The following is a 72,089-nucleotide window of genomic DNA, read 5'->3' as shown; positions in this document are numbered from 1 at the left end:
AATACATGATAATATAGCGCCTAACATAAAGGAATTGATAGCTTTTTCTATAATTTCATAAATACGGCCTCGCGTCAAACATTTCATAAATATGGTCTTGCACTGATCATTTCATAAATACGGCCTCACGCCGAACATTTCATAAAAACCAGTATGAATAAATAAATCAATTATCATGTATTTTCAAAATCATAATGTACTGTAACATTTCATAATTCCTGAAAACATGTTTTACTAGTAAAATTGCTATAGCATAATACTTGTCACGTAAAATAATGTTTATGTCACACAATGCTGAGTAAAATCAAACATTTCATTCTAAAATTTCATTTCCTGTATAACAGCAGTATTTTCCCAAATATGCATTTTCTCAATAATATTCAAAAATGTCATATGCTTTCCTGAAAATTAATTTGCTAATAAATAATACTAATTTACATGAAAAATTAACTGCTTTAGTTTATTCCCTTACCTAACACTGAGAAGAAATCCCCTAAAAACCTACTAGTCCTGCACCCGCAAGGTTCCCCGAGCAACACCCTAAAACCAACAACTACCAAAAACTAAACTTTAGTATTTTCCTATAAATAATATTTCCTACAACTACAAGAAGACCAAATTCTGAATATTTAACATTACCTTGAATCAGGGATGAATTCCAACTTCGTCCCACCGACGATCCACTTTGGCAGACTTAGGGAGAACTTCCCCAAGAGCATCGTGGTGGCCTCAGATCATCGATTCGGCAGCTAGTGGGGCCGAAATCGAAGAGAGAGGAGGGAGAGACCGTAGAGAGAGTGGAGAGTGGAGAGAGAGAGAGAGAGAGTTTCTATGAATTTCCTACATTTAAACTAAGTTTTAGGCTATTTATACTAGGGACTTCATCGACGAGCCACGTCACCTTGTCGACGAGGTCAAGAGAAAATTCATCAACAAACTCCCCCCTTCATCAATGAAATTCAGAATTGCCCAAAACAACCTCTTAGTATCTTCTCATCGACAAGGCACACCTTTATCGACGAGCCTATACCTCGCGTTCGTCGAAGAAGGTTGCTGCCTCCTTCTGTTCAATTTCCATTTCCCTTACTCTCTATTTAAATACCATTATTATTCAGGTCATTACATTCTCCCCTCCTTATAAAATTTCGTCCTCAAAATTTACTTTTCATATAATTCATCATCCCTTAATAGGAAAAATGATCTACTTATTTTATTACTTACCCTCACTTATGTTAGAGGAATACCGTGGTTACATTCCAAGTCCTAGGAGATATTTACATTTCTAACTACATCTGAACTTTTTGGAACAATTGCGGGTACTTCTGCCTAATCTATTCCTCGAGCTCCCAAGAAGCCTCTTCTACTACATAATTCCTCCATAGAAATTTTACCAAAGGAATCTTTTTATTACGTAGTTCCTATTACTTTATGTCCAGAATCTGCACTAGTACCTCCTCATAGACTAGCGAATCACTGAGCTCTAACTCACCATAACAGATTATATGAGAAGGATCTAGGACGTATTTCCTCAACATAGATACATGGAATACGTCGTACATCCTGGATAGTATAGGTGGTAAAGCTAGCCTATAGGCCACCGACACCACTTTCTCTAAAATCTCAAATGGACCGATGAACCTAGGGTAAAGTTTACCCTTCCCACCAAACCTCATAACCCCTTTCAACGGAGCTATCTTCAAGAATACATGATCACCAACATCGAACTTCAAATTCCTACAGAGATTATTGGCACAACTCTTTTGTCGGCTCTAGGCTGCATTGATTCTATCCCAAATGAGCCAAACTTTATCATACGCCTGTTGTATAAGATCTAGTCCCATAACTCGCCGCTCACCCATCTCATCCCAATATAGTGGAGAATGAAATTTTTTGCCGTACGGTGCCTCAAACGGTGTTATGCCAATGCTGGACTGATAACTATTATTATACGCGAACTCCACCAGTGGCATGAACTGAGTCCAGCTACCCCCAAAATCTAATACACATGTTCGGAGCATATCTTCTGATATCTGTATTGTCCTCTCAATCTGCCCGTCAGACACTGGACTACATACTCGGTGATATCTCTCTTCATACCACTCCACCGATAAAACTCTCGCAGATCTCTATACATTTTCATACTGCTAGGATGAATTGTTTACAAAGATCTGTGAGCCTCTTCCAAAATAGTATTTCTAATGTCAGCATCAACAAGAACATATAATCTGGAACGGAACTGTAAAACTCCGTCATCTGAGATGCAGAATTCCTCACCCTAATCAGTCTGCACTCTATCTATCACCTCTACTAATTCTAGGTCTTCCTTCTGAGCAGTTTTAATTCTTTCTTGCATAGTAGGCTATACTACTAGGCTGGCGATACATATTGAAGGATTACCCTCGATCAATTCAATGTCAAGTCTCTCTAGATCCATCATGATCGGACTTTGGATCTCCATAGCCGCCAACGTTGATTCCCCAGACTTCCTGCTCGGTGCATCAGCTACCACGTTTGCTTTCCCTAGGTGGTAACTGATAGTACAATCAAAATCCTTAATCATATCTAAATACCTTCTCTGTATCATATTCAATTTCTTCTCAGTTAAGAAATACTTTAAACTCTTGTGGTTGGATAAAATCTCACACTGCTCGTCGTACAGGTAATGCCTCCAAATTTTCAATGCGTGTACCACTGCAGCCAATTCAAGGTCGTGGGTAGGGTGGTTCTTTTCGTATTATTTTAACTATCTCGACGCATACACCACCACCCTACCATGGTGCATCAATACATAACCAAGTCCTTTCAAGGACACATCATTGTAAATAACGAAACCCTCACCCCCTGACGGGATTATCAGTACTGGTGTTGTGACTAGTCTCTGCTTCAATTCTTGAAAACTCTACTCACAGCTGTCGTCCCATTCAAATCTGTTATTTTTCCTAATCAATCGTGTCAAAGGCCCTAATAGAGCTGAGAACTCCTCAAAAAAACGATGGTAATAACCAGCTAACCCCAAGAAACTCTTGATCTCCTGAACATTCCTCGGTCTAGCCCAATTCACTACCGCCTCAATCTTACTAGGATCCACAAAAATTCCATCTCCTGAGATAACATGCCCCAAAAACACAACTTTCTCGAGGCAGAAGTCACATTTTCTGAGCTTGGCATACAATTTATTTTCCTTGAGCATCTACAAGACATGCCTTAAATGTATCTCATGCTCCTTATAGCTCCTAAAATAGACTAGTGCGTCATCAATAAAAATAACAACAAACTGATCTATATATAGATGAAAAATCCTATTCATCAAATCCATAAATGTCGCAGGAGCATTCGCCAGACCAAATGGCATAACAAGGAATTCGTAATGCCTATACCTGGTCCTGAAAGCCGTCTTCGATACATCTTTTGCCCTTACCTTTACTTAATGGTAGCCTGACTTGAGGTCGATCTTAGAATACACCTGTGTACCCTAGAACTGATCAAACAAATCATCTATACAAGGTAGAGGATACTTGTTCTTGATTGTCACTTTATTAATTTTCCTGTAATCTATGCACATCCTCATGGACCCGTCCTTCTTCTTCACAAATAGTATTGGAGCTCCCCACGGAGATACACTAGGTCGTATGAAGCCCTTATAAAGTAAATCCTACAACTAATCTTTTAATTCTTCCAATTCTGCTAGTGTCATTTGATACGATGCTTTAGAGATCGGTGTTGTACTTGGAAGTAGATCAATAGGAAAATCTACCTCTCGATCAAGCGGCAAACCTGGTAATTCATCTAAGAACACATCAGTAAACTCCTTCATTACTATCATGCTAGTGAGCTTCACTTTATTCCCTGCAGTTTCGTTCACGAAGGCCACAAATCCCTGACAACCACTTAGAAGTAGCCTTTTCGCCTGAACAGCTGAGACCATCTGAGGTAGAGACTGCACTCGTGACTCTGTAAATCCAAGTTCTGGTCTCCCTAGAGGTTTGAATATCACTCTCTCGTACGACAATCTATAATGGCAGAATTAGCTGCTATCCAATCCATGCCGAAGATGATATCAAACCCATGCATATCCAGCATTACCAAATCAACAGATAAAATTCTCCCCTGAACATCAACTGGACAACTACGGAGCATCCTACTACATCTCACCGCTGACCCGATCGGTGTAGCCACTAATAATTCAATATCTAGTGATTGTGTTTCAGCACCACATAATTTAACACACCCTGGAGATACAAATGAGTGTGTGGCCCCTGAGTTAAAGAGTGTGGTAGCTTTAAATGAAAACATATTAATTGTACCTGTCACCACGTTGCTGGTTGCCTTAGCATCACTCGGCGTCAGAGCAAAGACCCTAGCTGGAGCCATATTCCTCTGCTGGCCTCCATGTGGCACCTAGTAGTCTCCTCGAGCAGGTCTAGGAGCAGAAGCAGACACCTCGCCCGGCACGACACTCCCCTAGGTATCTCTTCCTGCAAGACGGACAAGCTGGAGATGATTGTACACCCAAAAAATTGTGATTCCTGGTCTCCTGCCTTCGATCTCTGTAGTAGCCACCTCTCTTCCATGAACCACGGCCGACTCCCTGCTGGGAACCAAAAGATGTGGATCTCTTCTTCTGTCTCTGCCCCTCAGCCTCCAATTGCTCCCCAACCTTTGCTATAGTGGCCCTATTTACCAATTAAGTAAAATTCTATAACTTCAACATCGATACCTGCTTATGTATTTCTCTCCTCAGACCTCTCTCAAACTGTCGTACCTTTTTTTTGCTTCATTTGGTATGATGTACAGGGTGAAGCGAGATAATTTGATAAACCTCACCGCATACTGCTATACCGTCTGCTGTCCCTGCTTTAGATTCAAAAACTCCTTTATCTTAACTTCCTTGGACGACGCTGGAAAATACATGTCGAAGAATTTCTCCTTAAACCGATCCTATGTCATCTCCACAGGTACTGTCCTCTACTACTCTAAGAGTTTCACCGTCGTCCACCATCTCTCAGCCTCTCCAGTCAAACTATAGGTAGCAAATAACACCCTCTGCTCTTCTGAACACCGCAGCACCGCAAATATTTTCTCTATCTCTTGCACCTAGTTTTTAGCAACTGCAGGAATTGTTTCTCCTGAGAAAGGTGGAGGATTCATCTTAATGAATTTCTCGATTGAGCTGTCGTGGCCTACCAATGGACCACCCTACTTCCTAAAATTCTTGGCAATTTTCGCCATAACTTGCTATGCCACGCTGCGTAAGACTACATCTGAATCACCACCTGTAGTGCCTGAGGGTCCAACACCCTTATTCCCACTAGTGTGGGCACTACTGCCACTAGGGTCCATCTTGAAAAACAAGTAGCTTAACTCAAAACCCCTTCACTATACATTTTACCCAACCAATATAATATTTACTCCTAATTAATTCATCTCCCCCGATCTTAATTCAAGGTTCAATCTTGCAACCTAGATACCCAACTCGACAATAGTTTACCATGACTTTCTTGAAATCCTCATCCCAAGAAAATCACACAAACCACCACGGAACTCCTGCATGTAGACTACAAAACCAGACCTCAAATCCCCTTATCCTATACTCTAGTATTATTACTACTACATTCTAGAGTCTACAGGACCTAGTATCTTAGGCTTTGAATCCAAACTATAACGACCTACTTAGATATTCATATAATAAAAACAAAATAACTAAAATAGTCGACCTGAAACCCATGGGTAACGAGGACACCAGTCATACACAGCGGAACCTAGGTAGCAATAAATGCAAATCACAAACTCATAACCACAAAATACATAATACCAGAGTCAAGCATATCTCAAAATATTGTGTTTATATACAATCTCCCAAAAATAAAAAAACATCTCTAGGATCACACATCCAAAAACTTCTGATCCTAGTTCAACTTACCCTCCTAGCGAGGTAACTCAATAAACTCAATGGTGGCCACGCTCCGCTGGTCTTTCTGGGTTTCCTGAAAATCATTTAATGCTCAGGGGTGATACACCTCTAAATAAGGGAAAATAAACTAAATACAGTTGCATGGAAACATAAACATTTAATTTAATTATACATACAATACATTTCATATATTTGTAAACATTTATCATAACATACTGAATCACCATATACCTTCATATTTTCTAATAAACCATACCATTCATAAAATGTTTGTTATAGCTGATAATACTGAAAACATACCTAGGATAAATAGCTAGCTGGTGTTATGTATTACCCCCCCCCCTGACGGGTTGTGCAGCCAGAAGGCGGGACACGACAATGGCTTGGCCGACTACTACTGAGTAAAAAATGTTTGTAAGTACGATGGGCCCGTCACACCCTGGTCCGGATTGCTAGGTGGATGTCTACAACTCTACACTGAAAGCCACATCGACTATCCATCTCGCACCCACTTGAGGGGTGGTTAGCACCAATTTGAATATATATATCTGATCTATATAGCTATAGTATTGTGCTCCTGAAACTAAACTAAACTAATCTATATAGCTACAGTATTGTGCTCCTGAAACTAAACTAAACTAACATCTGGATTCTGATAACATATAATACATGATAATATAGTGTTTAACATAAAGGAATTAATAGATTTTTCTATAATTTCATAAATAAGGCCTCGCGCCGAACATTTCATAAATATGGCCTTGCATCGATCATTTCGTAAATACGGCCTTGCGCCGAACATTTCATAAAAACCATTATGAATAAATAAATCAATTATCATTTATTTTTAAAATCATAATATACTATATTATTTCATAATTCTTGAAAACATGTTTTACTAGTAAAATTGCTATAGCATAATACTTGTCACGTAAAATAATGTTTATGTCACACAATGCTGAGTAAAATCATACATTTCATTCTAAAATTTCATTTCCTATATAACAACAGTATTTTTCCAAATATGCATTTTCTCAATAATATTCAAAAATGTCACATGCTTTCTCGAAAATTAATTTGCTGATAAATAATACTAATTTACATGGAAAATTAACTGCTTTAGTTTATTCCCTTACCTGACACTGAGAAGAAATCCCCTAAAAACCTACTCGTCCTACACCCGTAGGGTTCCCCAAGCAACACCCTGAGACCAACAACTACCAAAACTAAACTTTAGTATTTTCCTATAAATAACATTTCCTACAACTACGAGAAGACCAAATTTTGAATATTTAGCCTTACCTTGAATTATGGATGAATTCCAACTTCATCCCACCGACGATCCGCTCCGGATGACTTAGGGAGAAATTGTCGATCCAACAACTAACAGGGCCAAAATCAAAGAGAGAGGAGGGAGAGACCGTAGAGAGAGAGAGAGAGAGAGAGAGAGAGTTTCTATGAATTTTCTGCATTTAAACCAAGTTTTAGACTATTTATACTAGGGGCTTTATCGACGAGCCACGTCACCTCGTCGATGAGGTTAAGAGAAAATTCGTCGACAAAATCATCCCTTTGCAGACGAAATTCAGAGCCGTCCAAACAACCTCTCGGTATCTTCTCGTCGACAAGGCACACCTTCATCGACGAGCCTATACTACCACGTCGGCTTCTGCCTCCTTCTGTTCAATTTCTATTTCCCTTCCTCTCTATTTAAATACCATTATTATTCGGGTCATTACATTTACGCTTTGACGTCGGGTGATGCTAAAACTGTCATAGATGTGGTGATAGGTACTTTTACTGTGTTATCATATCCAGTTATTAGCTTATTTGATTCAGGTGCTACACATTCATTTGTCTCTACATCCTATGTTAAATTGTATAAAAGTGAGACCTAGTTATTAGATATAGAGTTGTCGGTAGCTACACCGTTTAGGTCAGCGTTGCAGTGTAAAAAGGTACTCAAGGGTTATCCAATAGAAATTTAAGGGAGAGTGCTACCAACAGATCTGATTGTGTTTGATATGTATGAATTTGATGTAATAATGGGAATAGATTGGTTGGCAATTAATTACACCAGTATTGATTGCCATCAAAAGGAAGTAATTTTTAGACCCCCTGGTGAGTAAGAATTCAACTTTGTTGGTTCATGTGTACATGCTTCATTGCAGATAGTATCAGCCATACAGGCAAGCAGACTACTCCAGGACGGAAGTCTGGGGTTTGCGGCTTTTGTAAAGGAAGCGTCAGAGAATGAATCAAAGCTTGACAGTACCCCGGTCGTACAAGAATTTCCAAATGTTTTTCCAGAGGATCTACCAGGGTTGCCTCCCGAACGCGAGGTGGATTTTTATATAGATTTACCTCTAGGGATGGCACCGATTTCTAAGGTTCATTATCATATGGCTCCAGCTAAATTAGGAGAATTGAAGAAACAGTTGTAAGACTTGCTGAATAGGGGATTTATACGACCCAGTGTATCGCTATGGGGAGCTCCAATGTTGTTTGTAAAAAAGAAAGACGGGTCTTTGAGGATGTATATTGATTACAGAGAAATCAACAAGGTTACTATTAAGAATAAATATCTTCTACCTCGTATAGACTATTTGTTTGATCAGCTCTAGGGTACACAGGTATATTCCAAGATCGACCTCAGATCAGGGTATCATTAAGTAAGAGTAAAAGCAAAGGATGTCACGAAGACAGCCTTCAGGACCACGTAAGGGCACTATGAATTTCTTGTTATAACTTTTGGTCTAAATAATGTCCCAGCCATGTTCATGGACTTGATGAATAGAGTTTTTCATCAGTATTTAGATCAGCTTGTAGTAGTTTTTATTGATGATATACTGGTGTACTTGAAGATTTTTGAAGATCATGGGGTGCATTTGGGGCTAGTACTGCAAACACACAAGGAGGAAAAGCTTTACGCCAAGTTTAGCAAGTGTGAGTTTTGGCTTGAGCAAGTTGCGTTTTTGGGTCATGTGATTTCAAAAAATGGTATTTTAGTGGATCCTAGAAAGATTGATACGGTGGTGAATTGGGTCAGGCCAAAAAATGTGCAAGAAGTCAAAAGTTTCTTGGGACTGGCATGTTATTACCATCGGTTTGTTGAGGGGTTTTCATCTTTGTCAGGGCCTCTCACATGTTTGATCAGGAAAAATGCCAAGTTTGTGTGGGATGAAGAATACAAGTGGAGTTTTTAGGAATTAAAACAACGGCTCGTCACAACATGAGTACTGATGATTCCATTAGGAGGTGATGGGTATGTGATTTACAGTGACGCGTCTTTGAGAGGGCTCAGTTGTGTACTAATGCAACACGGTAAGGTGGTAGCGTATGCTTCTAGGAAGTTGAAAGAATATGAAAAGAACTACCCTACTCACAATCTAGAATTGGTTGCGTTGGTACACGCACTGAAGATCTAGAGACATTACTTATATGTTAAGAGATGTGAAATATTTTTCGATTATAAGAGCCTAAAGTATTTCTTTACACAGAAAGAATTGAATATGCGGTAAAGGAGGTGGTTAGAACTCATCAAGGATTACAACTGTACCATAATTTACCACTCAGGTAAAGCAAATGTGGTGGCTAATACTTTGAGCCGTAAATCAGACGATGTAGCACAACTAGCAGTAGTAGTTCAGCACTCAATTCAGATGGACTTGGAAAGACTCGGTGTGGAATTAGTGGAGGATGATCCTCAGACGCTTATTGCCAGTTTGGTTGTACAACCTACACTATATGAAAGAATTAAAGCTGCTCAAGGGGATGATCCAGAATTGGTAGAAGTAATAGCCAGAATATAAGATGGTTAGGGAGAGAATTGAGCATTTCTAACGATGGGGCTTTGAGATTTCGCACAAGATTGTGTGTGCCTGCAGATGACAGCATCAGGAGGACGATTCTAGAAAAAACACACAAATCCTTGTACACTGTTCATCTTGGCAGTACGAAAATGTATAGGGATCTACTAGAGTATTTCTAGTGGAGTGGCATGAACAGGGAAATAGCAGAATTTGTGCAGCAGTGCTTGACGTGCCAGCAGGTTAAGGCTGAGCACCAGAGGCCGGATGGTCAGTTGCAACCACTTTTCATTCCCGAGTGGAAGTGGGACTACGTATCCATGGATTTTGTTACTGGGTTACCGACTGCGCTACATGGTCAGAATGCCATCTGAGTAATTGTTGATAGGCTGACAAAAACAGCTCATTTCCTACTCATTAGAGTTAGCTATCCTATGAACAAGTTAGCAAAGATTTACATACAGGAGATTGTTCGACCCCATGGAGTGCCGATATCCATGGTCTCGAACCGTGATCCACATTTTACATCGCGGTTCTAGAGGAGCTTACAAGAGGCATTAGGGACTTAGCTAGCATTCAACACCTCTTTCCATCCTCAAACAGATGGCTAGGCAGAGAGAACGATTCAGGTACTTAAGGATATGTTGCGAGCGTGTGTATTGGATTTTGGGGGTAGCTAAACTTAGTATATACCATTGGTGGAATTTGCCTACAATAATAGCTACCAAGCTAGCATTGACATGGCTTCTTATGAAGCACTCTATGGTAGAAGGTGTAGCTCCCTTTTATATTAGAGTGAGCTGGGTGAGAGGCGAGTTTTGGGGCCAGAATAATACAGCAGGTGTACGATAAAGTTCGAGTCATTTGAGATAGAATCAGTGTAGCATAGAGTCGGCAGAAAGGCTACGTGGATACTCGCCGCCGGGAATTGGAATTTGAAGTGGGAGACCATGTATTTTTGAAAATAGCTCCCTTAAAAGGGGTTATGAGGTTTGAGAAGAAGGGTAAGTTGAACCCTAGGTTTATGGACCCATTTGAGATGCTCGAGAAGATTGGGTCAGTTGCTTATCGGCTAGCTTTACCACCACCTTTATTCAGGATTCACGACGTATTTCATGTTTCTATGTTAAGAAAATACATCACAGATCCTTCCCATATTATTAGCTATGCAGAATTGGAGCTCAGTGATGTTCTAGCATATGAGGAAGCCCAAGTACAGATCTTAGATAGAAAAGAGCAGGAATTGCGCAGTAAAAAGATACCACTAGTAAAAGTCCTGTGGAGGAATCATGCAATAAAAGAAGTCTCGTGGGAGCTTGAAGATAAGATCAAACGAAAATATCCCCACTTGTTTAATGAATACAGCAGTGATGTATAATTAAGGTAATAGTAATTTTATTTTGTTTATCATAGTGGAATTGAAATGTAGTGTATAGGATAGGTAGTATTTTGGTTTTGCGAGAATTTTCTTTCATAATTGTAATCTCCTAAAACTAACCATGTAACCATGGTATTCCTCCGCCATAAGTGAGGGTAGGTAATAAAATAAGTAGACCGTTTTGCCTTTAAGGGATGATGAGTTATATGAATAGTAAATTTCGAGGACGAAATTTTATAAGGAGGGGAGATTGTAGTAACCCAAAGAATAATAGTATATAAATAATAAAGAGGGAGGGAAATGGAAACAGAAACAGAAGGAGGCAGCAGGCTTCGTCGACGAGGATAACATAGGGTCTTATCGACGAGAGCATGTTTCGTCGACGAGAAGATACCGAGAGGCTGTTTTCTAAATTCTGAAATTCATCGACGAGGAGATGGTGTTCGTCAACGAACCTTCTTCGTGACCTCGTCGAAGAGATGATATGGCTCATCAACGAAGGTCGCAGTATAAATTGTGTTAAACTCAGTTTTATCGCATAAAATTCACCGAAATTCTTCCCTTTCTTCTCCCCTATGGCTCCTTCTCCCTTTCTCCTCAATTTCAGCCCCATCGACTTCCAGATCGACAATCTGAGGCCACCACGACGCTCTTGGGGAAGTTCTCCTTAAGTCTATTGGCAGCGGATCGTCGATGGGACGAAGTTGGATTTCATCCCAGATTCGGGGTAAGACCTTTTTGTCAAAATTTGGCTTTCCCGCAGTTGTAGGAAATGCTGTAGATGTAGAAATAGTGATATTTTATTCTAGGATATATGGTTTCTAGGGTGTTGAGTAGGAAGCCCTGCGAGTGTAGGACCCGATGCAGTAGGGGATTTTAGCAAAATCAAGTAAGGGAAATATGTTATATTAGACAATTCTATTATGATTCAGTACAAATTACATGTTTTAGAAAATTATTATTCAAACCATTTATACAGTTTTCAGAGCCTGATAATATTGATGTTTAGTTGTGTGGCATGAGTTTAATATTAGATTAGCATAGGGTTAATAAAATTTTCAGACTACCATGATTTTCAGTGTACGTACAGAAACTTGTATTTTACAGTATTTTCAAAATATTATGATTACAAATCACGGAACCATAACATTCAGTTACTATAGTTAATCAGATACTTCAATTATTCAGTTATATAGATCTTTCAGATATTCAGTTATTACAGTTTATTTAGATTGGTTTATATAATGTTATGGTTATTTCAGTTGTTAAAAAAACATAGTAAAAACAGTATTTTAGAAATATCAGTTATTTATATATAGTATCAGAACCTGATGGACCATATTCAACCAGCAGAGCACGGTACTATAGCTATATTCAGTTTAGAGTGCAACCCCTATTCAGATAATAGGTGGTATTCAGAAATCGATTGTGCCTATGTTGTGGACAAGCTCCCCCTCATGTATGGGTTGAAGGGACTGATCTGACTATTGGAGTTCAGTTGACTTACCTTAGTCGGCCAACCAGGTTAGGTCTCGCCTTCGGGCCGCACAACCCTGTCATGAGGGGTTAAATCATGACTTTCAGTTATCCATTTAGGGAATTTTCTCAATTATTATATATATATGTATGATCAGTTTTACAGAAAATAGTCTTACCTATAGATATTAGCAGTATTATGGAAATAATATTCAGAAAAATCAATTTATGTTAAGCAACCTAGGTATGATTTATTTTGCAGCAGGTATACAGGCTTTATTCAGTTGTGTTATTTCTGGTATTTTTCTAAATTAGATTTTACAAACATGTAGCTTACTTGCCACACACTATAAATAGCATATTTCTTCTTACTAAGCGTCGTCTCATCCCATTAAATTAAAATTTTTCAAGTGATCCAACTAGGCGATCAGAATAGGCTCGCAGATAGAGGGGGCTACAAAGCTACCCTGCTAGTAGGGTGAGTGTTTTTAGGAAAGAGGGGTATTTTTATGTAACCCTAATTTAGTTATGTATGTATATTTTGGGAGTATTTAGCACTCTGGTATTGTATTGTATATGTATATGGTTGTGGATACTCGATTTCAGCTTCTCACTGAAAATTTATCTCCTAGTTATTCCTCCTAACAGCAGTATGTTCACAATCCTATGGTCAATCTAGTGCAAATAATGCAAATATATCAAAAATTAAATAAAGCAGTTTAAACAATCACACAAGCACCAGAAAGCAGTAAAGAGAGGATGACACGCAGATATGTTATCGAGGTTCGGCCAACTGTCTACGTCCCCGCCTTGGCTAACCAGCACAAGATTTATCACAATAACTTGCTCACTTAAATAGGTGGAGTGGCACCTATACAAACTAGGTCAAATTATCACAAGGCTGACCTTAACCTTAACCAGGTCAATTAGCACAGGGCTGACCTCAACCTTTACCAATCCTTACCGAGCTGGATTACCGCCCCCTCAGGCCACTCCTGGAATCTCTCAGATATACAAACAAAAGGTACAATGCATGGGTGCTTTCACGTAAAGAAAATTTGTACCACAAATGTGCACAATATCACATACACCACAGATGATTTAATAATGTAAGTTCAATGTAGTCTAGATAGTTTAACTCTCAAAGATGTTTTCTATCAGTGTAGTGAGTACGTGAGAGTATCAATAATAATCTATGTATTTCAAAATATTCAATCAAATGTGTTCACACAGAATATCAAACAAGCCTCAAGAATATCAATCAATAGAATGTCTCAATCACATGAATATGTATATGCTTGGATTGCAAGATTTATGTAATCTTTGTATTTCAGTAAATGATATAGATTTGAATGGATATTGCCACAAAGATTAATATAACACACAAATATCTTTTCACAAGAATATCAATATGAATACCACAAGATATTTGAATACGTTTGAAAATAGTTTTGCAAGCCAAAGGCAAATACAAACTTCCTAAGTTATTGCAATGAGAATGCAACACTAGGAAGTTTAACAAGTTTTCTTAGGATAGGCTTATTAGAAAAGCCGCCTAAGAATACTTAGGTTATGCTCTCGTATGAAAAATCGATTCAAAGCACTTTAAACAATAAGAGCAAACCTCAAAACAATATCACTCAATGTACTTACAAATGATACAGAAGGATAGAGAAGGTAAATTTGAGTGGATTTAGTAAGAGTATGAGAAGTAGGATGTTTTTAGCTTGAGAGAGAATTTTTTAAGTATATTTGCTAATCGATGCTTAATTTTCCCAAATGAAAGTGTATATATACACATACGAAAATTTTTTATCGTTGGGGACCTATTAGGGATTGTTGGAAAAGTTTAATGACACTTAAACCATTTTAACCCTGTTTAAAAATTATTTATCCGCGGTAAAAATTATGGTAACCCGAGAGGTCCGGTCGACCAAATCAGTTTCGGTTAACCAAGACTCATATGGTTCGGTCAACCAGGAGACTTTTGAACTGAGGTCTTGGTCGATCAGGAGAAGGAAAATTCCCAATTTTTTGAGGTTCGAACGACCAGGTCATTTTGTACTGACTGGTTCGGTCGACCAAACCGCTAGGAATTCTCTCAAGAACCCTCCGATCGACCAGGCAGTTGGAGTACAAAAAGGGTCGGTCGACCAAATGGTCAAACTTTTGACCCCATGGGGTTTTGGTCGACCATTTGGTTTGAGCTTACAAAATAAACAATGCATGTGTTGTGTGTGCTTATTACAAACCAAATGTCCTAATTACTATTACAGACCAAATAGACCACTAAATATATTACAATTGAAAATACGAACTGGTCTTCAAGCTTTGAGCTTTCTCGTGCCATTGATGATATGCTGCACATGAGCTAAATATTTATTAAATACAGGAGTATTTGTCATTATCAAAATCGAGCATGACCTATAAGGTCAACATTCTCCCCCTTTTTGATGATGACAAATACAATTGGCAAAATATAGGGTTAAGCCCAAGAAAGCTCCCCTTACAAGATGCATCCAATGTATTCCCATTATTATTTTGCCTCTCTTTCCATCTCCCCCTTTTGGCAACAACAAAAGGGGTTATTGGAATTAAAATCCTAGGCAATTGGTGTTTAGTACATTTATACAAGAGTAATTTTGGAAAGAATTTTTGAAAAATTTCGGCAGAGTGCCGTTTGTAAATCGGACTTTCCCAAAAGTAAACCTAGATAAATGGAACCTGTTTGAGTTTAAAATGTCCTAACAATGTATCCACAACTACTCAAACAGTTCAGTATGGTCCAATGCAACAAATAAACTATCAATATGAGCATGAATTGGTCAAGGTGTGCAACATAGATGATAATCACTATAATAATGCAATAGGTATATGTATAACATATGCACACAATCAACAAACAACTTTCACAAAGTCTGAAGCAAGAAGATAAGTCAACAATAGAATTAGTTGCAAGACTTGGAAAGTTTTCATAAAAGAGCTCCCCCTGAATTTTATACAAGTTGTGAAGCATTTAAGTTTAGGAAGCGTCTCTACTATGCATTAGGCCTAACTCACGTCTAATTTGTATGAACCTATCCTCGGGGAGTGGTTTAGTGAAAATATCGGCCCACTGTTCATTGGTGCATACAAACTCAAGAGCCACATCTCCTTTTTGCACATAATCATGAAGAAAATGATGTCTAATCTCAATATATTTAATTCGTGAATGTGAGATAGGATTTTTAGAGATGTTAATTGCACTAGTGTAATCACATTTAATCGGTATTGTTTCATAGTACAATCGAAAATCCGTAAGTTGTTGTTTCATATAGAGAGTTTGGGCACAACAACTTCCAGCAGTAATATATTCAGCTTTGGCTGTGGATAAGGCAACTGAGTTTTATTTCTTGGAGAACCAAGAAACAAGAGATTGTCCTAAGTAATGACAAGTACCGCTAGTGCTTTTTCTATCAACCTTACTACCGGCAAAGTCAACATCCGTGTAACTAACAATATCAAAGGTAGTATGCTTAAGGTACCACAATCCTAATTTAATAGTCCCAACTAGATACCTAAGAATTCGTTTAACAGCTTTTAAATGGGATTCCTTAGGAGCAGCCTGAAACCTAGCACACATACATACACTAAACATAATGTCGGGCCTACTAACAGTGAGATATAGGAGACTTCAAATCATGCCACGATATAATTTTACGTCAACAGGGATTCCTTGCTCATCTTTATCAAGCTTAATGGAAGAGTTTATAGGTGTGCCAAGAATTTTACAATCTTTCATATTAAATTTCTTTAGCAAGTCCCTAATGTATTTAGATTGGCATATGAAAGTTCCATGATTAGCTTGCTTAATTTGTAGACCTAAGAAGAAACTAAGTTCACCCATCATGCTCATTTCAAATTCACTTTGCATGCATTTGGCAAACTCATTACACAATTCATCATTAGTTGCTCCAAAAATGATATCGTCCACATAGATTTGAACAAGGAGCATATCATCATTTTTGGATTTGATGAAGAGTGTAGTGTCAATTTTGCCATGGGTAAACCCATTTTCTAGTAGAAAACCACTAAGCCTCTCATACCAAGCTCTAGGAGCTTGTTTCAATCCATACAAGGCATTAGACAACCGGCAAACATGATCGGGATATTTATGATTCTCAAAATCGGGTGGTTGTTCTACGTATACCTCTTCATTAATGTAGCCATTTAGAAAAGTGCTTTTAACATCCATTTGAAACAATTTAAAATTTTTAAAGCGGCAAAGGCAAGTAGCATACGAATGGCTTCTAATCTAGCAACAGGAGCATATGTTTCATCAAAGTCAATCCCTTCCTGTTGGTTATACCCTTGGGGTACTAGTCTAGCTTTATTCCTAGTCACTACCCCATTCTCATCTTTCTTATTTTTATATACCCATTTAGTTCCAATTATGGTTTGTTCATTAGGCTTAGGAACTAAAGTCCACACTTTACTTCTTTCAAATTGATTAAGTTCTTCTTGCATGGACATCACCCAAGATTCGTCTTCAATCGCTTCTTTAATATTTTTAGGTTCTTCTTGGGATAAGAAAGCGAAGTGATTCACTATATTTCTCAATGAGGATCTTGTGGCTACTCCAAGGGATGGTTCACCTATGATTTGATCTATAGGATGACTTCTAGTGTATTTCCAATCTCTAGGCAACTCCCGATTTTCATTTTCATTATCTTCAAGTGATTTTTCATTTGCATCTTGATTTTCACTTGCATTATTTTCAATTGATATTTTCTCTAAGCATTTTCTAATATCAATATCATCTTCATCATATTTATTAGAAAATGGATTAGACTCATCAAACACAACATGAATAGATTCAATCACAGTTAAAGTTCTTTTATTGAAAACCCTATATGCTTTACTATTAAGTGCATAGCCTATGAAGATGCCTTCATCAGATTTAGAGTCAAATTTTCCTAGATGTTCATTATCTCTAAGCACAAAACATTTACAACCAAACACATGAAAATAGGATGCAATATTAGGCTTATGGTTGTTCCACAATTCATAAAGGGTTTTATTGATTGATGGTCTAATTAACACCCTATTCATAACATAGCATGCAGTATTAATACCCTCAGCCCAAAAATATTTAGGTAAGTCATGCTCATTCAACATAGTTGTACAAATTTCTTGCAGTGACCTATTCTTTCTTTCTACTACATCATTTTGTTGAGGTGTCCTAGGTGCAAAGAAGTTATGTGATATGCTCTCTAAGTCACAATATTTTTCTATGCTTTCATTTTTGAATTCTGTGCCTCTATCACTTCTTATGTGAGTGATTTTATATCCTTTTTCATTTTGAATTCTCCTGCAAAGTTTGGTGAAATTTTCACATGATTCATTTTTATGTGCAAGAAATAACACCCACGTAAATCTAGAAAAATCATCCACAATTACAAAAGTATAAAATTTACCACCAAGACTTTGCACAGAATTAGGCCTAAATAAATCTAGGTGAAGCATCTCCAAAGGTCTAGTAGTAGATATGAATTTCTTTTTCTTAAATCTAGATTTTGTTTGCTTACCCATTTGACATGCATCACATATTTTATCCTTTACAAAAGAAATTTTAGGCAATCCTTTAATTAATTCTTTTCTAACAAGTTTAGACAGTAAATCCATGCTAGCATGCCCCAAACGCTTATGTCACAACCAACTAACTTCATTTATGGTAGAAAAACATGTTACTTGTTGTGAAGCTAAATTATCAAGTGAGGTAGTATAGACATTTTCATTTCTATCAGCAGTTAAAAGCACTTTATGATTTGTTTTATTTTCTACTATGCATTTTTCATTTTCAAATGATACTTTATATCTTATGTCACACAATTGACTTATGTTAAGTAGATTATGTTTCAGTCCATCAACCAATAGAACATTATCAATAGTAGGAGAAGAATCCTTACCAACCTTACCTACCCCGATGATACGTCCCTTGGCATTGTCGCCAAATGTCACGTAGCCTCCATCCTTGGGAACAATTGAAGTAAATTTTCCCTTGTCGCCGGTTATATGCTGTGAGCATCCACTATCTAGGTACCACCGGTCCTTGGAGGAGGAGGATCTTAAGCATACCTGCAAAATAAGCTAAGTGACTGATGCTAGTCCCCAAATTTTGTTGGGTCCACGGGGGTTAGTAGCAGGGTCTCCCTTAACTACCCATACCTTCCTAATTCTAACATGTTTATTCCTAAGTGGACAATCAAATTGAATGTGACCAATCTGTTTACATTTAAAATATTGCAAGCTACACTTAGGTTCTTTAGGAGGGATATGAGATTTTGACTCATGTGTAAAATATCCTAAGTAAAGATTAGGTCGTCTAACATTTTCAATGCCATTAAAACCAAGATCCTCTTTACTTAAGGAATTTCTTTGGACACCAAGTAATTTTTCAAAATTTTCTTTGCCCTTTGTGAATTTAAAAATGATTTTGGAGCTGTCCTCCAATTTCCTCTCAAGCTCAACAATAGTAGTATCTTTTTCTTTTAAAATAGATGCATAAGAGGTTTTTGGCATATTAAACAATTTTGATCAATTTTCGTATTTCTTTTTCAAATCATTATTTTCTTTGGTCATTTTTCCTAGCAATTTTGAAATATGAATATATTCAAATTGTAATTCTCTAAATGTAGGCATGCTGTTAAAATCACAATCATCAGATGAACAGTAAGAAGATGATGAACAAGAAGACAATACCTCATCCTCATGTGCCATCAAGCATAGATTAGCGACCTCCGTGTTGCTAGGATCCGAATCTGAGTCACTGCTGCTGAATTGATCCCATGAAGTCTCAACCTTCATGGCTTTCTTCTTTTCTTAGCCTCCCTTTTCAGTAGTGGGCAGTCAGGTTTGATGTGCCCCACCTTGTTGCAGTTGTAGCACGTAGGAGCATTCGATTTTTCCTTTCTTTTGCCGGACTCACCCTTCTCATTAGTGGAGTCTTTGAATTTTCTAAATGGCTTCATGTTCTTCCTGAAAAATCTGCTAAATCTTTTGGTTAGCATAGCCATTTTGTCATCAGTGTCAAATTCACTATACTCACTAAAGGTGTTATTAGATGCTTTTAGTGCAGTCACTTTCTTAGCCCTGTTATGCTCATTAAGTCTTTCATTTATGGACAATTCATAAGTGATCAAAGAACCTATCAGTTCATCTAAGCTCATGGCCTTAAGGTCTCTACCCTCAGCAATGGTTGTAGCCTTGGCTTCCCACACAGGAGGTAAGCCTATAAGGATCTTCCTAATCATCTCATATGTGGGATAGGTCTTTCCTAATGCATGCAGTGAGTTTATGATGTGTGTGAATCTAGTGTACATGCTTTGAATGGACTCACTTACATTCATCCTAAAGGCCTCATACTCACTGGTCAACATATCTATCCTACTATCTTTCACATCTCTAGTACCCTCATATGTGACCTCTAACTTATCCCATATATCCTTTGCAGTAGAGCATGCCATGATCCTATTAAATTCATTTACATCAAGACTACAATATAAAATATTCATGGCAATGGCATTAAGACTAACAGCTTTCATATCATCATCATCATATTCATCCTCAGTCTTAGGAACCCTAGCTGCACCCTCAATTTTCATAGGGACATAGTTTCCCTTAGAGACAATCCTCCACACCTTCCAATCAATATTCTGAAGGTAGATGCGCATCCTCTGTTTCCAGAAAGTGTAATTAACACTACTGAAAATAGGAGGTCGTGTGAAAGATGGTCCCTCAGGGAAAGGGGTCACGGAGCTATGAGCCATATGTGATCTTTTTGCAAAATAACAACTAGTATATGCAACGTGGCTCTGATACCAATTGTTAGCTTTATCGTGATCCCAAGAGGGGGGGTGAACTGGTATTTTTAAAATTTATCTCCTAGGTATTCCTCCTAACAGCAGTATGTTCACAATCATATGGTCAATCTAGTGCAAATAATGTAAATATATCAGAAATTAAATAAAGCAATTTAAACAATCACACAAGCACCAGAAAGCAGTAAAGAGAGGATGACACGCAGATATATTATCGAGATTCGACCAACTGCCTACGTCCCTGCCGTGGCTAACCAGCATAAGTATTATCACAATAACTTGCTCACTTAAACAGGTGGAGCGGCACCTATACAAACTATGTCAAATTATCACAAGGCTGGACTCAACCTTAACCAGGTCAATTAGCACAGGACTGACCTCAACCTTTACCAATCCTTACCAGGCTGGATTACCGCCCCCTCAGGCCACGCCTGAAATCTCTCAGATATACAAACAAAAGGTACAATGTATGGATGCTTTCACGTGAAGCAAATTTGTACCACAAATGCACACAATATCATATACACCACAGATGATTTAATAATGTAAGCTCAGTGTGGTCTAGATAGTTTAACTCTCAAAGATGTTTTCTATCAGTGTAGTGAGTACGTGAGAGTATCAATAATAATCTATGTATTTCAAAATATTCAATCAAACGTGTTCACACAGAATATCAAACAAGCCTCAAGAATATCAATCAATAGAATGTCTCAATCACATGAATATGTATATGCTTGGATTGTAAGATATATGTAATCTTTGTATTTCAGCAAATGATATAGATTTGAATGGTGTTGTCACAAAGATTAATATAACACACACAAATATCTTTTCACAAGAATATCAATATGAATACCACAAGATATTTGAATACGTTTGAAAATAGTTTTGCACACCAAAGGCAAATACAAACTTCCTTAGTTATTGCAATGAGAATGCAACACTCGAAAGTTTAACAAGTCTTCTTAGGATAGGCTTAATAGAAAAGCCTCCTAAGAATACTTAGGTTATGCTCTCGTATGAAAAATCAATCCAAAACACTTTAAACAACGAGAGCAAACCTCTAAACAATATCACTCAATGCACTTACAAATGATACAGAAGGATAAAGAAGGTAAGTTTGAGTGAATTTAGTAAGAGTATGAGAAGTAGGATGTTTTTAGCTTGAGAGAGAATTTTTTAAGTATATTTGCTAATCGATGTTTAATTCTCCCAAATGAAAGTGTATATATAGACATACCCAAATTTTTTACCGTTGGGGACCTATTAGGGATTGTTGGAAAAGTTTAATAACACTTAAACCATTTTAACCCTGTTTAAAAATTATTTATCCGCGGTAAAAATTATGGCAACCCGAGAGGTCTTGTTGAGCATATCAGTTTCGGTCGACCAAGACTCATATGGTTCGGTCGACCAGGGGACTTTTGAACTGAGGTCTCGATCGACCAGGAGAAGGAAATTTCCTAATTTTTTCGAGGTTCAATCGACCAGGCCATTTTGTACTGGTTGGTTCGGTCGACCAGACCGTTAGGAATTCTCTCTAGAACCCTCCGGTCGACCAGGCAGTTGGAGTACAAAAAGGGTCGGTCGACCAAATGGTTAAACTTTTGACCCCAAGGGGCTTCGGTTGACCAGTGCCTTTTGAACTACCTGGTTCGGTCGACCAGATGGTCAAACTTTTGACCCAGGGAGGTTTCGATCGACCAAGGCCTTTTGAACTACCTGGTTTAGTCGACCATATGGTCAAACTTTTGACCCAGGGAGGTTTCGGTCGACTAGGGCCTTTTGAACTACCTTGGCTGGTTGACCGGAGGTGCACCATGTGTGCATTTCGGTCCCGTATCGAAACAAACAAGCCCTATTCAAGTGTCTAACAAATATATGTGTAAATGTGTGTGTCCTAAGGTCACTTGGGGGCTAATTTGAAGACATCGAAAAAGTTCGGTGTCAGTCGACAAAACCCTAAGGTCACACTAAGGTCATTTTGCATTATGATTTGGTTTGAGCTTACAAAATAAACCATGCATGTGTTGTGTGTGCTTATTACAAACCAAATGTCCTAATTACTATTACAGACCAAATAGACCACTAAATATATTACAATTGAAAATACGAACTGGTCTTCAAGCTTTGAGCTTTCTCGTGCCATTGATGATATGCTAATATAAACCTGCACATAAGCTAAATATTTATTAAATACAGGAGTATTTGTCATTATCAAAATCGGGTGTGACCTATAAGGTCAACACATTTAAGATATTGGAAAGAGTTGACCCAGTTGCCTACAGGTTAGCGTTACCCCTAGCGCTATATAGAATCGACGATCTATTTCATGTGTCCATGTTGAAGAAATATATCCTAGATCTGTCACACATAATAAGTTATGAGGCACTGGAGATTGGTGATACCTTATCCTATGATGAAGTGCCCGTTCAGATCTTAGATCATAAAGAGTAGGAATTGCGCATAAAGAAAATCCCACTAGTAAAAGTACTCTAAAGGAACCATGCATGCAGTTGAAGAAGTCTCGTGGGAGTTAGAGGAGGAAATGCATCAGAAGTATCCACATTTATTTAGTGGGATCCAGCATTAGTCAAGAAAAGGTAATGGTTTAGGTAAGAATTCATTGTATGTAAGTATATTTTTGTATAGGTTAATCAGTTGTATGTAATAGTTTTGTGTTTTGGTTGGTTTGGGAGAGTTTTGATTTGGTTATTGAAATCCCCTAGAACCGTATATGTAACAACGGTATTCCTCCTCCATAAGTAAGGGTCATTAATAAAATTTCAACGTTTTTCCTTAAGATTGGTACTATAGATAGATGACAAATTTCGAGGACGAAATTTTTATTAGGAGGGGAGAATGTAAAGACTTGGAAAATAGGAATAATAGGAAAATAAAGGGAAAAGAAGGAAATTTGGTTTGGTGTAAACCAAACCGTCGACGGTTTTGTGGGAGCTCAAAAAATTGTCGACAGTTTTGTGTAACTACGACCCAATAATGGTAAAACAGTGGAAAATGGAAGGGTTAAAACCCAAACCGTCGACAGTTTTCAGAAAACTATCAATGGTTTTGTTTGACAGTGTTCAATAAAGGAGGTCCTACAGCTCATTTTTCTTAAAGGAAATTTAATCTTCCTCTTTCTCTCTCCAAAGGTTGCGGCTCTCCCTCCTTCTCTCCTCCATTTCTCGCTCGATTTCAGCCCAAATCAACTAATAAATGTAATTTCGAGATCCTAGCGGCGATTCTCTGTAATTTAATCGGAGTAATTTTGTGAATCGGGTATTTCATGTGCCACTCCAAAACTAGGGTAAGGAGGTTATTTTTAAAGTTTAGTTAGTTATTGGTAATATGTGGGCTTAGGTATGTTGAATGACTTCTGGGGTTAAGTTGATTGAATTAGGGTTTATGGATACAACCTTTGTGCGGGCGTCGCAAACATTGTATTGGATTCCCTACAAGCATAGTTCCAAGAAACAGGTAAAGGAATAGATTAAGTCAGGTATTTTTAGAAAAGTTTACTAGTTAAGATACAGTATTTGATTCAAAAATTACATATATATATATATATATATATATGATTTGTTTGGATATCCATGGTTATAGGAAATTTGATGTTTTAACTGAGAAAACCTAGGAACAGACTTAATATCATTTTTCAGAAATATATAATTTTTTTTTCAGACAGACAACATATTATGGAATAGTACTCAAATTGTGTGGCATGAGTATAAGTATTTTATTGCAGATGAATGTCAAATTATTTCATGATTACATAGAACAAGCATGATATAATAATGATTTTTAGAAAAACTATAAACAATACAAAAATTATGACATTTTCAATATAACATGATATTTTAGCCGATTTAGATGCCGTGATTATTCAGATGACCCTATTAGGTTTGGTGCAACCCCAAGAGGGGGGTGAATTGGGTATTTAAAATTGAACAATTAGGATAACTGGATTTGTCAATAGTACAATCCAATCGAAAGTCAGTCTACACAATCAACAAATGAACATACATGTGCAATAAAGATAAAGTGCGGAAATGTAAAGAACATGCACGATATGTTATTAGAGTTCGGCCAACTGTGCTTACGTCCCCGCCTTGGCCACACCAGCACAAGGATTCCACTAATGGCTAACTTAACGGGTGGAGCGGCACCTAATACAACCAGGTCAATTAAGGGGTTGACCTCAACTGACACGCCTTAACAGGACGACGGACTTAACTTTCCTAACCGGGTCTAATCCAATTCAGGACTATTCCACAGGACTAGTCTCTCTCTTCAGGCTCGTTCCTAGAATACAACCAATGTGTATAAAATGAGTGTACATGGAAAAACGCTTCTAGACAAGCAAATGTGTGCACTAATACATATCAATCAATAATGTAAGCACAGATGATATATAAATATGCTCAGTGCTCTGATGTGTGCTAAACACTCAATCAAGTATAGGTTTTCAGTTCAGATCTAGAGTGTATATCCAAGCAATATTTGAGACACACTATGTGAATAGTACAATATCATATTAGGGTTTCAAAATATGCTAAGAAAGTTCAAACAAACAAACTCAATAATGTATTCTAATATTCAAAGCACACAAGAGTTGTTTGAGGCACTAGCTTTTAAGAAGGATTTTTGTACACAAAATCTAGGTTTAGGTATCTTGCAATAACAATGCAAGAACCACAACCCTTAAGGTTTCTCCACACTAAATTTATCAAATGAAATTGATGGAAGAACCTTAATGCTAAACTCTCTCAGAAAATTGATCAAGCAACAATGTAAATGAGAGTTCTAGCAGATGTGATTAAGCACACTAGCCTTACAAGATACTCACAATACTTTTGAGAAATCAAGATTGAAGAGTTTGTGATTGTTTGGAAGTGGTATTTGGCTAATATAGGATTTTGAAAGTTGAGAGAATTTTGTCCTAATCCAATTTTCTAATCCTTGATAATTATGACAAATGAATGAATATATATAGGCAAGGAGGAATTTTTGACCATTGGGGGCAAATTATTACAAGTCATATACGTGCATAGTTCATAATAAATTACATCCCAGAATGAAAAAATAATCAAATGAATACAAATTACAACACATAGATCTTCATTCTTTGGTACGAACACCGTATGCCATCATGATATGTCTTTTAGTCCTGAAGCGCGCACAAGGTGAACATGCATGCAATTCTCGGTACTACCATTAGTATCGAGAGTATTTGTAATAATCAAAACTGAGTGTGACCTATAAGGTCAACAGCCCCAGATGCCGTGATTTTTCAGCCGGCCCAGTGCTGTGATTATATATATCAGTTTACTTAGGAATGTTATTATGAAAGATTTTGTACTGAAACATAAAACAAATTATATTACAATTATTTATGAAATGTACTATATGATGGTCGAATCTTGATGACTTAGTTTAATTTCAGAGTACGGTACCGTAACTATCAGTTGCCACCACGTCTTAGATAGAGTGTTGGTGAATGGATAGTCAATTGAGCCCAGTGTAGTCGTGTGCCCCCTGGCAGTCTGGACCAAGCTGAGCAGGCCAATCGTACTTACAGACGAGTGAGTTTTGGCTTAGCATGGTAGGTCAACCATTACTAGGTCCCACCTATGGGTTGCACAATATCAGCTAGCTATTCATCCATGGGTGAATTTCAGTATTATATAGATATAGTAGACGATTTACATGTATACATAAATTTATTATGACACAGTATGTTTATGTTGAAATATGATTTCTTCATACTTATATAGAACAGATTTACCTGATTTTTCAAATGCAGTTAATTATGTATAGTATATGTTTGTAACACAATAAAACTCATGTTGCCACACACTGATGTTAATCTATCTCACTTACTAAGAAGTGTCTCACCCTAGAATACAAACATTTCTGGAAACCCAGATCGACGTGTGGAGCGAACTCCAAGGTAGAGAAGGTTTTAGTACTACTCTCGATGTAGGGTAAGTGTATGAGTTGGGAGATGTATTTTGTGTATCCCTAGGATATTCTATGGTTCCTTTTTAGGAATGTATATTAATATTTATGGAGATAGTATAACTCTGGTATTGTGTATGAGGACAGGTTCATTATGTTTTTCGCTGCATAGATAGTATGTATGTATGGACAGGTGTATCTCTGGTACCCACTCCTGGTCCGGGTTGACTTTGTTTATAATTTATGATATCAGAGTAAGTAATAAAAAGAAAAATTATAGAAAAATTTTTGGGTCATTACACCATTATTACAGACCCAAAGATTGAAAACAAATTGCATTTACAAAAGGAACAAATTATGTCTTCTTCTTCTTCTTCTTTTTACTCTTTACTCTTCATGGAGTCTGCCAGGATTATATGTACTTTAAGTCTTTTCTGGCTTCCACTTCACTTTCATGTGTGTGATATGAGATATAAACCAGTTTAAGAACTCGACACACACATTAGATCCTTGTGCTTTGTCAGCATCTAAACAGAGATCAGACTCAAAAAGTCAACAATTACAATGTTACAAATTTTTTGCTAATTTTTACAAAAAAAATAATGACTAAGCATATAACAAAACAAATAAAAATAATTTAATATTTTTAAATTCAAGTAACCTATCATACATATTGTTAAAAAATTGTAAACTAAATTGAATGTTAATTCTTTTGTTTGTAAAATACAAACGCCAAATAGATAAAAAAAAAATACTCAAATTTATATTCATTAGTTGAACTTTGTTTGAGATGACTTAACAATTTTTTCCTCAATTTTGTTCAAGTTAATATGTTATTAAATATGGTGTTCAATTAAACCCGAAAAATAAGTTGCAATTTGACTAACCAACATTTAATTTGCATGGAATGTATATAATAAATTTCTTGGAACAATATATTTTTCTAAATATTTTTTCTAAATTATTGGTGTTATTAATTTATTTTTCTTATATTTTTGTTTTTTTTTTAAAAATAATTTAATTGTATTGTCATACTTATGTGAGTTGGTTGACCTAAACCAATCAATAGTTGTTCAATTCATTTATAAGTTCAATTTTCAAAAAAATATTATAATTAATTGACCTATTTTTATAACTTAACTTACTTTAATATCATTTTCTACCTCATTAAAATTAAGTGGAAGGATAGAGTTATAATTTTATTAATGTTATTTTTTTATTCAACTTAATGATCGACTAACAGTTAACTAATCGAAGATTTGTTTTGTTAATAAAATTTAGGGAGTTTCTTATCAGCTTTTGAAAACTTAAGGGGTGAAGTGTCATATTTGAAAAACTTGGGTAAAGGTGGTGGATTTTACTTTTTTTTTTAAAAATGACTTGTTAATTAATTTAATTTTTAGAAATTTTATGGATATATATATTTTAATTACATTTTAAATTCATATTATGAATTTGTTTTGATTCTAACTCAAATTTATGCATACACAAATGTTTAATTCACAAAGTTAACTTTAGATATTTAGAAAATGTGCATTGTCGTGATCTATTTATTTACTACATTAATATGAAAATAAAAAATAAAAAATAAAATGATACGTAAGAAGGAGTATTGGGGGTTCAATTCCAGGCAGATACACTCATGGAGCCAACAGTATCTGTGAATGGTGAGAATTTACTCTATGAGCCGGTGGGGACCGTGGATGATGAGAGTTCGCTCTGTGAGCCAGCGAGGACCGTGGATAGTGAGAGTTCTTTGTGAGCCAGTGGGGATCGTGGATGGTAATGGAGATGTGTCCCGAGGGTCTGGTTAGCCGAACGTCCAACTAATGCACGGAAGTCGTATCCGCATTCCGGACTTTACCTGATCAGCGAGACCTAGGGGGAGGACGCTGATCCGTAGGTTTGGTGCCGCACCAGGGGGTCCAAAGGGTTTGTTGGTGGCTGAAGTTCCTATGTAATAAAAAAAAAAAAAAAAAATGTTATTGATACAAGCAATTAAAGGTCTTAACACTTTTATTAGTATCTCTATATGCAGTGATAAACTTCTAGTTTTAGTTAACAGAACTTAATTTTAGCAAATTCTTAATTTAATAATAAATTATTATTAATTTAATAGTTTACAAATTATATTTCAATAAATTATAAAATTGAAATTTAAGACTAATGTTTTATTAAATTATAAGAGTTCTAAATTTAAATAATCTATAGTATAATTCAAATATTTAGATATTATTGAAATATGTAAGTTACTTTTAATAAAAATGTTTATTTATAAATTAACTATATAGTGTTTATTATATAATTTACATTTAAAAATTATTATTTTTTAATATCTATAGATATAATTTAATAATAATTCAATATATTAGTATAACTAAAAATATTTTAGAATAAATTATATAATTAAAATTTTACTATAAATATACTTATTAAAATGTAAGGATTATAAATTATATAAATTAATAATTTAAATTAGTAATATTATAATTATATAGCTAAATCTATATATTCTAGCAAACTAGATAAATATATTTAATAAGTTGTAGGAGTTATGGATGATGTTTAATAATCTTAACATAATTCTTCATATTTTAATCGAATTAAAATGCAGTTAACTGTGTCTGTAACTCTCATTTTTTTTAAAAATAAAATATTTAAAAATTTATACAAAAATTCACTTCACATTTTATAAATACTTATAATTATATTTACAAGCTGATTCAATTCACTTGTTAAATTCAATTCCAATCAATCTATGATTGGCTGTCTCCTCTGCCCATACTGCAAGTCCCAGTTGCATGAGGCCTCAATCCCTAAAGCTGAAGGCCTCGTTGATCTTCCCCAACGCTTCGAAGTTCGAACTCAAGACCTCTCTGTTACTTTGTTCTTCCTCCACACGCCCCTCCACTCCCCCAGCTCGTGGCATCCACCCCAACCCACAAACTCTCCTTCAATTGCTAAAGCAGCGCCCAACGCAATCTCAGCTCAAACAAATCCACGCCCAAGTCCTCATCCAAGCGTTGCATGGAGACTCTTCCATAACCTACTCTCTTATACGTTCGTACCTCACTGCCAAGAACCTCAACTGCGCAAGAATCTTGTTTTATCGCTATCCTTCTCCTTCGCCGCCTACTCTGCTATGGAATCTCATGATCCGGGCTTACTCCAAGATTCCCAATTCCCAGGAATCAATCAGTCTGTTCAGTCAAATGCTGGCCCTCGGCCGGCCAGTGCAGGTTTTCCCTGATAAATACACCTTCACGTTTCTGATCACCTCATGTTCGCATCGATCGTCGGTAATACATGGAGAAATATTTCATGGGTTGGTGATGAGAAATGGGTTTGAGTATGATTTGCATGTAAGCAATTCATTGATAAATCTGTATTGCGTTTTTTTAAAATTGGAGAATGCCCATAAATTGTTTGATCAAATGCCTGAGCGAGACGTGTTTACATGGACGAGTCTTTTATGTGGATATGCCAAAAATGGGGAATTGGGTAGAGCCTGTGGAATTTTTGATAGGATGCCAGAGCATAATGACGTATCTTGGGCGGTTATGATTTCAGGTTTTGTTGGGGCTGGAAAGTATGTTGAAGCGCTTCAATACTTCCATGACATGTTGTGTGATGACAAGGTGAAGGCTAATGAGGCTGTTCTTGTTTGTGCTCTTTCTGCTTGTGCCCATCTTGGTGCCCTAGATCAAGGAAACTGGATTCATGTTTATATAGACAAGAGTAGAATTTCAAAGACTACAAACATTTCTACAGCTCTCACTGATATGTACGCAAAATGTGGGAGGATAGACTGTGCAAAGCGGGTTTTTAATAGAATTTATAAACAGGATGTTCTCACTTTTACAAGCATGATATCGGGGTTAGCAATTCATGGTCTTGGTAAGGAAGCTCTGCTAGTTTTCTCACAAATGTTGGCTGAAGATGTAAAGCCTAATGACATTACTGTTTTAGGGGTTTTAAAAGGATGTAGTCATTCAGGTCTAGTAGAGGAGGGTTCTTCAATCTTCTACAATATGGAAAGCTTGTGGGGCATAGTGCCAAAGATTGAGCACTATGGGTGTTATATTGATTTACTGGCTCGTGCTGGCTACTTTGAAGGGGCATTACGAGTTGTCAAGAGCATGCCTATGGAACCTGACATTGTTATATGGAGGGCTTTACTTAGTTCATGTCGAGTCCATCACAATGCTGATCTTGGAAGACAGATTATACAACACCTTTGGCAACTGGACTCTCATAGTCACAGTGGAGGTGAGGTGCTTCTTTCAAATTTATATGCTGCATTAGGTCAGTGGCAGAGGGTTGATGAAGTGAGGAAGCTAATGGGTGAGAAAACGAATGAATCAAGCCCTGGATGCAGTTGGATTGAGATCAGTGGTGTCGTTCATGAGTTTCGTGTTGCTGATTGCTTGCATCCGCAGATCGAAGAGATTAGGAACAACTTGACTGAATTTCTGAAGACGGCAAGCTTAGGAGGCTATATTGCTAATACAATGCCAGTCTCATTTGAATTAAGTCAGGAAGAGAAGGAGCAAGCAGTTTCTTGGCATAGTGAAAAGTTAGCTATTGCTTTTGCACTGATGAGTACGCAGCCAGGGTCTCTTATTCGGGTAGTGAAAAATCTAAGGACATGCGAAGATTGTCATTCAGCTTTGAAGGCCATTTCCCAAGTTTACAATAGAGAAATTGTTGTTAGAGATTGTTCTCGCTTCCACACTTTCAAAGAAGGAAACTGTTCCTGCAATGATTATTGGTAGTCACATCATATCTCAAGTTTAATAAATGCAGGTCCTGAAGACAATCACCTCAGAGAGTATTTTCAAGGTGTACTGATGGCAAAAATGTTTCGAAAGGAATAACATGGATAATGTCTCCTCTAATCATGAAGTGAAGTAGATTTTTTGGACTTAGAAAAGTGACATTTCATATCCCTCGGACAAATTGGAAACCATTAATTCATACTATCAAGAGTGACAGCATGAAGGCTCTTGTCTCAGTTTTTTGGGACATTATACTCAACATCATTTGGGCATTGGCGTTCCAGAAAATTCCTTGAATTGAATAGAGTATGTATCACCAATACTAAACTCTGTGTGGCTATTAATGGCCCTCTGGTTGATTATTTTGCTGGTGGAAGGGGTATTAGGGAAGAGCATCCTTTGTCTTCTCATCTTTCTGCTACTGCTATTGAGGTTCTGTTCAAGATGCTTAATACTACACCCTTGCATGATGTTTTTAGGTGTGGCCCTAGATGCAAGAGAGTGGGCTTTATACATATGTGTTGTGTTGATGATGTTATGGTATTCACAGGTAGATCTTCATCTTTGCAAGCAATCCAAGGGTATGTTTTATGCATTTTATTAGATGACTGGTCTGCTTTGAAATTAAGCAATATTTAACTGAATTATCTTGTTCTGGGGTAAAAAGAAGCAGATAGTGCTCTTATTTGGCAGAGCACATGTATTAGATTGAGTAAATTGCTTTAAATATCTTGATGTTCCACTTATTACAGGAACTTTTTGGCTGCTTCTCATTGATAAAATCTCAGGCTGGTTGTGGAATTGGTTAGTGGTTCAGCAAAACACATTTCCTTTGCTGGAAGGTTGCAGGTAATCAAATCTGTTTTGTTTAGCACCCATCATTTACTAGGTAATATTTTCATTTTTCCTACCAAGGCAGCTAAGATCTTAGAGCATAAGTTTTGTGCTTTCTTTTGGAAGGAAAGGAGGGTAGTGGACATGATTCAAAATTAGCTGGAAGCAACTGCATGTTCCTAGGTCAGAAGATGGCTTTGGCACAAGGAAGTTGCTTCTTTGGAATGAAGTTTGCATTTTAAGTAGTATCTGGTCCACGTTCAGTAGACTCCCCTTGGGCTTCTTTGATTGTTACTAGTTGAAGGCTTAAAGCACAAAAGTTTGTTAACAGTCTGTATCCTCGTCAATTGTGCATGGGATTGAGCAATGAAGCAGACCTTCAATAAGCATCTTATGGAGTTTGCTGACGACTTTTCTTTTTGTGGGATAATTGGCACTCTCAGGTCCATTGATCATGAGCTACTACAAATGAATTATATATGGTTCTTGCCATGCCAGGTCTGATCTTTTGGCAAGCATTCAAGGTGCAATATGCAGCATGGTTTGGCCCTAAGAAAATTCTGATAAGATCTTCTGATATGCTTCTGCAGGTGTATCAGTGCAATGATGATTGGGAGAAATTAAGGAACAAGCCTATTAAAGATTACTGGCACAAGCTATTTTGGTTTCAGCAATATATTCCTAAACATGCTTTCACTTCTTGGCTTACCATTTCTAACACTCTGGGGACAGGCAGCAACCGACTCATCTTGTACCCTGCAGTCATCCCCAGGGTCCCTATTCTAAAGATATTTGGGGTTAAGTTGTTTTGGCTGATATATTGAGTTGCTGCTGATTGGTGTTTAGAATTTAATTGGGTGAAGCATCATTTGAAGGGTAAGACATTTGCTGCAGTCTGCTCAAATTAGCCTGGTCTGGGGCTTCATCTTCTTGTTACACGTCAGATGCAAATTTGCTTGCATTCCTAAGCTTATTAGTAGTCTCAGTAATAGAAATCTCTCTGATAAATAGAGTATTATCTATTTTGTTGAGGGGGACTAGTCCCTTTTCTGTTCGTGATGTTCCCTGTTTCTGCGGGATAGCTTCTTGTAGTCTTTTCCTCTTATTTTTCTTTCTTACCAGGGAATGCCCTACAGATGTGTTTTATTTTTTCCTTTTTTTTAAATGTCCAGCTGCAGATGCATTTTGGAAATCCACCATGTGAGAAATGTATTAAACACGATACAGCACGCTTAATCAGGTAGCAAAAACAAAAATAATCTAAAACTGTGTACCCTGCTTAACAAAATTAATGGGATTCTACTGTCGAAATTGCATCTTGAGTCGGCTGTTTCCTGTTTCATAAGTCAAATAATTGAAAATATTCGGTGTACAGACAAAATCTATATAATGCTATACAGATTTGGTAGACACTGCCCATTATTTGATGGCCCACACGAAAAACCTTTTGTGTTTACACTAATTTTCATGCTCACAAAGTGTTCCTTTGGTGAGCTGGCTGCACTTGTCCTGTTCCAAAGTTTCAGTAAAGGCATACAATTTTCAGTTTGCAAAGGAGAAGCAAGGAAAAAGCCATCTTTTGCTTTACTAGCTTTAGGCTGCCTTGATCGGAACACTGAAAGAAATTGAAGAAACTCATGGCTCCGTGGGCAGCGGGAAAGATGTTGTCTCTTCCTCTGCACTGAAAGTGTGAACAATATGATGGTTGTCCGGAAGTCCAAATCTGTACAGGAGTGATAATTGCAGTATTTTTGTAAGGTAACCTCTAGCTTGCTTCGCCTTTTATGATGTTGAACGATCATGTTCTTTCCCCTCATTAAGCTGTTATTATCCTTTCAGCTTTGTTCAGCATCGCATCGCATATCGCATCACAGCCCTGTTTATCAACCTCTGGCATGTCGCAAATATTCAAACTGGGTAGAGAATTTATTTGTTTTCTCCCACAATATTGAAAGCATGTGAGCAAACTACTGAACAGGCATGATCAGCTTGTACTAGGAATCAGTATCTAAGCCTCTGCAAATGTAAAATGGTCATTTCTCTGAAATTGTGAACGTTTTGTTTTATTTTTTTCTGCAACTGCCATGACCACCACCGTCATAGGGTGAACTAGACCGGGCGAAGTGGGATGGAAGCTTTAATGGATTGCCTTGTTTAGATTATTAGATTTTCTTGAAATGGATTTTTTTTTTTTGGATTACGCACCAGGTATCCATGCGTCCGTTTTACGATCCACGTGACTATCCTGCGCTGCTGCGCCCCTTGAAGTTGACCTCATAACTCCAAAAAGATGGTAAATTCAGGAATCCAGAAGCGGAAATAAGCCTGGGAGGGTTTGAATACCTGATCTCGTGAGAGGCACTCCCACAGTTCGCATTACCACCTAAACCACACCCTGGTACTATTGATTCTTGAGATTTTGCTGCAAGATGATTGTTTTCTTTTAGCTTACTTAATGATCCCCACTTGATCGGTGAGGGTGACATTACAGCTAAACAAGTATGGATTCTTCATGGTTGTTTTCAGCATAGACCCATTGAACCTACCAAAGACCCATTCATGAATTTGGTTTTGTGGTTGATAATTAACATGTGAAGGTGTGTGTGAACAACCACCACTATTACCAACAGCTACTGCCAACATTTGTATTTAATTTCTTTTCAACAATCAATAGGGTTCCAACAGCAATGATTAGACTCTTCCTTATTGTACATACTCTATAATAGGTTCTTGACTCTTCCCCCAACCCCAAAAAAATAATTCTGTGCTATTTTTCCCTTTCCTGTTTTAAATTTTTACCTCGTGGGATCAATTATGGGTTTCTAGCTTGAAAACAATTGATCAACCAAATAACAGAAGCAAAAGTGCGCCTGGTCTACGTACTAAAGTGCTTTCAAGTTTCTCTCAACACTGTTTTAGCTTTTGGGATGTGCATAGCTGGCCAAGTGCTTGAAATATCTTGCATGTCACATGCATGTATGATGGCTTCCTGTTAGTCCTTAAGACATAATCACCTCACCTAGTACAGAATATTTCATCTTTTTGGGCTGTTGGATTATTCCACCAATTCTAATTATACAGGGGTGGATTGTGCCTGGGCAGTAACTGGGAAGTTTGTACTGTGCCAAAATGATGATTTCTTTGATATAATCTCTCCATTAGTTTGAAATGCAAAATGCAATTTGCAGTGATTTTGTCTGGGGGTTAACTGGGAATTTGGTACTGTTGCAAAAATGATTATTTCTTTGATTTGCTTACCATTGGTTTGAAATTTGAAGGAGTTGTCTTATCATAAAGTCAAGACAACTAATTAAAGCAATCACCCATCCATGACAAAGAAAAGAAATTATTAAGAAAATTCTAATTCCATTACAGAACAGCAGTTATTTACAACAATGGTGGATGTGTCCCTCTATGCTATACAGGTTCTAAAAGCTACCCGGATCTGAACTTAAAATGAAGAGAATTTCACCTAGACTCGCTATTGGCCTCTGCTGTTGGTACGTATTTGATTTGCTTTGATTTTTTAGATCTACTCCGTAATCAACTTGAAGCCTCTGAGATGCTCTGCAATGAGGGTTGCCACGTTCTTCCCCTGACAGTGGTCGAGTTTGCTGTTGATGTCGATGATGATGATGTCCTGGGTCGATGTCTTCCATGTTTAATCACCTGAGATGTTGAAAATCAGATGATATGCCAAGTTCCCATGAATGTTAAACCATATTTCTAAATTAAAAACCATAAATCCTATGATTTCACTGCAATCAGGACTGTAATTCTCTCTGGGTTTATGGAATTCACCTGAGTGGTTTTCTCTGCTGGCTCGGATCTCCTTGCAGCTGACCCAAATCCCGGACCTGCCTTCTCTTTCACCCTCCCTCTCTTCACTGCCGATTCTGATTCTTGTTGGTTCTTCTTCATCTTTGCTTGCTTCTTCGCCCACAACCCTTTCATCACCTCTGGAAGAACCAAAACATTATCAAAACCAAAAAACACAAAACAAAAGCAAACAACTTCAAACCCAATCTCCCCCACCGTTGAAAGCCCAAAGAACAACAGGTGACCGACCAACCTTGAGCCGTGATGAGCCTGTAAACTTGGCCAAGAACAAGAGTGTCAGTCGGCCGGAGAATCTTGACCCGGGTGACGCGAACCAAATTATTGGTGTTGCTGCTACTGCTATTATTAATGTTCCCGCTCTTATTGCAATCGCCGCCGGCGGGCTGCGGAGGAGGACAAAGAGAGGTGGTGATGAGCAGAGCGACATAGTGACCTGGATTCATCTTCATTATCTCACTGGCTTTCACTGCCCAGTACAACTTCTCTTCTTTCCCACATGGGTGCTGTATCACCAAGGTTGCTGTATCAATGGCTTGGCAATTCCCCATCTCTCTCTCTCTCTCTCTCTCTCTCTAGGAAGAAGGAAGAAGAAAGAAGGAAGGTGAAGAAGTCGCACCAGGCTCTTTATAGGCACCCACCGACCATGCCCAAAGGGGTTTTAGCGTCCTCCTACACTATGTGCAGCAGCTTTTATAAGTTCCTTCCTCCAACCCTCACCTCCCCTGCTTTTTCACATTCTCGAGTCTTAACCGATATGCTTTGTTTATGGATCACAGAATTCATATAGAATCCAAAGCGGTGAAAGATTTATTTCGATGTATAATTGGAGTTGACTAATCATGGCTTGACACGTCACTTGAGGGCTGTTTGGTCAACAGATTGGCCATTCGAGGTTCTCTGCCTGGCCCACCCCTCATTATTCCCTGAGCTATGATTGATCAGCTGGAGTGACGGGTCGCCCAGCTTGGATGCTCGACTCACTGTTTTTACTTGCTATCTCCACGCTGGCAAACTTTTTCACAGAGGGGGATGCGTGAGGTGTTCCCCACGCAGTCAATCATGATTCGCCAGCTGTCATGGGTACGACGTGGCGCGTTCAGAGTAACAACTGTTGGTAACAACAATTACCATGACGTGTCTTCGAAGCCACGCCAGGGAAGGGAGGGTGACTGATGGCCAGTGATTTTTTGTTATACGACCGACATCAAGCGGTTAGAAATGCACGCGTATCATAAGAGCGTGCACCTGCACCTTACCACCCACACAGACAGGAGAGAGAGAGAGAGAGAGAGAGAGAGACGTTTCTTATTGCTTACCAAAGCGAAGGCGTGAAATTGCGTGGGAAGCAAAGGCAGGGCAACTGTTAAAGTGTGGGGCCCACCGCTGGCAGCTCTGTGAGCGAGTGCGATAGGGTGGCAGTGGCAGCCGTTTCACATTTTTCACCTTCATGCGTTCGGCAGCTGGCGGTTGCTCTTTACCCTTTTAATTAATTTTCATTAATGAAACTCCTCTGTTAGTCAACTTAATATTTTTGAAAACTAATTAAGCGACGTAAATATCTAATTAATTTTAAAATTAATTGACCTATCGACCCAACCGTTTTACATCAATCAATTAACATCATAGCAAATATATATATATATATATATATATAATTTATTGTAAATTTTAAAAAATATATATATAATAAAAAATTATTAATAAATCATAAAAATACCTATTAATTATAATACTACAAATTGTTTATTTGATGTAATTTTCATTAAAAACGATGACTAAATAAATAAAATATAATTTAATAATTTAAAATTCAAATAATTCATCAAACATTGTGTTAAAAAAAGATAAAGTAAAATTTCAAAGTTCATTCTTTAAAAAATAAAATTATAAAATAGGATGTTAGTTATTTTATATGAAAAATATGAATGTTAAATGGATAAAGAAAATTTAAATTTATATTAATTGGTTGACTATTATTTGAGACAATTCATTTGACTTTTCTTAATTTTATTCAAGTAGTTATATTATTAAATATGGTATTCAATTAATTACGGAATGTAAACCACAAATCGACCAACTAGATCCAAATCAATTTTTTAAACTATTATTTTTATTTGTTAAAGATGTATTTAGCCATTTAATTTTAATGAAATGTATATAGCAAACATTTTGTAACAGTATAATTATTTAAGTATTTTTTTTCAATATTATTTGTGTTATTTATTTATTTTTCATAATTTTAAATTTTATAAAATAGTAATTTAATTACATTGTTATATTTATGTCAATTGATTGGCCCAACTTAATTTCACTTATAAGTTTAATTTTCAAAATATATTGTAATTAATTGATCAATTTTTTAAATTTAATTTATTAAATTGTTTCTTATTTTTTGAGTCTTTTCGAATATCATATTTAATCATATAGGAACCCAAATAAAACTAGGAAAAGTTGGTGAATTGTCTCAAACAATGATCAACTAAAAAATATAAATTTGAGTTTCCTTTATTCATTTTAGCATTCATATTTTACACAGAAAAACTAATATCAAATTTATAATTTTAATTTATCTTTTTTTTACCAACATATTTGATAAGTTAATTGAATCTAAAAATACTGAACTATGTTTTATTTGTTTTACAGTGTGTTGAGCCACCATTAAATTTTTATAAAATTCAAATTGACAAATGATTTGCAGTAATTAGTAATTTTTATTTTCTCTTCTTTTTTTTATTTATCCAAAATGATTGAACCAAATAGACCAATTAATTTGAAAATCAATTAGATTTTTGAGTTGCTTAGTTAATTTCCATGACATTATGCTGATAAATTTTTTAATTTAATTTATTAAATAGGTATCATTTTAAAATATCATTTTATTACGCCTAAAATTATTATTATTATTATTATTATTACATGGGAACTCTAACTACCAACAAGTTCTTCGGACCCCCTAGTACGGCACCAAATCTACAGATCAGCGTCCTCCCCCTAGGTCTCGCTGATCAGGTAAAGTCCGAAATGCAGACACGACTTCCGTGCATCAGTTAGACGTTCGGTCAACCCGACCCCCGGGACACATCTCCATTATCATCCACGGTCCTCGTTGGCTCCGTGAGTGTATCTACCTAAAATTGAACCCCGATGCTCCTTTTTACTTGCTGATGTCTTTCCATCGCGTTATGCCGTAGGGACTAAAATTATTATTTTTTCCACATATACCTAACGGTTGATTAACAATCAACTAATGAAATGTTCGTTTTGTCAATAAAATTAAACCTCAAGGACTCTACAATAATTTATGAAAAAACAGGGGTGAGTTGGATTTCCATTTTAAAGATTGGATTGAGATAGAGATTGTCTAATGCAACACTAATTAATATTAATGAAAAAAATTCTACTTACTTAGGTGGATGAGGCTGTAGGTTGCTGATCTTGGAAGGAAGGACGGAAGTGGAACAGCCTTTGTTTAGAAACAAAGCATATAATATAATATATGCATGGAATGAGTCAATGAGGTGAGATTGATTTCAGCTGGTCCCAATAATAATTGCCTTATTGCCTATTCTGGTTAGACCCATTGAGCTCTTGAGTTAATACAATGATTTCCCGCTCCTCTCCCCTTTCATTGCCCAAATAAATATCCTATAAATTTAAACTAAATTAGATAATAATAATAATAATAATAATAATTATAAGATAAATCTATTGAAGGCACACACCCTATAATTTTCTTCTTCTATTTATTTTGGGTTACTTTCAAATTTTTCAGCTAAATTATGAATTATTTTGATCAAAAAATGACTGCCAACAAAACTTGCCTATATTATATATATATATATATATGAATTCTAAAACATAAGGCAAATCAGTGTCGACATATGGTACTAATTTTTTTTTTTTTTTTCCTCTCTCCTATTCCACTCTTTCTTGTAACGGAGGAAGAGACCTCACACATGCCCACTAATTATTTTATTTTTTTTAAATTCAATTTTTATTTTTCCCCTCTCAACAAAGGTAAGGCCCTGCATGGCCCCACTAATTTTTTTAATTATTTTAAATTTTATTTTTAAACTCCTCTCTTTTTCTCGCTCTCCCATTAAATTTTTTATTATTTTTTAAACTCTTTTTTTTCTCTTTAATGAGACAATTTTAAAATCCTAACATGAATGAATTCCACTAAAATAGTTTCTTTTAAAATGGGTTTCAACCCAACTATTTTTTCACCACTTTCTTTCTTAATACTTTTATATTATAAAATTAATCTAAATTATTAGTTTCTATTTTTTTTTATAAAAAAAAAATCAATTATATTTACATGCACTAAAATTTAAAAACAAATTTTGATTTTATTTATTCAAAATATAGGAATATATATATATATATATTATGTTACATTTCTATTTACACACATTATGTTGACCTTATAGGTCACGTTCGGTTTTGATAATAACAAATATCTGTTATATTTAATGGGTATTTGAGGTTAAGTGCACAAAGAAAAGTTCGAAGATTGAAGACCAAATTTCTATTGAAGACCCAATTTTATGTATTGTAATGTATCTCATTTATGCAATGAGTCTGTAATAATAATTAGGGTCTTTGGTTTGTAATAATTGCATGCATCATCTGCATGATTTAATAGGTAAACTCAAAATGAAAAAGACCTTAGGGAGGTCGACCAACACCGGATTTTTTCAGTGTCTTAAAAAAGGCCTAGAAATGACCCTAGGACACTCACCATTGCACTTGTTTGTGTTAGACACTTGAATAGGATGATTGTGGAATTAAATAGGATCGAACTGCACGAGTTATGCACTTTCGATCGATCGACCTATACAAGTCATTTTGCCCCTGGTTGACCAAATCAGATCTAGGTAAACATGTTGACTGCAGTCCAATCGACCGAGCTTCTAAAGTTCATTTGACCCCGGTCGATCGAATACCCTTGAAGTCAATAGTTTGACTTCCTGGTCGACCGAGTGAAATTTGTATTACATCAACCTGGTCGATTGAGGGTCCTCGGGAGTTGTCCCAACGGTCTGGTCGACCGACCAACTTAGTTCATTTTAGCCTTGGTCGATTGAATCTCACTGATTTTGAAAAAATCGCCTTGGGCATACTCGTTCGGTCGACTGACCTAGGTAGTTCATTTTTGGCCCGGTCGACCGAACCATATGAGCTTAGGTCGATTGAAAGTATTCTAGTCGACCGGTGCTCTCGTATTGCCCTGCATTTTTACCGTGGTTAAATATTTTTAAACAGGATTAATTAGGGTTAAAATGATTTTAAATAAAATATTAATAATATCCTACATGTCCTAACAGCTACAATTCTTCCAACATCTATACATAGCCCATCATTTGCAAAGATTAGCGGGAGATTAGCCATTTTGATTATGAGAGATTTTCTGAAATTCCTAAAATCTATAATACTCATTTCTAAGCCCCAACCACTCATACTTACCTTCTCTTATTGCCATAAGTCTTTTGTAAGTTGATTGAGTGATTGTATTAAATAAGTTTGCTCTCCTTGTTTGTTTGATTGAAATGATTTTTTTGAAAGTCAAAAACATTCTCAAATATCTTGTGTGATTTATATCGACATATTTTTGAAAAGATATTTGTGTTTGTGATATTGATCTTTGTTGCAATAATTATTCACTTACATATCATTTTCTAAATACAAAGATTAAATATCTTTTGCAAACCAAGCATATACACTATTTACGTGATTGAGATATGCTACTAATTGATATACTTGAGACTTGCTTGGTATCTTTGTGTGAACCCAATTGATTGAATATCTTGAGATACAAAAGTTGCTTATTGGTACTCTTACGCACTCATTACACTGATATCAAATATATTTGAAAGTTAAAATATTAGACCAAACTGAGCTTACGTATTAAATCATTTTGTAGTGTTTGTGACTGAGCGCATTTGGGTACATATCTGCTTTACACAAAAGCACAATCACTGTACCGATATTATTTGATTGTAAAATTTGTTGTATTTCCAGACGTGGCCTGAGGGGGTTTGATCTAACCTGAAAGGATCGGGTTGGGGTCAGCCCAGTGAATTTGACCTAGGGTCTTCTCCGCCCCGCAATGAGAGTTTGTAAAGGTTGAGGTCAGTTCTGTGCTAATTGACCTGGTTGTATTAGGTGCCACTTCACCCGTTAAGTGAGTTATTAGTTGAATCCTTGGCTTGCAAGTTAGAGGCGGAGACATAGGCACAGTGTGCCAAACCCCGATAACATATCTTGTGCCTTGTTTACTTTCTGCACTTTACATTTAACGCACATGTATGTTATGGTGTGAATGATGCAGTTGATTTAAATTTCAAGACATTATATCATTAGCACATTGGAATTGCATAAAAAGACACTAGGTCGTATTATACGAATATTTTATTTAACCTAGGAGATAAAACTTTAAATACCCAATACACCCCCCTCTTGGGATTGCACCAAAACCAACACATTATATACATTAAAATTAAAAAAGTGATTGGAATTATTTCAATACAATATATACAATATAATACAATTTTTTTCACCTACTTTCCACTAGAAGTTTCCAATAAGAAAATATAAATATATAATTATATATTTAAATATGTAAACACATGTAAATAATAAGTGTTCAACTTCCCATATGTTATAAAATAAAGTATTTAAATTTTACTCAAATTTTACATTTTAAATTTTCATTCAATATTAGTATGGTCTATATTTGTATTTTATTTTTTAAATTAATTTTACATTTAAGTCGGTCCACTGCAATAGTTTATATCATATGTGCATATCCGAAATGTTTTTAAAATTTTATATACCACATGCAATTTTTATGAATATTATACTATTCATATAAATATATTGATATTTGACAATTCTATTGAACAAATGATATAAAATAATGTGTTAAATTCTAACATTATTGTTAAAACCAGTATATATGAATGCCCAAAGCATAGGCTAGTTTTATTACTTAACAAATTTATGCAATTAAAGTTGTAACACTAAGGTATTATTGGGAGGGAACTTCTTATTTTTTCTTTTCTTTTTTTAAAAACTAGGCTATAACAATTAATATTTTTATTTTTATCAATTAAAAATCTATACTGAATCTAGACTACACACAATGGAAGGTAGCCTACCTCCCACCCGCATTCCTCGCTCCCTCTTCTAGAATTCGAAACAACCAAGACCTCCAAAAGGATGTCTCCAACTTTAATCACTGAGATATTTCCAAAGAGATTATAACAATTGAAAGTAATACAATAAAATATATTGCTAAGTCAATATTTTGTATGCATATTGACAAGTTTCATCAACTTTGTTGAACCTAATTTTGAAAAATGTAATTACGTGAAATTAGTGAATACATGTCTTTACTTTGTATTAACTTATGCTTTTATTCTTTTGCTTTCGAAGCGCTCCTAAAATGAATGTATGTCTTAATTGAAAAAGGTCATTAGCTAAGAGGATGCAAATATTAAACTAGTTTAATCTAATATATGAGATTTCTTTCAATTTTTCTCTTAGTAAACATCTCAATGGTTAGAGTTTGGGACATGTATGTTGAAAATCTCATGTTCTAACAATGAGACACAATAACAAGGGATATGAAAGGCAAGATACCCTATCTCAACCCAAGCCAATTAAATTAGCCACCATAACATTAAGTGAGAATTTAATTTCCACAATTAAAGACTAAATAAATTTCCTTTTTTAAGGGCTAGGTCCATAACTATAAAATGTATTCCAAGTCAATATTTTGTATTCATATTGACAAATTTGATTAATGTCATTGGACCTAATTTAGATGAAAGATGTAATTATGTGAAAGTAATAAATACATGTCGTTAGTTGTATTAATTAATACATAAATGCTTAACATCTTGAAATTATAATCTTGGATGTGTCTAGGACATTCACAAGGGTGGGCCCGACATCCAGATGCAGGTCTTACTCGTGTGAGTCTTCGAGACGAACCGATACCAATTTTAGAATGTATAGCATAGTTATAATTTAAGTATAAGAATTAAAATGGATTTTAGTGAGACCAACTTATAATTTCTCTCTTTTGTTTATGTAGCAAATGATGTCAATTGTTCCTAAAATAAATAAAGACCTTCATTGAAAGGGAAAAAAAAAAAATTAGGTTTTGTAGCAAGACCAATGTGGTCCTCCCATCAAGTCCTCTCATTTAATCAATATATTCGAAATAGTGAGTCTCACATGGTAGGGTCCATGCATAATGTGATGCAATTCACTGTTTGAAATGTTTTCATTGGATGCGACGGCCTGATGGGAGGACCTAATTTTTTTTCCATTAAAAGAAGTTCTTAATTAAGAGGCTGCAAGTTTAAATCTAAACTCAATCTATATAGTAATACAATAAAAGCACAATGTCATGTTATTACTTTGTGTATTGGATCTCAGCAAGTTCAATTAATGTTGCTGGACCTAATTTGAAATACAAGTATAACTATGCACAATTAACGAATATATGTCCCAATTGTATTAACTAAAATATAAGAACTAAAACAATTTTCACTTGTTAAAGATTAAGAACTAAAATACAGATAAATTTTAATAGAAATAAAAAATAATAGATTATAGATATTAATGCAACTGCTTAAGAAATTAATTTGAAGGGAAAGCAGTCAAAGGAATAAATGTTAGATTTGTATATTTTCCAAGCTTTTGCTTTTCTCATTCATTCATCACAATCCTTCTTAATTTAGTTTTTTGTTTTCCCTTTTTCAAGGGACTTGCTATTGAAAGAAGCAATGTCTTATTAGGCTCATAGCCATTTCTATTAGATTTCTAGTATACCTATATATATGACCAATTCTTAGTGATTAATAAGAGTTGTCAATGTCCAATTTCTATATGCATGGGGTTGAGCTTCTAAAGGATAGTTTGGTTCACAAACCTCTCGTATATGTGGGGTCTAGAGAAAGGATAGACCACAATGTGTTTATAGTATACAATCTCACCTTATATTCAGATCACACGACGACAACCTTACCATTACGCTTAACTTCCCCTTCATGAGACTGAACTTCCAATATGCATTTAAAATTTAATATTTGTACATGTACAAATTATTTCACCTTTGGTGGATGTGCCCCAACTAAATATAATGACCAATATAATTTTGTTTTCGACCCATTATATAGGCACGTGTTTAAGCTACATAACAAGAAAAAACTCATCTTATATAGGCCCAACTAAATATAATGACAAATATAATTTTGTTTTTGACCCATTATATAGGCATGTGTTTAAGCTACATAACAAGAAATAACTCATCTTATATCCTATCCCTTTTTATTGCTCCTAACATCAAAATCTGAAACCTTTCAACATTAAGTTTGAAAATTCCTATCAATGTTTTTTCTTTAAAGTCTAGCCAAACATTCTTTTTAAGAAATGAGAAATACAATTTTCTATTAACATTGCGCATCTCACATGTGGGCCAGTATGTAAGGAACACTTCATTTGTGCTAGAATGCTAGCTTGTAACCTCCTATTGAGGTTACGTTTGATTTGCGGAATGTCTATTTGTTGTGTAAAGATTACCAATGTGAAGCGGAAACACAAATCGAATCGGATCGTGTAATGCAATAACCAACGATGAATATATATATATATATATATATATATATATATATATATATATATATATATATAAATCAATCACATAGATAATAAAGGATAGCCAATAATCAATCACATAAGAATTTATGTGGTTCAGCAATGTGCCTACGTCCACAAGAGCCAAGGGCTGAATTTTCACTATCAATCATCAAACAAGGGTTACAATATTGTTTATATGGTAACCCTATGTGTACAGAAGGTTTAGAAAGTTCCTAAAGTACCCCTGTAGTAATCCCCAGAGCAAAATCCACCAAAATTCCCAATCTACTAATCTCCTAATTTAAAATCTGTAATCAATCTTGAACAATACCATTGACGGTTTAAAACCATCGACAGTTTAATGCTGAGCCTGAAGCATGTAAACTATAACCGTCGACGGTTATCTCCTGAGACCAAACTGTCAATGGTTTCCTATTGCAGCTCAACTTTCTTTGTTCTTGCTTTATCATGCTTTCCCCGTGCATGTATTCCACTCAATATGAGTCACACACTCCAACAATGTCCACCTTGATGAATATTCACTCCTTATGAGAAATACGTAAGCATAACTCGTAGCTTCACTAGGGACATTAGATTGGGATGCCTCCCGTTTAGTATCTAGAGACGTTAATCAAGTCCAAGCAATGCTTGAACTTGTCCGTTGTAACAAGTTTTGTCAACATATCAGCTGCATTCTCAGACGTGTGAACTTTCTCAAGTAAAAGTTCACCAGAAGCAACCAGTTCCCTGATCCTATGAAATCGCATATCCGTGCTTTGTCCTTGTATGATACACTTGGTTCTTCGCCAAATATATGGCACTTTGACTATCACACTACAGCTGAACTCCACCTTGCTAGATACCCAACTCCCTAACCAATCCTATAAGTCACAACGCTTTCTAGGCATCCTCAGCAACAAGTGACTGCACCATGAACCTCCAACAAATAGGCCCTCCCACATGAGTGAATACATACCTGTGGTAGGCCTCATACAATCCAAGTCCTTTGCATAGTCAACATCCACTTATCCTACCACTGACGGATCACCTTGTCATCTACTGAACATAATGTCATATCCTATTGTACCCCTCAAGTATCTGAGAATCCACTTAGCTGCATTCCAATGCTGTCAACCCAGATTCGAAAATAATTTTCTCATCACGCTGAAAGCTTGTGCTAGGTCCGGCCTTGTACGTACCATAACATACATCAGACACCCCATTGCACTTGCATAGGGGACCTTTGACATGTCACTAATGTCATCATCTATCTTTGGGTACTAGGAAGTAAACAACTTAAAATGATTTGCTAATGGCATACTCATCGGTTTAGCATTAACCATGCTAAACCTCTCCAACACCTTCTCTACATAGCTGCCTTGAGATAACCACAATCTCCCTACAACTCTATCCCTGCAAATCTCCATCCCAAAAATCTTATTGGCCACACCCAGGTCTTTCATATCAAACTCTTTACTCAACAGAGTTTTCAACTGATTTACCTCAGTCATTTTCCTCGCAAAAATCAACATGTTATCAACATAAAGCAATAGAAATATGAGTGAATCGTCCTCAAGACTCCTCACATAGATGCAACAATCATACTCACACCTCTTGTAGACAATCTTGATCATGTAGGAGTCGTAGCGTTTATACCCCTACCTCAGATACTACTTTAGCCCGTAAAGTTATTATTCAGTTTAAAGACCAAGTGCTTCTGTCTAGGTTGACTAAACCATTCTAGTTGTTCCATGTAAATTAGCTCCTCTAAATCACCATGAAAGAATACTGTCTTTACATCCATCTGCACCAAATACATGTCGTAATGCCCCACCAATCCAAACACTACCCTGAAGTGTGTTTGACCACAAAAGAGAAGATCTCATTATAGTCAACTCCTTTCCTCTATACACCCACTTGCATCCTATTGTCCTCTTCCCTACTGGAAGCTCCACCAAATCCCATGTCTAGTTCTTATGCAAGGACTCCATCTCTTCTACCATAACGCCCATCCATCTACTTTTTTCCTGGGTATACACCGCCTCCTGAAAGGTAGTAGGATCCCTACTACTAGTGATAAGTGCATAAGACACCAAATTATCAAATTTGTACTTAAGTAATGGCTTAATAGTGTGTCTGGGTCTGTCTACAGCTATGTTGCATTGTTGTTTGTCTCTCGAGCAAGAACTCACTGCGCTCTAATCATTATCACCTCCACCTTGAGTCTCTAACTCCACTTGCACCACATGCTCATTGCTGCTACAGTTTTCTGGAACATGTTTCTTTTCTTCTTCTGGAGTATGCCACAACATGGCTTTCTCATCGAAAACCACATCTCTACTAATCACCACTTTGTTTGCCTTTGGATCTTATAGCTTGAATCTTTTCACCCCTTTCTGATACCCGAGAAAGATGAACCATCTAGACATTGCCTTAAGCTTTGATCTCTCCTCACCAGGAACGTGCACATAGGCTGGACACCCAAATACTCTCAAACTGTAGTAGTCTACCTCGATGCCTGTCCACACCTCCTCCGCAAATTTTCGATGTAGTGCTGCCCTTGGTGGTTTGTTAATCAAGAAACACGCCATGTGTTACTGCCTCTACCTAGAAGTTCTTCATAAGCCATACACTGAATATGAGACACCAAGCCCTTTTAGTTATGGTTCGGTTCATCATTCCACCACACCATTTTGTTATTGTGTCTTGCATACTGTAAAATGTCTCCTAATGTCGTGCTAATCACATAAACCATGAATCAGTGTACTCAGTTCAATTTTCTAACCCGAGGCACTTAATCTTTCTGCCCATTTGGTTTTCCACCTCAGCTTTCCACACTTTAAATGTGACAAATGTCTCTAACTTGTGTCGTATAAAGGATACCCATATCTTTTATAAGTAATCATCAATGAAACTCGTGAAATACATATGCCCCCCTCGTGATACTACTCTTACCGGCCCCCAAACATCTGAATGAATGTAATCAAGGATTCCTTCCATCTTGTGCATGGTTGCCATGAACTTTACCCTATTCTGTTTCCTAAGCACACAGTACCTGCAGAAATCTAGCTTGCATGATTTGAATTTGACCCCCTTCAAAATATTTCTCTTATGAAGTTCCATCATTCCACGCTCACCCATATGCCCTAACCGCATATGTCACAAGATGGTATTGTCCGACTCAAACTCTGCAACTGCAGCTCCACCTACAACTGTGGTGCCTAGCAGTGTATAAATATTTTCAAGTACTTTATGCCCCTTCATCATGGTTAGAACTCCCTTACCCACTTTCATTACCCCACTTTCAAACTTGGAACTGAACTCGTTACAATCTAAAGTGCCCAATGAAATCAAATTCTTTCTCAATTATGGTATATATCTAACATCGCATAACGTCCTCACCACACTATCATACATTTTGATTCTAATGTTCCTAATTCCAATAATTTTGCATGAAACATCATTCCCTATCATATCAGAACCAGAATTTACTAATTTGTAAATGGTGAACCAGTCTTTGTTGGGCGTCATATGATAAGAGCACACCGAATCTAAGATCCAAGAATCCAAGAGACCATCTAAACCAGATGAGATCAAAAGCATATCACCATCATTGCTCCTTGAGTCTCCTTCTTCCACTACATTTGCTAAGTTTAATGAACCTTCTTTATTTTCTGTGTTCCCCTTCTTCCTCTTTGGATAATCCGGTTTTATATGCCCCTTTTTCCTGCACTTAAAATACAATATGCCCTTCCTCTTCATGGAATTGGACCGAGACTTATTGTTACTCGGTCCACCCCAAAACTTGCTTCTCCCACAATCCTGATTACCTTTCACCACAATCCCTTCGCCTTGAGAATTATCACCAATGTCTTTCTTCCTCTGATGAAAACCCAACAAGGCACTTGTGATACCCTACAACTCCAGAGTTTCTTTTCCCCATGTCAGAGTCATAATCAGATTCTCGTACGTAGGAAACGTAGGTAGGGAATTCAGCAACATCAATGCCTTGTCTTCGTCCTTGAACTTCATATTAACCCGCTTTAGATCACTTATGATCTAATTGAATACGTTGATGTGTTTATTCAGATCCAAACTCTCTGCCATCTTAAGCACATATAATTTCTTCTTAAGATACAACTTGTTCGTCAATGACTTGGACGTATACCGGCTCTCCAGTTTCAGCCAAACTGCCGCCGGCAATTCCTCATCCATGATGTGATACATCACGTCATTGGCCAGACAAAGCCTGATAGTCACCATAGCCTTCGCTTCCAACTCCTTCCAACTCATGTCGTCCATGCCTTTCGGCTGCCTCCCATGTAGTGCCTTCCTTATACCTTGTTGCACCAACAAGTCTTTAACCCTCCTCTGCCAAAGTCTGAAATTTTATGATCCGTCAAACTTGACAATGTCAAACTTTGTAGAAGAAATCCCAGTCATTGCAAACAATGACTCTGACACCAATTTTTGTGCAAAGATTACCAATGAGCAAATCGAATCGGATCGTGCAATGCAGCAACCAACGATGAATGAATACAGAAACAATCAATCACACAGATAATAAAGGATAGAAAATAATCAATGACACAGGAATTTATATGGTTTGGCAATGTGTCTATGTCCATGAGAGCAAACGGCTGAATTTTCCCTATTAATCATCAAACAAGAGTTACAATATTATTTATATGTTAACCCTATACATACAGAAGGCTGAAAAAGTTCCTAAAGTACCCTTATAGCAATCCCTAGAGGAAAATCTTCTAAAATCCCCAATCTACTAATCTTCCCAATTCAAAATCCTTAATCAGTGCTGAACAATACTATCGACGATTTTAGCAAACCGTCAATGGTTTAATGTCGAGCCTGAAGCATGAAGACTGAAACCATCGATGGTTTCAGGAAAACCGTCGACGGTTGTCTCCTGAGACCAAACCGAAGAGCAAAATATCGACGGTTTCCTCCTGTAGCCAAGCTTGCTATGTTCTTGCTTTACTATGCTTTCCCCATACATTTATTTCACTCAATATGAGCCACATACTCCAACACTATTTTTAGGAATACATTAATTACAATTAACTATATAAAAAGTTATGTCGTTACTATAAATCAAATAATAATAAGAAATAAACGAGGAATAACTACTCCTTAAATTCATCATGGGCATGTTTATTCCTTCCTTATTACACATTGAATGAAATAACTAGAAATATATATGGAATAACTTTCTCTTGATTTCCAAAATTTAAATTATATTTCATCTTATTTTAATAAATAGCTATTCTACTGAATCAAATCAATCATTTATTTAAAAAAGTATAATTCATTTGACGTTGACCTTCAATCTTCTTCTTCTTCTTCTTCTTCTTCTTCTTTTTCAGAGTTTAAAATCTAAAATTGTAACCATTGGGAGTTCACCCAAAATTAAGAGCAAAGGGGGTCTCTCTCATCACCCACAACGGCCACCTTGGCAAGAAGAAATTATATAATGAATGAAATTGGAAGGGGATTGGGGGTGCGATGGGACATTGGAGGCCAGTAGATCACCACGAGTCTCTATAAACTTATGGTTGGCATATGGAGCTCACTTGACTCTTCAATTGAAAACCTTCAAAACTATAATAAATATATGCAATGTTCTTCAATCCAAGAGACAAGAATAGGCAGTACCCTTCAATAATAGGTTTGGATTTAATTCAGAGGAGTCATTCTCAACATCTCACTTTCTTCCTTAAATCTTAAATATGGAATTGCCATACTGGCCCATTAGTTAACATCATATTTATGTTGACTAGAATTTTTTTTTATTTTTTTCATTATTTTTAGTCAATTTTGTGTAACAAAAAAGGATAATATTGTATACATGATCAAAAGATTATTAGGAACAAATGAGTAATGTTATGTGTCCTTAGAATTTATGAAATTCAAGCGGTAAGTTATATAATGCAAGGTCAATCTAGGCTACTCTAATCCAAGTTTGGGCCATTGTTCGGGAGTTCTTTGACTCTATAGAAATTGCTACAAAATTAACCTAAATTTCACCTAAATGCACACAAATGTAAATTCATGTTCTAAGTTCTACAATCCCAAAAACACATCCTTAGTTTATTAAGATGCACTTGCAAACAATATCTTCTACGAGGAGTTGTTTTTTTATGTCTCTTTGTGTTTTTTTTTTTTTGAAATAATGGTATCTGAAATCCGTTGGACACTTGACAAATCCACCAAAGTAATGAGTCTATCCCTCTACCCTTATCCACTTAAATACTAGAGTGCTATCTCAAATGAAAATTCGTAATCTCATGACTCGAACTTTGGCCATTTAACTACAAGAGCCTTGAGTTTTAGCGTACTTTTTTTTTTTTTTTCCTTTTTGTAGTCGATTGGAGTTTCAAATGAGACTTCGGTCAAAATATGACGTAGTTGATCTCCCATCCCATATTCCTTTCTAGTTTCTACCCCCCTCAAGATTCAAACATGAACCTGCAACATAAAAGTCTCAAGTTTTAATTATTGTTGTGTCTCGTAGGACCAGGGCTGGCTGTTCACAATATGGGGGTCTAGGCGAATGATTTAATTATGGACCCTTAATATTTTGTTTAATTTTTATTTTTATTTAAAATTAATTTTTCTAACTTTTTGAGATGCAAAATCACTAATTAAAGTTTTATATTCAAGATTTTCAAGTATTTCTTGTTCTATTGATCACATAGTCAATCTATTTAATCTTTCTTGTAACATAATTGATCTCAAATAATTTTTTATAAGTTAAGTTTTGAAAAACTTCTTTTTGCAGAAGCTACTGTCACAGGTATTGTTAATAAAATTCTATAAGCAATAAATGCATTTGGAAAACAATCTATCTTTTTTATAAAGTTCAATGTTTCAATTGGTGTACTCGTTTCTTCCAAACTTTCTTTTAAAATTCTCAATTCTGAAAATAAATCAAAACCATTAATATCTGAATGTGTTCCCCATTTTAAAATATTCTCAAGTGTTGAACATTTTTGTTTCAAATTATTCTCATCTAATGATTTTAATATGTTTAAATCATATAAAAAACCAAAAATATTCTCATATGTTTGAAATTTTTCAAATCTACTCTCAAGTGAATTAATAGCTTGATCTATTATGTATAAGAAAAAATTAATTCTAAAAGATTCTTCAGTTAAGTGTGTTGTATCATCATTAACATTTTCATCATATTGTTTTTTCCTACTAATTACACATTTTTTTTACGAAATACAAGTTCAATATTCATTTCAAATGCAATCTCTTTTACTGAAATCATAGAAGATATAAATCCATTCTCCCTATAATTTTTTAGAAAAATAATAAGACCTTTTAATTGATTAATAGCAACATCAATACGTATATCTTTTAATTATAAATTTTTACTAATACAATTAACAGCAAATAACATGTCATACCAAATAATCATTCCTAATAAGGATTCAAAATTTTCCATTTCATAAGTTGCTATACAATAAGATTCACTCTTTGTTTTTAGATCATCGCTAGTTTTTTCTAATTGAAGTAAAACATCTTTAATTTGAGAAGTTTGAAACCTTATTACCTTAACACTCTCTATTCGACTTTCCCAACGTGTCTGTGATAGTGATTTTACAGTTAAATTTCGTACACGGTTAAAATTTTCCATCGTTTTGTAGAAGAAGAAAATAATGTATATATTCATTGTACTACTCCAAAAAAAGTTATAGTTTTAGAACAACAATTAGCCATAACACAAAATACTAGATTAAGACTAAGACAACCACACAAAGTGTAAAATGCTCTAGGATTTATATCTAATAGTCTCTTTTGTACACCTTGCTATTTTCCTTTCATATTAGATCCATTATCATATCCTTGCCCTCTTATATTCTCAATATCAAGTTTAAATTTTTGTATGACATTTATTAATTCATTAAAAAGTCCTTCTTTTGACGTATCATCTACTTTTAGAAATTCTATAAAATATTCTTCTATTTTAATTGGACTTGTAGAAAGATTCAAATATCATATTATTAAAGTCATTTGTTCTTGATGACTTACATCCGGAGTGCAATCGAGTATGATTGAATAATATTTGGCTTCATTGATTTGCTTCATAATTATTTTTTTTTAATATTAAGAGTTAACAAATTTATCAATTCATTTTGCATATTATGACCAAGATAAGGATTATGAATTTTACCTTGTTGAAAACGTCGAATGTGTTCTTTCATTATTGGATCCAATTATGCTATCATTTCAATCAAACTTTTAAAAAAAAATCTCATTATTCTCTTGGTTAATCCATTCATTTTTCCCACGAAATGCCAAATTATTTTTAGCAAGAGTTTTCACAACATAAATAATTCTCAATAATACTTTTTTTCCAATGTTCTTTTTCTTTATTAATTTGTTCTTCCATATTTTTATCAATTGTTGCATTTTCTAACAATCTTAACTCTAAATTAGTCCATTTACTCATATTGAAAATATGTTCTTCACTAATTTCATGACTTTTAAGCTGAGTACTAAGATTTTTCCAATCTTTACACCCCTTATTAGCTAGTTCTTTGTTAGTTTTGGTGCAACCCCAAGGGGGGGGTGAATTGGGAATTTAAAATTTGTCGCCTAGGTCTGCTGGTTTTATCAACAGTATAACACAGCCTAGGGTCAGGCTATGCAATCAACAAATAAGCATACATGTGCAATAAAAGTAAAGTGCAAAAAGTAAACAATACACGCAATATGTTGTCGAGGTTCGGCCAAATTGCTTACATCCCCGCCTTGGCTACACCAGCACAAGGATTCTACTAAAACTCACTTAACGGGTGGAGCGGCATCGGTTACGATCAGCTCAATTCAAGGGGCTGACCTCAACCAACACACCTTAATAGGATGGCGCACCTAACTTTCCTAACCGGGTCTAAGCCAGTCTGGGATTATTCAATAGCACTAGTCTCCATCTTCAGGCTCATGCCTGGAATACAACCAATGTATATAAAATTTACACACGAAAATACGCTTCTACATAAGCAGATATGTGCACCAGTACAGCTCAATCAATATTGCAAGCATGAATAATATGAAAATATGTTCAGTGCTTTAATGTGTACTAAACACTCAATCAAGTATGATAATCAGTCCAGATCTAGAGTGTATATCAAAGCAAGATTTGAAACACAGTATGTGAATGAAACAAGATCAAATCAGGGTTTCAAATATGCTAAGCAAATTGATTCAAAAAATCTTAGCAAGATATCTCAATATACAAAGCACAATGGAGTATTTGAAAAACTAGCTTTTGAAAAGGATTTTGCACACAAAAATATAAGCTTGGGTATCTTGCATGACAATGCAAGAACCACAACCCTTAAAGTATTCCCACACAAGATTTATCAAATGAAATCGGTGGAAGAACTTTAATGCTAAACTCTCAAAGAAAATCAATTAAGCAATAATACAAGTGAGAGTTCTAGCTAGTAAGATTAAGCACAATAGCCTTAGAGATATTCACAACACTTGAAAGATCAAGAGAAATTAAGTGTATAGGTGTTTTGGAGTAGTATAGGCTAAACTAGGGTTTTGGAAGTTGAGAGAATTTTTGTCTTAATCAAAATGTTAATTCTTGCTAATTATGAAAAATGAACAGATATTTATAGGCAAGGAGGATTTTTTTACCGTTGGGGACACAATAGGAATAATTAAATTTATTTCAAAAGCCATTAAGAAAATTAACCCAATTTACCCCATTAAAAAATCGGTAAAAAATATTTTAACCTGCGAGGTTCAGGTGCCTGGCCTGAGGTTCGGGTGCCCGAACAGACTCAGCCAAAAATCCAATTTTTAATGATTTGGGTGCCTAAAGAAACGGTCGAATGACTGAACAAAAGTCGATTAACATTTGTTCGTTAGTTCAGGTTCTTGGTTCTAAGTTCGGTTAACCGAACTGACAAACTCGGTCGCCTGAGCCCATTTTGAACGTGATCATTCGAGCGCCCAGGTTGTTGAAAAAAAACCTGACACAGGTTCGGGTGCCCAAGGGAGATACGCTTAAAAGTGGTTCGAGTGCCCGAACACCAAGTTAACATATTGACTTGTTCAGTCGCTCGAGCCATTTTACACGGTATAGGTTCGGTCGTTCGAAGCTTCTCAATATTTTCTATTAAGTTCATTTTTAGCCTAAATTGATTCCCCTGATATGAAGAGTGATGTTGGGAACTTGTGTACTAAATGTAGGTACCTAAGGTCCAACTAGGATTTGTTATGAGCATACCTACCTACCATGCGTGATGCAAATTATTACAAGCTATAGGGTGTAAAGTCCATAACAAAGTTACATCCCAGAATGAAGAAAATGAATAAGATTTACAAATACAACACAAAATTCTTCATTCCTTGGCACGAATACCGCACATCATCATGGTATGTGTAACGAACTGTTATTTATTTTCCCGTTCTGATTTTTTTTTTTTTTTTTATACTGTAAAATTTATAATGCTCTGATACCTACTAGATTAAACCAAACCACCAACCTAAGCAGCAAAAAGTGGAATTCCTATAAACACGATCAAGAAAATATACAATACTAGAGTGCTAAAATATGTCCCCAAAATACCCCCAAATGGGCTAGGGCTATACATAAATACTCTCAAAAATACTCACTCTACTGTCAGTGCAGTACTGAAGCCCCTCTATCTGCGAGTCTAATCTATTTGCCTACCTGAATCACCTCAAAAATGTTAAAGTAATGGGATGAGATGACGCTTAGTAAGACGAAATATGCTATTGTTAGTGTGTAGCAAATAAGTTACAATACTATGAAGATTTGTTTCTATATAATCATGTATAACTAAATCTGTAAATATAGTATAAATAACATAAACACCACCTTTCCCATGTTGCTTAACATATCTGTATTTTAGGTTTCTATACATAATACTTTTAATATATATATATATATACATATATTCCCTATATATACATAATAATAACTGAAAACTTCCCTAGATGGATAATTGTATGTCATGATTTAACCCCTCATGACAGGATTGTGCTACCCATAGGCGGGATCTATCCTAGTTGGCTGACCAGAATAAATCACTATACTCCATCAGTCTGATCAGCCCTCCTCAACCTATATCTAATGGGGAGCCTGTCCACATGTAGGCATTTGATCGACCTACTTACCACGTATTATCTAAATAGGTGGTTGCACTCTATATTGTATGTAGCAACGGTACCGTACTTTGTAAATTGTATCTATAATGGTCCATCAGGATCTGATACTATATAATACATCTCTATATAGAACTATCTGTTTTACCATGATTTTGTAATAACTGTATCAACCATGATGCTATGATAAATTGTATATGTATTAACCATATTTCTGAAATGAACTGTAAAACTGTATGTCATGACACTGTAAACTGTATAATCATGGTATTTTGTAATTACTATAAAACATATCCACTATCTGTATATTCTGTAAAGCATAACTCTGAAAAATATTGTAAAGCATGTTTCTATACTATATCTATATTCTCAAGCCACATAGTAATTTAAAACATAATATTCATAAATGATAAACTGCATAAAGTTTTGCTATGGATAATAACCTGGTAAAAATATACATTTCATACTGAAAATCATTTTAAAACTACCTAACATAGCATATTTCCCTTACCTGATTCCTGCTAAAATCCCCCCTACAATGATGGGTCCTACACTTGCAGGGTTCTCTACTCAACGCCCTGAAAATCATATATCCCAGAATAAAATAATACCATTTCTACGTTTACAGCATTTCCTACAGCTGCTGGAAAGTCAAATTTCAAATAAAAGACCTTACCCTAAATCTGGTAAGAAACTCAATTCGATCCCACCAACGATCTGCCCCGATAAACTTGGAGAGAACTTCGCCATAAGCGTCTATGTAAGAACCCAACTCTTGATAATGGTTTTTAAATATTTAAAGAAAGGGGCATTTTGGTAAAAGAGTAGGCCTCGTTGACAAAGCCAGATTTCGTCGACGAAGTCTTAGTCCTTATCGTCGAAGAAATTCAGGGGTTCATTGACGAGGAAATGCTCAGGGTTCTGGAAAAACTGAAATATCAACCTTGTCGACGAGGCCACCATTTTATCGATGAAGCCAATGGCGGACTCGTCGACGAGGACGCCAATTTGTCGATGAATCCACCCGAGTCAAAGGCTCTTTAAAAGGATATTTTGAGTTGCTTAGTAGTGAAGTAATGGTTTCTCTCTCTCTCTCTCTCTCTCTAGGAACTCAGAATTCACTCTCTCTCTTTAGATTTTTTCGCCAATCATTGTTGGAATCAAAAATCTGAAGTTACCACGAGAATCGTGGAAGGATTCTCTACAAGTTCTACGGATCAGAATCCCGTTTCGGAGATTTTTGGGTTTCGACGAAAAATCAAGGTAAGGCTCGGTTTTCAATTATGATCAGATAGTCTTGTAGGAAACAGTCTTGTGAGTATATTCTGTACTATGATTTGTAGGTTTTGGAACTCGATTTGCTGTTTAGGAGCCTTGGAGTTCGGGATTTGCTTTCGGGGAAAAGGTAAGGGAAACTGTGTTTATATCGATTATTTTTGAAATTAGACTCGATGAAACTGTGGTTCACGGTCCTGTGTATGTTTTGGCTACTCATTTGGGGGGATCTAACGGGAAAAACTATGGGTTTTTCATTGTTACAGTTTGGGAAAAAGGGGGTGACAGGTTGCATTCCTAGTTTTGTTGAAAACTAAGCGTATATGGTGATTTATACTATGTTATTGGGATGGCCATGCCTTGACTTGTTTAAACTATATTTGTTTGGAAAACCATGATTTAGATTACCAAATGGGTGTAGTTTGTTTGGTTGTATGAGCATGCATGTGTGTGAGATTGTTGAAATGCTAGTAGGAACGGTGTTCCGAATTGTTCCAGCTACTGAGAGTGTCCGGCTCTATATCCGAGGGCGTATATTTATCGCCTGCCACGTAGGCAAAAGTATCCAACTCTATATTCGAGGGCATGAGCCTACACCAGCAGATCAGACCGAAGGGTGTGGATCCACCAGTTAGCACCGGTACGATGCCATGGGAGTCGGGGACTAGCCATGTGCCGGTGGCGCCATGTTCGCGAGTTAGCTATGGGCCAACGCTATATGTCGCGGGCCGGCTTCAAGCCGAAGGGTGTGACAACACCAGGATTGCTGATCATGTGTATGTGTTCGTGTATGCATTGTGTGAACTAGTACTGGACTGCATTTAACTGCGTGTATGTTGCACCATGATAACACTAAAATACCACACACCAATATAACATGTGTTCTTATTTACTGAGAGGTGTCTCACCCCTACTGTACATACATTTTTACAGGTCCTTCGAGTCACCAGAACTAGCGTCCTGGCGTAGGCAACGTAGTGGTCGGCGTACTGCGATTAGCGCTTGGTAAGTGCTAAGATTGTATTTTTGGTGGGTTGCCATTTTGAGATGTATTTAGGCACCCATTTGTATGCTTTTGATAGAGCCGTGTTCTCTTGTATAGACTCTGGTATGGTATTGTATATATATAGAATGACCTTTTTCGCTACATATATTCTGTTGTGTTGGATGTGTTTAGGGTGCCTGGGAACCCCACGGGGTTGGACCCTCATCCTTTGTACTATATCTTTGGACGTTTTAACAAATACAGGGACAGGTTAGATTTATCACGCCCCGAACCTGCAGGTGGATCCCAGGTGTGAATTTAGTAACCTAACCTGTCTCTGTATCAATTTAAAACATACCTGATACACTACAAATAGAGGGTTCGACCTCGTGGGATGAACGAATGCCCACATACATACATACAATCATCCATACTCATCCATAATACACATCGTAATACGATTTTTATTACATAAACATTATCATACCAGAGTCTATACAAACTAGGATATACATTACCATAATTACAGCACATACCCCAGGTGTCCACAAAACTATCCCGACAACCTAAATACCAAAAATCGTACCTAGTAGGTACTAGCAGTAGCTACGACACCCTTGCTCTCGGATGCTAGGATACTACTTACGGCTACTTGACGGACCTGAAAAACATTGTACATACATTCGGGGTGAGACACCTCTCAATAAGGAAGAAAACAATTTATATCAGTGAGTGGCATACCAGTGTCATTTTACAAACTTCATAACACTATAAAAGATACGATACAGTTTGAAACAATTCGTACAGTTTCATACAATTCCATACAGTTCCAGTATTTTTAGAAAACCATTCTAGTTCATACGATACCCAAAACATACATACATACATACATACATACGATCAGTGTCGTCACACTAGTTCACAACTACACAAGGTCACCTCGTCTCACAGCGATTACATTGCTACATATGCAAATACGCTGTGATGATCAAGGCCCAATAGTGATTACATTGCTCCATACGCAACTACACAAGATCACCTAGTCTCACAGCAATTACATTACCACACGCGCAACTATGAAGTGACGACTCAGGCCCAATAGCGAATCCATTGCTACATATGCAACGATTACATTGCCACACACAAAACTACGCTGCGACAACTCAGGCCCACAGTGAATCCATTGCTTCATACGATGTTGCATATAGCTCACACTACTTCGGTGACCAACCGGAATTAGACTGGTGATATTTCACACCCTCGGATATAAAGTCAAACACTCTTGCCTACGGTAGTTAATCGATCCATGGCACAGCGTACGGTAATTAGCCGCCACATAGCTGTTTCGGCTTATGGTAAATAGCCGCCCCTAGCCGATTTCACAAAACCTGGAATCATTTTTAAACTCATGTCCCTATACATTTCAGCGTACACTAATTAGCTGCCACATAGCTATTTTACAAATACCTAGAACAAATAAATACATCCATACATACCACACTTATTTGGTTTACAGAAAATCATATCGTTTACTAATTCAAGTATACAGTTTATGCAAATATGGATTTCGATAACCCCAATAATACACTTTAAACATAACCAACAGTTTTCCAAACAAAATAGAGATGACACCCGAAATCCCCAATTTTCCCAAAAACTGTAACCCGAAAATCCCATATTTTTACCTGATAGATTTCCCCCAATAACTAGCCAAAACATACATATGATCGTAGCCTATAAGCTTAACAATCCTGATTTCAAAAATGGACTGATATAAACAGAATACCCTTACCTTAACCCGAATTCCAACTACGAACTCTATGTTCCTCAAAACTACGAACCGAGACTCCAAAACCTACAAATCACACTACAGTACATGCTTACAATGCGTACTACTACACATATACTGAATTAGAAACAAAAACCAAGCCTTACACCGATTTTAGCCCGAAACCCGAAAACGCTCGAAATGAGATTCTGACCGTAGAAGTTGTAGAGAATCCTTCTACAATCCTCGTGGTAACTTTCGTTTCTCGATTTTAGCAATGATCAACGAAGAAATCTAGAGATAAGGAGTAGGGAGAGGTTTAGAGATATATATATATATATATATATATATATATAAAATTGAGATTTCTTAATGGTGAAGTAATGAGAATTTCCTTTTATAGCCCTTTGACCTGGCCAATTTCGTAGACGAAATGGTACCTTCGTCGACGAGGTCTTCAGAAATTTCGTTGACGAGATAGCGATTTCGTCGATGAATCTTGATATTTCCAACTTTCCAAACCTCTCGGCTTCTCCTCGTCGACGAGGCTCTGAATTTCGTCAACGAAATCCGGCTTCGTCGACGAACCTGCTCTTTTACCAAAATGTCCCTCTCTTTATATATAAACCCATTATCACGGTTCGGGTTCTTACAACCTCCCCTCTTTACAAAAATTTCATCCTCAAAATTTGCAATCTCTCTTTACATCCACATTCATACTACTACATACATACCTACTCTGAGGTGAAACGGTGACTATCTATACGCAGTCCCTCTACGATACATACATACTCACTCTAGAGAATACGGTGGCCATTTATACGCAGCCCTGTTACGATACATACATACATGCTCTAGAGAATACGGCAGCCATTTATACGCAGTCCCGTTATGATACATACATACATTCCCTCACTTATGGCGGAGGAATACCGTGGTCACATACATTCACGGCCTCGGGAGCTTACAATACTACCAAACCCTCCCAGAGACTAACCACACAATACTAATATGATAACATAGGTTTACATACATACATACATACTCATACCACCCTGCTATCCAACTATTACTCAGAATAACTGTGGATACTTCTGGCGTATTTCCGTCTCTAGTTCCCAAGAAGCTTCCTCAACCTCGTGGTTTCGCCACAATACCTTCACTAACGGTATCTCTTTGGTATGCAGCTTCTGAACTTTACGGTCCAGAACCTGAATAGATATCTCCTCATACGCTAACGTATCCTCAATTTCCAACTCACCATAACTGATAACATGAGACGGATCCAACACGTACCTTCTCAGCATAGATACTTGAAACACATCTTGGACCCTCGAGAGTGCTAGGGGTAGTGCAACTCTTTAGGCTACTGGACCCACTCGCACAATGTCCTCGAATGGTCCAATATACCTGTGGCTCAACTTGCCCTTCCTTCTGAATCTCATCACTCCCTTCATCGGAGCGATTCTAAGGAATACTTTACCCCCTACCTCGAACTCCAACTCACAGCGACGAACATCCGCGTAACTCTTCTGCTGACTCTGAGTTTATCTAATCCTCTCCTGGATCAAACCTACCTTCTCAGACACCTGCTGCACGAGTTCAAGTCCTAAAACCTGATGTTCACCGACCTCATCCCAATACAAAGGAGATCGACACCTCCGACCATACAAAGCCTCGAACAGTGCCATCCCTATACTAGTCTAGAAGCTATTGTTATAGGCAAACTCCACTAGTGGTAGAAACTGAATCCAACTACCACCGAAGTCCAATACACAAGCTCGTAACATATCCTCCAAGGTCTGTATTGTCCTCTCCGACTGTACATCAGTCTGACAGTGGAACACTGTATTGAAAGTAAGCTTTGTCCCTAGTGCTTCCTCTAAGCTCTTCCAAAATCGAGAAGTAAACCTCGGATCCCGATCTAAAACAATGGACACCGGTACCCTATGCATTCTCACAATCTCATGCACGTACACATTAGCTAGCCTACTCAAAGGGTAGCTAACCTTCGTCGGTACAAAGTGAGCAGATTTTGTCAACCTGTCCACAATTGCCCAGATAGAATTCTGCCTGTGAAGCGCTGTCGGTAATCCGATAACAAAGTCCATGGAAATGTGCTCCCACTTCCACACCAGAATGGGCAAAGGCTGCAACGGCCCCGCCGGTCTCTAATGTTCAGCTTTCACCTACTGACACGTCAAACACTGCTCCACAAACCAGGCAATATCCCTCTTCATACCACCCCACCAGAAGGACTCGCACAAATCCCGATACATCTTCATACTACCTAGATGTACCGTATACAAATAACGATGTGCTTCTTCCAGAATCGTCCTTCTGATCTCATCGTCGCTTGGAACACATATCCGAGTCCCAAATCTCAACACACCTCTATCAGAGATGTTAAAGTCCACAGTCAAACCTCGCTGCACTTTTTCCACAATCTCAGCTAACTCGGCATCACTAGCCTGCGTAGCTTTAATACGCTCAAAGCTAGCAACAAAAGCCTGATGATCACCAAACACCAATTCCACGTCAAGGCTTTCCAGATCCCGTCTGACATGATGCTGAGCTACAATTGCAATTATTGCTGCATGCTCTGACTTCTGACTCAACGCATCTGCTACCATATTAGCCTTTCCTGGGTGATAACTGATCGTGCAATCGTAGTCCTTAATCAACTCTAGCCACTGTCTCTGCCTCATATTCAGCTCTTTTTGCATGAAAAAGTACCTGAAACTTTTATGGTCAATGAAAATCTCACACTAAACACCATACAGGTAGTGTCGCCAGATCTTTAAGGCATAAACAACAGTAGCTAACTCTAAATCATGCGTAGGGTAATCCTTATCATACTCCTTAAGTTGTTGAGAAGCATAAGCTACCACCTTACCCTATTGCATAAGCACACATCCCAAACCCTTCAGGGACACGTCGCTATATATCACAAATCCCCCATCCCCCGAATAAATAGTCAATACTGGAGTAGTAACTAGCCGGTGCTTCAAATCGAGAAAACACTGCTCACAATCACTAGTCCAGTCAAACTTCACTCCCTTCTTAGTCAATCGTGTCAGAGGTCCAGACAATTTAGAGAATCCCTCCACGAACCGACGATAGTAACCCGCCAGTCCCAGAAAACTCTGAACCTCCTGTACATTCTTCGGTCCAGCCCAGTCGACCACAGCTTCGATCTTGCTCGGATCAACAGAGACACCGCCCTCAGACACCACATGGCCTAAGAATGCAACCTGATTCAACCAGAACTCACATTTCTTCAGCTTAACATACAGCTTCTTCTCCCGCAAAATTTGTAACACTAACCTCAAATGTTCCACATGTTCTTCTGCACTCCTCGAGTATAACAGAATTTCGTCAATGAATACCACTATGAATCAATCTAGGTACTCATGGAAAACCCTGTTCATCAAATCCATGAACACTGCCAGCGCATTTGTCAGCCCAAACGACATAACCAAGAATTCAAAGTGGTTGTATCTGGTTCAGAAAGCATTCTTCGTTACATTCTCAAATCTAACCTTCACCTGATGATACCCTGATCGTAGATCGATCTTCGAAAAGACCTGCATTCCCTGCAGTTGGTCAAAAAGATCATCTATACAAGGCAAAGGGTAACGATTCTTCACCGTCACTTGGTTGATCTCACGGTAGTCAATGCGCATACACATCAATCCATCCTTCTTCTTCACAAATAATACTGGAGCTCCCCAAGGTGAAACACTCGATCGAATAAAACCCTAGTCCAGTAGTTTCTGCAACTGCTCCTTCAACTCTCGAAGTTTCGCTGGAGCCATCCGGTACGGAGCTTTAGAGATCGGTGTCTTGCCAGGCATTAACTCTATCGCTAACTCCACCACACAATTCGGAGGTAAACCGGGTAGTTCTTCAGGAAACACATCCGGAAACTCGTTGACCACCTGAATATCTTGAAGTCTCAACACATCCCGCGGCGGTTCCTTCACGCGAGCTAGGTACCCCTGACAACCATCCAAGAGTAACCTCCTCGCCTGTAGTGCTGATAGAATCTATGGCACCGAACACACACACGATCCTACGAACTCATACTCCTGCTTCCCAGGAGGTCTGAATACCACTACCTTCTTCTGACAGTCAATCACCACATAACTGGAAAACAACCAATCCATTCCCAGTATGACATTGAAACCCGACATGTCGTATACTACTAGATTCACCGGTAGCAGCCTCTCCTGAATCATAACTAGACAGTTTCCTAACATCTTGCTACAAATCGTTACACTCCTAGTCGGCGTAGTTACAGACAAAATCTTATTCATTACGCTGGTTTCAACCCCACAAAATTTCACAAAACTAGCAGATATGAACGAATGGGTTACCCCCGAATCAAATAACATAACAGCTCAATTTGAAAGCAATAACATGGTACCTATAACCACATTTCCAGCGTGTTCCGCATCTGCTGGAGTAAGTGAATATACTCTCGCCAAAGCCGTGGTTACCGGGTAGTTCCCTCGAGGCATCTGATTACTCCCACGGTTTTGGCTCTATGCAAGCATATCCTTCCTCGGTTCTTGGCAGCTCTTCGCCATGTGACTCGACTTGCCACAATTGTAGCAAACACCCCAAAATGGCTGACACTCTCCCTCGTGCCATTAACGGCACTTAGCACATAGTGTGGAGGATGGATCCCCCTGAGAACTTGGCCGCTCGGTGTTACCGATAACCAAAGCTGTGATTCTTCTTCTTCTTCCACTGACTCTACTGAGGTCCACTCTGAGGACCAGAAGATACTGGTCTCTTCCCCTAAACCTGCACTACCTCATCTCCCTAAAGGTCGGTCTCAACTATGGTAGCTTTATCCACCAGGACAGAGAACTCAAGGATCTACAGCATCCCTACAAGACGGCGGATGTCTTTCCTCAAACCCCTATCGAACCTTCGAGCCTTTTTGTGCTCATTCGAAACCAAGTACGGTGCAAATCGAGATAACTCGATATATCTAGAAGCATACCTCTACACCGTCAAAGTTCCCTGCGTTAGGCCCGAAAACTCATCGACCTTGGCATCCCGTGTGGAGACCAAAAAATATCGCTCAAAAAATACCTCCTTGAAGCGGCCCCACGTCATATCAGATGGACCAGCTCTCTACCTCTCAAGCAAGCTCACTGCTGTCCACCATCGCCCTGCCTCCCCAATCAACTGGAAGGTAGCGTATAGGACTTTCTACTTCTCAGTGCAGTGGAGGACTCCTAGTCCTCTACCACTATCGGATCAGGTCCTCCCATAAATGTTGGAGGGTGCATGCGTGTGAACCTCTCGATGGTACACCCCGCATCAGTAGGAGAACTCTCACGTCTCCTAACACTCCGTCCTATCTCTCGGATCACCTGTCTTGCCAAACCACGAGACACAGAAGGAGACTCATCGCTTGCCGTCTCCTCGGAACCAATTTCCAAGTTATTATCCTTGGGCTCCATTCTGAAAACAGAATAGGAATCGGTTAGAATTCCTATATCGTACGCAGTTAACACAATCATACACATAATCATGTCAACTATTACTCTCATAGGTCTAAGCCTGTCCCGTCACACCGATACGAAAGTCGTCAATGGTCTGCCCTGCCTTTACTGGAATCGTCATCCCAGGAAAAACATGGAACATCGCCGACAAATCCTAGTCTAGCAACAAAACAATCCTCAACCAACACTACCCATTTCCTACATCCTATACTCTGGTATGAACACGTCAATACTCCTAAGCAATTCTACAAGACCTAACAATTTGGTTAGCTCTGATACCAAATTGTCACACCCCGAACCTGCAGGTGGGTCCCAGGTGTGAATTTAGTAATCTAACCTGTCTCTGTATCAATTTGAAACATACCTGATACACTACAAATAAAGGGTCCAACCTCGTGGGGTGAACGGATGCCCACATACATACATACAATCATCCATACTCATCCATAATACGCAGTGGAATACGATCTTTATTACATAAACAGTATCATACCAGAGTCTATACAAACTAGGATATACATTCCCATAATTACAACACACACCCCAGGTGTCCACAAAACTATCCTGACAACCTGAATACCAAAACTCGTACCTAATAGGTACTAGCAGTTGCTACGACACCTTTGCTCTCGGATGCTAGGATGCTACTTAAGGCTACTTGAGGGACCTGAAAAACATTGTACGCACATTCGGGGTGAGACACCTCTCAATAAGGAAGAAAACAATTTATATCAGTGTGTGGCATACCAGTGTCATTTTACAAACTTCATAACACTATAAAAGATACGATACAGTTTGAAACAATTCGTACAGTTTCATATAATTCCATACAGCTCCAATATTTTTAGAAAACCATTCCACTTCATATGATACCCAAAACATACATACATACATACATACATATGGTCAGTGTCGTCACACTAATTCGCAACTACACAAGGTCACCTCATCTCACAATGATTATATTACTACATACGCAACTACGCTGTGATGATCAAGGCCCAATAGTGATTACATTGCTCCATACGCAACTACACAAGGTCACCCAGTCTCACAGCGATTACATTACTACACGCGCAACTATGAAGTGACGACTCAGGCCTAATAGTGAATCCATTGCTACATATGCAACTACACAAGGTCACCTAGTCTCACCACGATTACATTGCCATATGCAAAACTACGTTGCGACAACTTAGGCCCACAGTGAATCCATTGCTTCATACGATGTAGCATATAGCTCACACCACTTCGGTGACCAACCGGAATTAGACTGGTGATATTTCACACCCTCGAAAATAGAGCCGGACACTTTTTCCTACAGTAGTTAACCGATCCATGGCACAGCGTACGATAATTAGCCGCTATATAGCTGTTTTAGCATACGGTAATTAGCCACACCTAGCCGATTTCACAAATCCTGGAATTATTTTGGAACTCACGTCCCTATACATTTCAGCGTCCGCTAATTAGCCGCCACATAGCTGTTTTACAAATACCTAGAACAAATACATACATCCATACATATCACACTTATTTGGTTTATGGTAAATCATATCGTTTACTAATTCAAGTATACAGTTTAGGCAAATATGGATTTCAGTCACCCCAATAATACAGTTTAAACAAAACCAACAGTTTTCCAAACAAAATAGAGATGATACCCGAAATCCCCAATTTTTCCAAAAACTGTAACCCAAAAATCCCGCATTTTTACCCGATAGATTTCCCCCAATAAGTAGCCAAAACATACGTATGATTGTAGATAGATTTCCCCCAATAAGTAGCCAAAACATACATATGATCGTAGCCTATAAGCTTACCGATCCTGATTTCAAAAATGGACTAATATAAACAGAATACCCTTACCTTAACCAGAATTCCAACTACGAACTCTACGGTCCTCAAAACTATGAACCAAGACTCCGAAACCTATAAATCACACTATAGTACATGCTTACAATTCGTACTACTACACATATACTGAATTAGAAACAAAAACCGAGTCTTACCTCGATTTTAGCCCGAAACCCGAAAACGCTCGAAACAAGATTCTGACCGTAGAAAATGTAGAGAATCCTTCCACGATCCTTGTGGTAACTTCCGTTTCCCGATTCTAGAAATGATCGACGAAGAAATCTAGAGAGAAGGAGTAGGGAGAGGTTTAGAGAGAGAGAGAGAGAGAGAGAGATATATATATATATATATATATATAATTGAGATTTCTTAATGGTGAAGTAATGAGAATTTCCTTTTATAGCCCTTTGACCCGGCCAATTTCGTCGACGAAATGGTACCTTCGTCGACGAGGTCTTTAGAAATTTTGTCGACGAGACAGCGATTTCATCGACAAATCTTGATATTTCCAACTTTCTAGACCTCTCAGCTTCTCCTTGTCGACGAGGCTCTAAATTTCGTCGACGAGAAGAACAAAGGCTTCATCGACGAACCTGCTCTTTTACCAAAATGTCCCTCTCTTTATATATAAACCCATTATCACAATTCAGGTTCTTACAAGATTACATTTTCACCCCCGGGTCCCATTTCCGGGTTTGGGGCGTGACAGTCGTGGTGGTCTCAGATCGTTTATCCGGCGACTGACAAAGCCGAAATCGATGAGAGAGAGAGAGAGAGAGAGAGAGAGAGAGAGAGGAGAAATTCTAGGAGAGAGAAAATAAGAGAATTTTGCTAAAAAATTTTGCATTTAACCCAGATTTAGGCTATTTATACTATGGGATTCGTCAACGAGACACGTCACCTTGTCGACGAGTCCTATAGAAAGTTCATTGACGAACCTGCACGCAAAAAATCTTCTCTCGGTATCTTCTCATCAACGAAACTTGTCTTCGTCGACGAGGCCCTCTTGTACCCTCATCAACGAATCCCCTGTGTTCATCGACGAGGACCTAATAAATTTTCTCGGATCATTGCATCCCAAAGTGCAACGTCGTCGACGAAGTCGGTTGCCTCCCTTTGTTCCTATTTCCATTTCCCTCCCTCTTTATTATTTAAAAATCATTATTCTTCGGGTCATTACAGTATGTCTTTTGGTCCGAAAGCGCGTGCACAGTGAACCTGCATGCAAGTTTTAGTACAACCATTAATACCAAGAGTATTTGTCATGATCAAAACTGGGTGTGGCTGGTCAGGTCAACATTGTTGGTTATTTAATTTTTGTCCAAATAACTTACAACAAAAACAAAATACTCTATCTAAATTTTTAGAATATAATATATATTTGAAAAATGCCTTGAATTTTCATCTTTCAGAAAAATTAAATCATTATCCCTAATAGGGCCTTTTTCAACTAATAAATTTCGTAATTTTGTATCTATATTTTTCCAATATTTTGGATCATAAATATTATCATCATTATTTATTTTTTCTTCTTTTATATTTTTAAAATGTCTTTCAAAAGAAATATCATTAGTTAGCATTTCTTGTATATCAATGTTATCTTTATTATTATTATTATTATTATTATTATTATTATTATTATTATTATTATTATTATTATTTTCTATCATCATATTAGATTCTAATTCCATCTCTAGAATTGATTGCACGTTTCTTGGAAGATTTTCATCTTACTCATTTATATTTTTTTTAGAACTAGAAATAAATTTATCAAGAGCTCCCTTTTGAGAAAACATTAATTCTTCTATTTTCTTTTTCTTTCTTCGTTTTTCGTATCCAGATTCATATTTTCTCGTTGACATAATTAAATTTCAAAATTAACATTAACTATAAATTGACAAATTATGTAAATAAATAAAAATAAATTTAATAAATCTATAAAAATAATAGATTAAAATAATATAACTTGATTATTATTATTATTATTATTATTTTAAATCGATCGGTGAATGAGACTTTAAAGATATCGGATTCTTGCCGGATACAACGCTTTAGCTTCAAAGCTTCCAAAATCTAAGAAAAATAGAAAAAAAATTCAAAGTGAAAATAATAAAAAAATAATGCACAAACACTGAAATCAAAATTAGAGTTGATGAAAATTACAGAGAATCGAAAGCCCAAAGATGATGAACACAAGAGTCGGAGCAAAAATCATAAAGAGACTGAGAGATGAGAGTGAGAAAGAGAGTGTGAGAGATGGAGATATTTTTTGAGAGAGTCATAGAGAAAGAGATGAGAGTAATAGAGAGTTAGAGACATAATAAAGTTGTGCCAAACACATTGAGACTTGAAAAAAAACAATTAAATTGCATTTATTTTATACTTTAAAATATAATTTCATTTATTTGTTAGTTGGGAAGTCAACGTATGGGAAGAGAGCATCATAAATAATGTTAACATTATTACATTAAAAAATATTTGGGGGCCCCAAAAGTCAAACACCTCAGCCGCCTTATGGTTAGGTCGGCCTACATAGGAGACAACCTTTTAAGGGTACTACTCATTAATAACTTTATACACAATCAATTTTTCTTGCACATTTGACTTTTATATTATAAATGAATTTGAAATATATCATGAGTCGTTAGAAAGAAAAATTTTGTTTGGAGTATTTGGTAAAAAAGTTGTATAAGATGTCTAAAATATTTAAAATGACAAATGGATATTATTTTTAGCAAATATAATTAATGCATTGATAGTTTTATAATATTCAAAAATAAAAAAGTAAGGATAACAACAAAATAGAATAACTTGTTAGAGAAAAATGTAGCTTTTAGTTTTTAAAAGTTTCAATTTTGTACTTGTTAAAAGGTCCCAAGAAAGTTAAAGGTTGGCTTTTAAAAGTTAAAAAACTTGATCACCAAACACATTTGACTCAACTCTTACTTCAATAAAGGAGACGTTGAGGCAAAAAAAAAAGAGAAATTAGACACGTACGTGCCCCTCCTTGTTGTCCATGTGTCTGTTATCTCTAGAGTTAATAATTTTGTAGGAGGAATTATTGAACTCAATCACTTATGAAACGCATGGTAAATGTGTCTCACTCGTTGTATATTTAACACTAATAAATGTGAAAATAACTACCACATCTCTCATTCAAAAAAAAAGACATATGAACATAGAAGGGCAAGTCTATATAATCTCTCTAAAACAAAGGGATCAAACTCACCCAAAATGCATCTTTAATCAATGAGGATTCATTTAAGATTCTTAATCAAAGAAAAGAATATATATTTATATATTTTAAATTTTTAGTTAGCAATCTATTTAAAATTAAATTGTAAATGTGCTACATATTTCAAATTTAAGTCAAAAATTTAGGTAGAATTAAATTTTTTAATGTGCAAGTAAAGATTATAAATTCAAGATGAGTCATCTCCCGCTAATTATGAACTGACTCATTTAACATTTAATAATGAACTTAGTTGTTAGTATTGTGCAGAGTGGCCTAAATGCCAATACGCAGCAGAAACCAACAAGTTGAAACAAAATGAGTAATGCAAGCAACCAATGATGAATATACGGAACAAGTAATCACAAAGAGAATAAAATAAAGCAATAAGAACATACGACAAAAGATATTATGTGGTTCGGCAATGTACCTACGTCCATGGGAGCAAGTGGCTAATTTTTACTATCAGATTCGTCAAGCTTACATCAAAGGTTAAAAAATATAGTTTATATTCTAATCCTATGCGTACAGAAGGCTTAAACTATAGCTGAAACACACTTGTAGCAATCCTTGGAGGAAAATCCTCCGAAATCTCCCAATCTACTGATCTCTCAATTCAAAATTAGTGATCTGCGCTAAACAATACCCTCGACGATTTTGGCGCAGCTGTCAATGGTTTAATATAAGGCTGAATTGAGGCCTGAAGCCCAACTGAAATCATCAATGGTTTCTTCCTGCAACCTCCTTCCTTATTCTTTGCTTCACCATGCTTTTCTGATGCATA

The 72,089-nt window shown here is 36.8% G+C and overlaps 2 protein-coding genes across 7 annotated transcripts; one reads left to right on the top strand and one right to left on the bottom strand.

The window, feature by feature from the left end:
• The first annotated feature begins 29,114 nt into the window (after window positions 1-29,114).
• Window positions 29,115-34,783, top strand: LOC131145578 (pentatricopeptide repeat-containing protein At5g66520-like). 6 transcript variants are annotated; one of them, XM_058094744.1, is made up of 5 exons: window positions 29,157-32,504; window positions 32,597-32,882; window positions 33,553-33,764; window positions 33,846-33,923; window positions 34,215-34,783. In XM_058094744.1, the coding sequence occupies exon 1, from the start codon at window positions 29,196-29,198 to the stop codon at window positions 31,167-31,169; it is 1,974 nt and encodes a 657-aa protein (XP_057950727.1). In that variant the 5' UTR covers window positions 29,157-29,195; the 3' UTR covers window positions 31,170-32,504; window positions 32,597-32,882; window positions 33,553-33,764; window positions 33,846-33,923; window positions 34,215-34,783. The 6 variants fall into 6 exon arrangements, with proteins under 6 accessions (XP_057950725.1, XP_057950727.1, XP_057950726.1 ...); XM_058094743.1 differs by having other exon boundaries at window positions 33,846-34,038; XM_058094742.1 differs by lacking the exon at window positions 34,215-34,783 and having other exon boundaries at window positions 29,115-31,753; window positions 31,925-32,504; window positions 32,597-33,764; window positions 33,846-34,206.
• A 569-nt stretch (window positions 34,784-35,352) lies between these two features.
• On the bottom strand, window positions 35,353-36,635 carry LOC131145581 (uncharacterized). Its single transcript, XM_058094751.1, has 3 exons — window positions 36,079-36,635; window positions 35,808-35,965; window positions 35,353-35,675 (listed from the first exon to the last, which is right to left on the bottom strand). Exons 1-3 carry the CDS (start codon window positions 36,392-36,394, stop codon window positions 35,550-35,552), a joined length of 600 nt encoding a protein of 199 aa, XP_057950734.1. The 5' UTR covers window positions 36,395-36,635; the 3' UTR covers window positions 35,353-35,549.
• Between the last annotated feature and the right edge of the window lie 35,454 nt (window positions 36,636-72,089).

The sequence above is a fragment of the Malania oleifera genome, chromosome 13 (genome assembly GCF_029873635.1).
Source record: "Malania oleifera isolate guangnan ecotype guangnan chromosome 13, ASM2987363v1, whole genome shotgun sequence".
In the NCBI taxonomy this organism is placed as follows: domain Eukaryota; kingdom Viridiplantae; phylum Streptophyta; class Magnoliopsida; order Santalales; family Ximeniaceae; genus Malania; species Malania oleifera.
This window is presented reverse-complemented; position numbering and strand designations above follow the sequence as displayed.

What these genes read in the sequence shown, in the direction of transcription:
- LOC131145578 (XM_058094744.1), top strand. Translation starts at nt 29,196, where the DNA reads ATGAGGCCTCAATCCCTAAAGCTGAAGGCCTCGTTGATCTTCCCCAAC.
- LOC131145581 (XM_058094751.1), bottom strand. Translation starts at nt 36,394, where the DNA reads ATGGGGAATTGCCAAGCCATTGATACAGCAACCTTGGTGATACAGCAC. An exon ending in CAGGCTCATCACGGCTCAAG is followed by an intron (nt 35,966 to 36,078) that starts GTTGGTCGGTCA and finishes TGGTTCTTCCAG; the next exon opens with AGGTGATGAAAGGGTTGTGG. An exon ending in CAGCAGAGAAAACCACTCAG is followed by an intron (nt 35,676 to 35,807) that starts GTGAATTCCATA and finishes TCAACATCTCAG; the next exon opens with GTGATTAAACATGGAAGACA.